Source organism: Glycine soja, chromosome 18 (genome assembly GCF_004193775.1).
Source record: "Glycine soja cultivar W05 chromosome 18, ASM419377v2, whole genome shotgun sequence".
Lineage (NCBI taxonomy): Eukaryota > Viridiplantae > Streptophyta > Magnoliopsida > Fabales > Fabaceae > Glycine > Glycine soja.
Window position 1 is genome coordinate 30,662,041 of NC_041019.1, and position 72,089 is coordinate 30,734,129.

General features: G+C 35.3%; 2 protein-coding genes and 1 long non-coding RNA gene across 3 annotated transcripts; 2 read left to right on the forward strand and 1 right to left on the reverse strand.

Annotated features, from left to right (window-relative positions):
* Window positions 1–22,055: 22,055 nt before the first annotated feature.
* On the reverse strand, window positions 22,056–25,175 carry LOC114397160. The gene is made up of 7 exons (XM_028359273.1): window positions 24,638–25,175; window positions 24,420–24,493; window positions 23,918–24,163; window positions 23,676–23,785; window positions 22,903–23,546; window positions 22,606–22,824; window positions 22,056–22,513 (listed from the first exon to the last, which is right to left on the reverse strand). Exons 1-7 carry the CDS (start codon window positions 25,173–25,175, stop codon window positions 22,056–22,058), a joined length of 2,289 nt encoding a protein of 762 aa, XP_028215074.1.
* Window positions 25,176–42,008: 16,833 nt separating this feature from the next.
* On the forward strand, window positions 42,009–42,827 carry LOC114394813. Its single transcript, XR_003662846.1, has 2 exons — window positions 42,009–42,385; window positions 42,564–42,827. It is a non-coding gene; the product is annotated as an uncharacterized LOC114394813 (long non-coding RNA).
* Window positions 42,828–65,284: 22,457 nt separating this feature from the next.
* LOC114397161 lies at window positions 65,285–65,764 on the forward strand. The gene has a single exon (XM_028359274.1). It carries the CDS (start codon window positions 65,285–65,287, stop codon window positions 65,762–65,764), a length of 480 nt encoding a protein of 159 aa, XP_028215075.1.
* Window positions 65,765–72,089: the final 6,325 nt, after the last annotated feature.

Here is a 72,089-nt window from a genome sequence, read left to right on the forward strand (position 1 = left end):
ACTATACAATTTATCAACGCGCTTATATAACAATTTTTCATGTCGAGTCCATCGTATAAACGTAGAAGCTATATAATACATATGTTAGCTCCCATTACACCGTCAAATCTCGCTGAAACGTGCTCTTAATATAAATATATTTTAATTCTTTAACTAAATCTCAATATCTTAAATCATTAATTAACTTTTAATTCTCAATCCAAAAATATTTGTCATTCATCTGAAAATGACAATCCTCTAAATTTTAAAGTTGCATTTATTTATTAAAGTAAATAAATATTTTAATGATCATATGCTTAAAGAATGCCAGCAAAGGATCTAATTCCTTGTACCAATAGTTATTCATAACGCCAAATAGTTTTTGTTTTGGAACATAACATCAAATAGCTAGTCATAGCCCTATTGGATTTTTTAAATATTCCCCTTTGTTCAAGATGTATCTATCTTTTTTTCAATAACATTATAAAATTTATGTGAGTTAAGTCTTGAGAATCACCAGGTTAGAGCAGATCTCAAGCCTCAAAAAATACTTACATATACTTAGAGCATCTCTAATGAAAATTTTTTAAATGGATTTCTTAAGTTACTTTTTGTGATCCTTACAATGTCATGTCATTATAAGAATTCATACACAATTTTACTCCAATGGTAAAAAACTCTAAGAACTTCAAGAAACTCACACTTTTATATTTTTTTATTTTCACTTAATTATGGTTTAATTATCCTGTTCTTATGTATCAGATAAACATTATTTTTTATTGTTAAGAAACAATTTCTTACTGAAGATACCAATCTTATTTTTAAGAATCTCTCCAAGCCATATAGATTTGCTCCGATGGGAAAAAAACTGTAAGAAGCCCTTCCATAAATCTCCATTGGAGATGCTCTTACAAATCACCCCTAACAAAGTTCTTACCAATATTAGTTAAGATGTATCTAATTAATCTTTTACAATGCAAAATAAATTAATAAAAATATATATACTATTACTAAGTTAAGAAGTGTTTAATAAAAATATATATACTATTACTAAGTTAAGAAGTGTTTACATAATTTAGGGTGTGTTTGATTTGTTAAAAATATAGGATAGGCAGAACAACACTGGACAAAGTAGTTGAGTCACAGGATAACTTTTTGTACTGTACGTTGTTTGGCGGGGTGGTTCATGATGAGCTAGAAGAACCAGCTTAGTGCCACCGACGATGTGTCCCTACTGACGAGGAGGAAGTTCAACACAATCTGTCGTAGCGCAATGGCACTCAATGGTTTTCTCGACGTTGTCGCGCTTCTTTATGAAGGAGAGGATGGTGGCATTTAAGGGGGAGTCGCGGGTGAGGTTCATGGAGTCGAAGTTGACGATGGCGCGGGTGGTGGTTTGAATGAGCATGGTGATGAGCTTGCAGGGGGGAGGGCGCGGAGATCGGATCAGGAGAGGAAATGGAGGAGGACGTGGTAAGGAAAGATGTCGGCGAGGGCAGGCGGGGAGAGGTGGTCGTAGGTGGCGAGGTAAGTGTTGGGGATGACGAGAATGGAGAGGGAGGAGCGATCCAAAAGATCTACGACGAGGGGCGTGGTAGAGGCGAGGAGGGAGGTGAATAAAGATAATATTGTATTTTTACTTTTGGTAGACACTAGATAAAAAGTTATACCGAGCTTTAATGAGTTACAAGTTTTTGGATATTTGTCTAGTATATCATTCTTTATTTTGTACTGTCTCTCAGCCATTATTTAAATCAAACCTTGGGCAAACATTTTTGTGGTGTCCAACCCCTTATTTTTTTAACGAATCAAACGCACCTTATAGGATAGAGGATAATTATCACTACATTTAATTATAGAAACTAAAGTGATTATAACAAGTATATTTTATGATTAAAATAATAAATTAAATCATCAAATCTTAAATAGATTTTGAGTTTATGTAATAATAATAAGGTAAATGCTAAATAGTGTTCTAAGAGTATTGGTTAAGGAACTTAAAGTAAAAAAAAAAATATTATTGGAAGACAAAAAATTATATTTTCCATGATTTTTTACGCTCTTTTATAACTTACACGATAAATACTTTTTTATTTTAGTTTCTTAACCAATGTCCTAAAATTTATTGATAAACAATTAATAATAGAAAAATAATTATTATAGAATAAAATAGTGATAATGCAACTTTTAGTTCATGAAACTTTAAGTCCAAAATTATTATATAATAAAATAATTATTTTAGTTTGAAATAAACTATTAATCACTAACATTTAATCTAAGCGAATAACTATATCAATTACTTATATATATATATATATATATATATATATATTAAGTATAAAATTATTAGAGAATAAAATAATTATTTTGTGTAAAATAATAGATGTCCAAAATATTAACAAAAATATATACTCTAATTTATAAACCATAATTTATATATTTTGTTTGTAAGACATTTGATTTTGACAGTTAATCTATCGCATCTCATTTATTATGCCTTACTAATGTATAGAGTTTATGTGGCGCATCAAACTAAAATAATAAACAAAGTTTAAAATTAAAACTAAAGTAGACAAACGAAAAATAAGTAGTTTTAGTAACTAAAGCCGAACAACAACGCCATATGTGCAGATACTCCACATTGACTAAGTCCATAGTTCATCATTGTAGATAGTTCTCCTTTAGTATCAATTTGAATACCCTTAACTACAGCATTGGACTTCCCACTTTCACTTAACCTAGGTTTATGGTTTAGGTGTTATGCTGTAGGGTTCATCGTTTTAGGTTTGAGGGTTAGGGTTTAATGCATTGGGTTATGGTTTGGGGTTTATTGTTTTCGGTTTAAGGCGTAGGGTTTAGGTTTAGGAGTTGTGGGGTTAGGGTTTAGGGTTAATTGTGTTGGGATTAGGGTTTACGTGTTGTGGGGTTGGGGTTTAGGTGTTTTGGGATTATGGTTTAGGTGTTGTGGGGTTAGGGTTTAGGTGTTTTGGGGTTAGGGTTTAGGTGTTGTGGGGTTAGGGTTTAGGTGTTGTGGGGTTAGGGTTTAGGTGCTGTGGGGTTAGGGTTTAGGTGTGAGGGTTAGGGTTTATGGTTATGTTTTTAATTAACGAATTCATTGATAGGGTTTAGGTGTGAGGGTTAGGGTTTAGGGTTAGGGTTTATGGTTATGTTTTTAAGTAACGAATTCATTGAACCCCACAAATAGCTAATGTACACAAACCAAAATAAGTAATGTTTTTAACTAACAAATTTATTCAACCCCAGAAATTCAATACATTTAAGAGAATTTAAACAAATACAAGTCACTCGACTAACATACATAAATCAATGATTTGAACAACTCCCACGCTCAGATTGCATTGGACAGCGACGCCTGTTATGCCCTTCGGCTCCACATCTACTGCATTTTTGTCTGTGCTCAGATGGTTCGACCCAATCCATCTCATTCCTTATCCTTGTTGATTTTGGACGACCTTTCGCACGAATTGTAGTTGGGTCAGGGATAAGTGTCCATGCGTCATTAAAAGGAGGAATAGCCGCTTCATTCCCAAGAGGCCACCATTGTGTGGAGTAAGCTTTTAAGATGTGCTCATTTGTATAAACAACATCTATATATTGGTAGTAGTTCAGGCTCACGTAACCACAAGCTGCAATAATATGTGAACATGGATAGTGAAGCGCAGAATACCTTCCGCATTGACAATAATGACCGTTCAAGTTAACTGCCCACTTTTGTCCGCCATGTTGCGTAATAGGATTGAAGGTCTCCTCTACTTCAAACCTTGTGGAGTGGATGTCATACACGCGAACGATGTGCGAACAAGCTTGTTCTTGATTTTTTCTAAGTTCTTTAACAAGCTTTGAACAATATACTTGCCCTTCATTTAACTGTCTCTGGGCTTGGCGGCCATGCTCAACAAAGTACTTTTGACACCTACTGTACGTTGATTTGACCAATGCTGTTATGGGAATGTTGCGACAACCCTTCAAAACCTTATTGATACATTCTGAGAGGTTGGTTGTCATGTGGCCATATCGACGTCCTTCTCTATCATAAGCCATCGTCCATTTTTCCTTTGAAATGCGATCAATCCATGTTGTTATGGCTGGACTCAGTTCACAAAATTTTTCTAAATTTTGATAAAAAAAAATGTGCTTGCAAGGAGTGTAGGCTGCATAAAATTAGTTATGAATAACAATTTTAAGTATATATGAAAGTTAAATAAACGTGACCATCAAATATGAAATCTTACCCAATTTCTTCAACATTTCTTTTTGTTTGGCATTATTGAATTTCCGATTGAAGTTGCTTGCTATGTGTCACACGCAGTAGACATGATAACCGTGGGGAGGTTGCCAACCAAGTACTTCATTAGCGACAACGGACTTTATACTCGCGTGTCGATCAGATATAAGACAAATACCATTTTTATCTGTGACGTGTTGATGTGCCATCATTTTCTTCTATTTTCTAAACCCTTTTTGCACCATTTTAATTACTGATTGGTCTTAATCGTCAATTAATCAGGCAATTTTATTATTTGGGCTCATTTAGCTAATTTGATGTTTTCAATCTAATTTCAGGAATTAATGAAACATTGGGCTTAATCCGGATTTTGGTTATGGACTTAAAGAGGGCAAATAAAGCAGCGCTTACCTTAGTTAATCTCTAATTAGGAAATTTCGCAATTTTATTTTATGTTGTTCAGTGTTTATTTCGTTTTGGGCCAGAGTATTGTAAATAGGGCCCAGTGACTTTGAGTGACTCTTTTTAAATAGCAGCCTTGGGATTCGTGCAAGGCATTCTGTTATGCTATTTTCATTATTCAGAGCTTTGGTTTTAGGTTTTCACGTTTTGCTGTTCCCTTGTTACGGTTTTCGTTCTTAATGCAAATTTTCGTTTTCTGCTTCTAATTACGAGTTGATTCTTGCTTCTTCTTCTACATTCATTTACGTTTCTGTTCATTTACGTTTCCGCTTTATGTTTCATTTGCGTTTTCTATTTGAATCCATGGAAGGCTAGATTTTCTGGTGTTATTTCCTTTTGAGGATGAAGCCCAACTCTCTTTGAGGTTTCGCTTGTAATGTGGTTTCCTGGCAGTTTTCCCTTCACCAGTTATCCCAATTTCGTGAATATTAATCAGTGCACGCTTTGTGTTCGATTAATTGCCTCTGAGCCTAACTTGCGTTCATACTTAATGGACGAAGGACTAACTGGTGTATGTGGTGCCTAATCACGTATTGAAAACCCTAAGTTGATTTTCGCTTAGTAAATTGAAATAGGGTTGGATTAAGTGGTTGACTGTTAGGGACAAATTCTCCATAACCCAGGATAAGAGAATGGCTTCTGAATCAGAGGAAACAACCCGTTTTTAATATTAGTAGTTTCGTATTCCAGTTTACTTGTTCTGCTCTTTAATTACCAAACAACCAAACCCCCCCCCCATCGTTACTGTTACTGCAAGTATATTATGAACATTTGGTTTGTCACTGCTCGTTGGGAAACGACCTAGGATCACTTCCTAGTTACTGCATTTTCATGTTTATTTGATTCGGGTACGGCCTCGATCAAATTTTCATACACTACATTCAGCATGCACACAACTAGTTGCCTTGTCATGTAAATAAAGGTGTAGGTTTGAACTACAGCTACCCTCAAATGATATCCAAATGACTTGAAATTTTGTGAACAACCTTATAAAATGATGAGAAGATAGCACAAAAAATTTCAGACAAAAATTCAAAGTCTAACTATGAAAGCTAAAATTGGTAGGTTAAGAAAAACAAGTGAATAAAACTTGAAAAATAAAAAACGTTTGACAGAATCGCTTTTTTTGGACGATGGAGACCTCAGCGGGCCTACGGCCGGCTGCCACGGCGTAGGAAATTTTTTTCTACCCCAAATGCATATATAATAATTGCGATTCTGATAACCGGAGCAAAAGTTATGGAAAATCAACTAAGGGTTTTCAATACGTGATTAGGCACCACATACACCAGTTAGCCCTTCGTCCATTAAGCATGAACGCAAGTTAGGCTCAGAGGCAATTAATCGAACACGAAGCGTGCACTGATTAATATTCACGAAATTGGGATAACTGGTGAAGGGAAAACTGCCAGGAAACCACATTACAAGCGAAACCTCAAAGAGAGTTGGGCTTCGTCCTCAAAAGGAAACAACACCAGAAAATCTAGCCTTCCATGGATTCAAACAGAAAACGCAAATGAAACATGAAGCAGAAACGTAAATGAGACAGAAACGTAAATGAAAGTAGATGAAGAAGCAAGAATGAACTCGTAATTAGAAGCAGAAAACGGAAATTTGCATTAAGAACGAAAACCGTAACAAGGGAACAGCAAAACGTGAAAACCTAAAACCAAAGCTCTGAATAATGAAAATAGCATAACAGAATGCCTTGCACGAATCCCAAGGCTTCTATTTAAAAAGAGTCACTCAAAGTCACTGGGCCCTATTTACAATACTTTGGCCCAAAATGAAATAAACACTGAACAACATAAAATAAAATTGCGAAATTTCCTAATTAGAGATTAACTAAGGTAAGCGCTGCTTTATTTGCCCTCTTCAAGTCCATAACCAAAATCCGGATTAAGCCCAATGTTTCATTAATTCCTGAAATTAGATTGAAAACATCAAATTAGCTAAATGAGCCCAAATAATAAAACTGCCTGATTAATTGACAATTAAGACCAATCAGTAATTAAAATGGTGCAAAAAGGGTTTAGAAAATAGAAGAAAATGATGGCACATCAAAACCCCCCATACTTAGCCTTTTGCACTCCTGGGAAAAATGAAACAAAGAACAAAATCCAAGGATATCAAAGAGAGACAGACAAAAACATTCACATATTTCTCAATGAACATCAAGGAATGAAAGGAATGAGTAACATCTAACATAAGGAGATCCAAAAAGTCAAGACATTCATGAAAATCATCCAAGCAACCCAATCATGGCAAAATAGTTAATCAGCTCAAGAATGAAAAGTGATAAAGCCTCACAAGATATACACTCTATCTCTCAAGTGTCTAGGCTACTATTTACCCTCAAAGCACCCATGAAAGCAAACACCACATAAACTTGGCAAGATTCTAAAATTGACAATCAACCCACAAACACAAGCACATGAGGATCAAAAGGTCTTTTAAGGTTGTAATGGGGCCAAGGACAAGGTATGGAGAAATATGGAATAAGTGGCTAAATCCCAAAGGAATAGAGGAGCAATGGGGAATAAGTGCATATTAAGAAAAAAAATAAGAAAATAAAAAGAAGTAAAGATAAAAATTAAATATAAAGAGTAGAACCAAGAGTTTCATCATTCTTGTGCCATTTAAGATCTTATTCACTCAACACTATTGCTTTTCTTTTTCTTCTTTTTTTTCAATTTTTTTTTTTTTGAACTCTATAGCCTTTGAGAAACAACATTTCATTTAGCATGTCCAACATTTAACCAATATACAATGTACATCAAGTATGGCCTAAAATACATCACGAAGCATAGCCAACAAAACAAGTTATCCAATGAAACAAAAAACCCCCCACACTTATTCCCAAAACAATTCCAAAGCTCCAAAATTCCTTAAAGATATGGCGATATCATGGTTTTTCATTTAAGGCTTGTAGTGAGCTTCAAAACAAGGAAAGGGAAACAAGGCTCAAAAGGGCTATCAATGGAATTAATTCAAGGTAAGTCCATTTGGCTAGAAGCTTATAAGAACAAAATTGCCTCAATCATTTCCAAATATGCATGTGAATTACGAAGAATCAACAAGAATCAAGCCAAGGCTATTGTGCAAGCAATCAATGGGGCAAAACACACCAAATGATTATGATGATGGATGGCTCAAATTCTCACAAAGGTAAACTCATCACTTTCAAATTGAGCTTTCAAAACTATCATGACATGTAGGGGAGAATCAAGGATTTCAAGTCACAAAATGTCAAGAACTTTTATTTTCAAAACAATTACCCATTTCTTGAACATATCCTATAATTCAAAGAAAAACATGCAAAGTCGTTCATGCACACAAAATTGACCCAAAATATTAAACTAAAAATCCGACGAAACTAACAACATTAACAAATTAACAAAACCAACAAAACTAGCAAAACCAAAGAACACTCCCCCCCATACTTAAACAACACATTGTCCTCAATGTAGCACAATTAAAAGATTAAAAACAATTAAATCATCAAAGAGAATCGGACAAGTGTAATAAAAGCAAAGAAGGAGGTAGGAAAAGAAAAACTCCCTAAGTCATGGTGGAGGAAGAGTAGGGTGGAGTAAGGAAGTCTCTTCCACCACTACGTCCACTAAAGAAGGGTTCGTGAGGAATGGCTTAAGTCGATGTCCGTTGACCTTGAAGCTCTTGTTTGTGGAGTCGCTTTTGATCTCAACTGTACCATAAGGAAAAACATTAGTAACAACAAAAGGACCAATCCATTTAGACCTCAACTTACCACTCATGAGTCCAAGCCTAGAATTATACAATAACACTTTTTGCCCAACCATGAAGTCCTTTTTAACTATCATGCTATCATGGAACTTCTTGGTCTTTTCTTGGTCATTTCATCTAACTCACTTAGTTGCAACTTTCTTTCCTCACCAGCTTGATCCATAGAGAAGTTGCATGTCTTCACTGCCCAGTAAGCTTTGTGCTCAATTTCCACTGGAAGATGACATGCCTTTCCAAGGACAACCCGATAAGGAGACATTCCTATGGGTGCTTTGTAGGCAGTCTGATGTGCCCAGAGAGCATCATCAAGCCTGGTACTCTAATCTTTCCTGCTTGGCTGCACAATCTTCTCTAAAATTCGCTTGATTTCCCGGTTAGAAATTTCTGCCTGTCCATTGGTCTGGGGGTGGTATGGTGTGGATACCCTGTGTACCACCCCATACTTTTTAAGCAGGGCATGCATTGTCCTGTTGCAAAAATGGGTTCCTTGATCACTAACAATTGCTTTAGGTACTCCAAACCTGCAAAACAGATTAGACCTGACAAAGTCTGCAACAACTTTAGCATCATTAGTTCTAGTGGGCTTGGCTTCCACCCATTTTGAAACATAGTCAACTGCAAGGAGAATGTAAACATAACCAAAAGAGACAGGAAAAGGGCCCATGAAATCTATACCCCAAACATCAAACACCTCACAGAATAGCATAGGTTGCTGAGGCATTTGTTGTCGCCATGTAAGTGTATTTCCTGCTCTCTGACACTGCTCACAAGTGCTGCAGATCTTCCACGCATCTTTAAAGATGGTGTGCCAATAAAAACCACAATCAAGCACTTTGCGAGCTGTTCTTTGAACACCTAGATGACCTCCCGATGCGGAAGAATGACAGAACTGCAGGACTGAGTCAGTCTCATGATCTGGAATGCATCGTCTAATTACCTGATCACTGCACAATTTCCACAAGTAGGGGTCATCCCAAATAAAATGCTTAGCATCACTTTTAATTTTATCTTTTTGGGCCTTAGATGCTAAGGGAGGAAAAATAGAGGCAACTAAATAATTGACAATGTTAGCAAACCAGGGAGTAGAAAGAGAGTCAGAAATACTATACAGTATATACAAATGATCATCCGGGAAATCATCCCGAATAGGTGAATCTGCATCAGATACACGTTTGATCTGACTCAAATGATCAACAACTAGATTTTGTGCTCCGCTCCTATCACGGATCTCCAAGTCAAACTCTTGGAGCCAGAGCATCCATCGGATCAACCTAGGCTTAGAATCAGCCTTCTTCAACAAGTACTTTAGAGCTGCATGGTCAGTATAAACAATAATGCGAGTACCAAGCAAATAAGTTCGAAATTTATCAAGAGCAAAAACTATGGCTAGAAGCTCTTTCTCAGTAGTAGTATAATTCGCTTGGGCAGCATCTAAAGTCTTAGAAGCATAATATATCACCCTTGGTAATTTATCAATTTTCTGAGCAAGGACAGCCCCCAATGCATAATTTGATGCATCACACATAAGCTCAAAAGGGGTTGTCCAATCGGGTGCCTGGGTGATGGGGGTGGTAGTCAACGCTCTTTTGAGGCAATCAAAAGCCTCTTTGCATCTGTCATTAAAGTCAAACTCCACCTCCTTTTGCAACAAGTTGGACAGTGGAAGGGCTACTTTGCTAAAATCCCTTATAAAGCGCCTGTAGAATCCTGCATGACCAAGAAAAGATCACACCTCTCGCACACAAGAGGGGTAAGGCAATTGTGAAATAACAGAAATTTTTGCAGGATCTACTTCAATACCCTTATTGGAAATAATGTGGCCTAAAACTATACCTTGCTCAACCATAAGATGACATTTTTCAAAATTTAGAACAAGGTTAGTTTCAATGCATCTATTCAAAACTTTTTCCAAACTATTCAAACAACCATCAAAAGAGGATCCATATACAGTGAAATCATCCATAAACACCTCTATGCAATTTTCTAAAAAATCACTGAAAATACTAATCATGCACCGCTGGAAGGTACCAGGGGCATTGCACAGGCCGAAAGGCATCCTCCTATAAGCAAAAGTGCCGAAGGGGCAGGTGAATGTGGTCTTTTCCTGATCCTCAGGAGCAATAGTAATTTGCATATAACCAGAAAAACCATCAAGGAAATAGTAGTGGGATTTACCTGCCAGGCGTTCAAGCATCTGGTCAATGAATGGCAGGGGAAAATGGTCCTTTTTGGTAACCTGGTTCAGCCTCCTATAGTCAATGCAGACTCTCCAACTGTTCTGCACCCGAGTAGGAATCAACTCCTCCTTCTCATTTCTGATCACTGTGAGGCCAGTCTTCTTCGGGACTACCTGGACGGGACTCACCCATTGGTTGTCGGAGATAGGATAAATGATTCCAGCTTGCAAAAGCTTGGTTATCTCCTTCTTCACTACATCAAGAATCACCGGGTTGAGTCTTCTCTGTGGCTGTCTTACTGGTTTAGCTCCATCCTCTAAATTTATTCAATGCATACATGTGGATGGGCTAATACCAGGAATGTCCACCAGGGTCCAGCCTATAGCCTTCTTATGCTTCTTGAGAACTGACAACAACTTCTCCTCTTGCTCATCAGCAAGGGAGGCAGATATAATCACTGGAAAACTCTTGCTATCATCCAAGTAAGCGTATTTTAAATTTGATGGCAGAGGCTTCAATTCTGGTGTGGTCGGCTGGACAGTGGTAGAAGGAGATGGTTTCTCAGCCTTTACCTCATAAAGAAAGTCAGAGGTATGTGTACTTCCTGAAACATGGTTAGCCCTATCTGACTCTATAAAATCAATCTCGAGAGGTAAAACACCACCACCAGACATGCAATCAATATCACTCTCAGATTCACTCTCAGCATCAAATTCAGACATATGATCAAGTACAATTTCAGACTCAATGCATGAAGAGTGAGAGGCATGCAAATTAGAATAAAGATCAGTCATGTATTCATCAACAACATGGTCAATTATTTCAGCACGAAATACAGAAAGATCTTCAGATGGGTATTTCATAGCATCCAGAATATTAAAATGAACAGTTATGTCACCAAATTCCATAGACAGTGTGCCTGCATAAACATCTATCTTAGTTCTAGCAGTTTTCATAAAGGGTCTGCCTAGAATGATGGGAACTGATCCTTGAGAAAATCCATCTTCCATATTCAAGATATAAAAATCAACAAGGAAAATCAGTTCACCAACTCTAACTAAGACATCTTCTATGAAACCAACAGGATAGGCAACACTTCTATTAGCTAAATGAATTACCACATCAGTTGACTGCAAGGAACCTAGAGATAGAGAATTAAAAATCGACAGAGGCATAACACTAACAGAGGCTCCTAAATCTAGCATGGCATTGTCAAACTTACTATTCCCTATAATACAAGGTATGCTGAATGTACCTGGATCTTTGCATTTTTCAGGAATTTGAGGAACAGATTTACCAATCAATGCGGAGACATTTCTGCCCATGCTAATTCGTTCACTTCCTTTAAGCTTCCGCTTATTAGTGCACAGCTCCTTCAAGAATTTGGCATATCTTGGAATTTGCTTTATTGCATCCAACAGAGGTATGTTTACCTCTACTTTTCTAAACGTTTCCAAGATCTCTTTCTCTACCTCTTCCATTTTTTTGTTGGAAACTGCTCTTGGAGGGAATGGAAGAGGGGGAATGTGCTGCTTCTGCAAATCAGAATTACCTGTGGAAGAAGATTCACCTACACAGAAATTGTTAGGTAAATTTTTGTCATCACCTTTTTCTGGAGTAGCGTGAAGTTTGGCAGGTTCATTTGCAGATGAGGAAGGTGCTACAGGTTGAGGTCCTTGACACTGCTTTCCCGACCTCAATGAAATGGCACTGACATTTTTGGGATTTTGGACAGCTTGAGAAGGCAGCTTGTCAGAATTCTGGGACTGTTGTTGATTCAATTGGGTAGCCAATTGTTCCATCTGATTGGTTAAGCTCTGAATGGAGGCTCTGGTCTCTTGCTGAAACTGCATGTTCTGCATAGTCATTTGCCTCACAAGTTCTTCGAGGGAAGGTTGTGGAGGGGCCTCAACTGTTGGTTGTTTCTGGGGTTGTTGCTGTTGTTGGATTGGTGGAGGAATGTATGGTCTGCTTGGGCCAGCAGCATTTTGGAAGGAAGGAGCAGGCTGCTGTTGTTGTTGCTGAGGGCTAGACCATCTGAGGTTAGGGTGATTCCTCCATCCAGGGTTGTACCTGTCGCAAGGGTTTGTGGTCACGCAAGTGTGCCAAAAACCATGACCACGCTGTCAACGTCTCACCTTCAACCACCGCGAATGCTAGAGGAAGGACACCACCATTTCCATCTTGTGATGTGGCCATTAAGAGGGTCCCACGGTATTTGCCGTACAAATGTGTGCCGTCAACTTGTATGATTGGCTTACAGTACTTGAAAGCTTCTTTACATTGCCCAAAAGTCCAAAAAACTCTATGAAACTGACAGTGTTCGCGACTAACCGTATTCCCAACGATAAAATCGTCATGTAGTACTTGAAAATATGATCCAGGAGAATGATTTTGCATGTGTGTTAGCCACGACGAAAGTTTCGCATATGACTCATCCCAATCGCCATATTCAATTGCAATGGCTTTCTGTTTCGCCAACCAAGCTTTTTTGTACGACATCTTGTACGCAAATTCACTATTAATCCTCTCTTGAATCAAAGAAATTTTTATTGATGGGTCTTCTCTGATCACGCCTGTCAATAACATAACAAAATTTAAATGACAATTAACAAAAAATGAACATAAAATACGTACCTACTACACAAGTGGCAATTAAATCTGAATCATGTTTCTCGTGATCTTATGTCATGGTAATATTCAAACATGCGTGTGGTCCACCCCATTGTGTGACTTTCTACGTATCTGTTTTTTTAGATAAAATTGCCCTCATATAGAAAGGGCAAGAACACTCTGCATTTTTATTCAAGCAATAAACCACATATGTAACATCCTAGAAATTTCTACCCGGAGTTTTCGGAAACGATGTATTTTGAATGATTATATATATATAAGTATTATTCAGTGCATATGCATATATGTTCTTGGTAGAAATAGGAGTAGTGGGGGCAAGATATGCGGGTTAGACTAATTAAGGAAGAGAAATCCATAACTGGGAGGTTATGGGTTAATTCCTAATTAATTAGTTTAAAAATCATCGTTTTGCGTGTGACTTAGAATTTAATGAAACCAACCTCTGAACCACGCTCGGGGTTTTATTATGAGCGTTTTGATATATATATTGCTTGCTTTCGAAAACTGGCCCCGACGGACGCAGAGAAACGCGAGGAACTGGAACCAGAGAAACGGCATGCAAACCGAGGCAGGATTTTAGCGTTTCTAAGGTCAGATTTTTCCCACTTTTGTGACTGAGTATGGGTCACAGTCAAAAAGGGAAAGTGGGCCCTTCTTGCTCCACTCAAATGGAGACATGTGGCATTGCTCAAATAAAATAATAGAAAAAGAGAAAACCCTTTATTTAAGACCAAAAAGCTTTTCTCTCTCCTCACTCAGCAAAACAGAAAATTTCAGACAGCCCTCTCTCTCCCTCACGTTGCCTTTCTTTCTCCCTCATTCTCCATTGAAGCTCCAAACAAAGCTTCAACCTTTGGTGCCCATTTCTGCTCCAAATCGCGAAAGGAGAGCATTTTTGGAGTCGTGAAGTGCGTGGCTACGAGTGGGACTTCGAAATTTCAGGTTTGGGTGGACTTCTTTCTCCTTTGATTTTCGTGGGTATGGGGTTTGGGGAGATATGATGAGTAGTCTTGCTAGGTTTCTACTGTGTGATGATTATTTGTGAAGACATTTGATGAAAACTTGTTGAAATTGCCATGTTTGAATGAATTAAACATACCCATTCTGTTTTATGGTTTTTGTGATGATGTTTGTGATGTTTATATGCTGAAATTGCTGATGGAAAACTGTTAGAGATGAAGGGTAGAACTAACCTAGGGTTAGAAAGTGAGAATGTGATGTTATGAGTGGAAAAAGAGTGAGGCTTTGAGGGTTGGAAGGCTAAGTCTGAATTCTGTGGTAAATGGAGGTTAAAGTGAGTTAATCCTAGCTTGAAATGTCATTTAGGACTTATGAGAAAGCTTGGACTGTGCTAGAGAGAACAACAAATGACCAAAGTGAACCAAGAGCCATTTCTAGGGCAAATTTGGGTGTTGAAGAGTCAAATTTTGATTCGGTGAGATTTTAGGTGTAAAACCAGTTTGAACAAGTCTAAATAGATGTTATGGACTGGTGTGAGGTGAGAGTTTGCTTCAAATTTACCTCATTCTAAATTTCACTTTTCAAACCTAGAAAACCCATTGAATGGAGGGGTGTTGGACACCTAGATCCTGTGTTGCTGTGCTTTAAAGCTTGACTTTGGTTTAGACATGATTGATACATGATTTGGGACTTGTAGGAATTGATTTGGGCAAGATTGGATGAGAGGAAGTGTGATTTTCGAAATCTGCACTTTGTGCAGATTTTTGCTGTGAAATTATGCAGCAGGATTTTGCACAAGTGCAGAAAAATCCATGTATTTGCTGGTTGTGGAAAGAGTAATGTAAAATGAGTTCTGGATGTTTACTAGTAGATCCCAACGGTCACAATGTAGGCTTATGTACTATAGACTTCCAGTAAAATTTTGGAGTCGATCCAACGGTTAACGAATTGGATCGAAGGAATTGTTACTGGGGTCTTTAAGTGAGAAAAGCTGTGATTTGGTTGGTGTTTTGGCAGAGTTTTCTGCCTTTGCTCTGTTTTGCTTGGCTGTGATAGCTGTGCTGTTTGAATGTTGTTTTGTTTGGATGTTGTGGAAGCTTGGGAGGATTGATGGGGACCCGGTGTTGAGAGAAACGAGGATATGGGCTACGTGGGAGTACGTGAGCTCAGTTGGAGGTGGGCAACAGGGGATGGTGGGTTTATGCGCGCATTGTGGATGTGGAAAACTTGTTGTGCACCACCGCCCGACCGCCACCTAGTACCACATGTGATGGGTACCCCATAATCCTACAAGCTTGAGATGAGGAAGTGTTGAAGGGTGAAACTTCCTGCTTTTATTGTTGACCACAGAGTGGTACCTGGAGATATGTCGCGGGGGTCAGGAGACCTTGGGGACGTCAGGTGGGGTGCTATTGCCCAAAACCAAGCTTGACCAATCCCGACCCACCCCGGGCATAGTCGGTCAGTGAGAACCTGTGATGTACCTAAACAGGCGAGCTCCTGGCAGTCAACAGATAAAAGGAACAAAGACCACAAAGCAAGGGGGCTTGTGGTGGCTGGCCAGCTGTGAATTTTGTGTGATATGTGGATTATGGCCTCTGGTAATCGATTACCAAGGGTTGGTAATCGATTACAAGGCTTAAAATTGATGACAGGAGGCTAAGATGGTCTCTGGTAATCGATTACCACGGGGTGTAATCGATTACCAGGCTTGAAAACGAAGTCAGGAAACTTAGGGAGCCTCTGGTAATCGATTACCAGCCTGTGTAATCGATTACACAGAGGGATGGGTCACTGGTAATCGATTACCAGGTATGTGTAATCGATTACACAGTGCATTTTTGCATATTTCATGTCCTGAGGCTGTGTAATTCAAGTTTAGCCTCTGGTAATCGATTACCAAGGCTGTGTAATCGATTACCAGAGATGAAAAGCCTTAAGATACCCTTCTTACTTGCATGTAAAGGTTTGTAGAAGTATTGTGTTGCGGCATGGTTAGATTCTTGTGAAAGAGTCTACCCCTTTCTTTTCTTTCTTGTAGATCGTGATGGCGGCGCAGCTAACCCATGATCGAGTGAGATGGAGTGTCTAGAGGGAGCTTGGGAGACCCTCGAAGGCAACACGAGGTGCTGATTTCGGGGCACCATTCAATTCACGGCTACTTCTTTGGTGCATCCAGATGAACCTGCACGGACGCTTCAGTGCACGGTGGAGTGGACAGTTTTTTTTTTGGATTAGTTTTGTATACTTTTGAGGGTGGGTGTATCTAGGACTGACTGTTAGGTTTACTCTTTTGTTTTTGTATGGGTAGACCTGATGTATAGGAATTTGATGATTGTATACATGTGACTGAAGCCACCACTATGGACACCTTTGCTCTGGATGACACTGTATTTTGTAAAACTCCCATATTTTGAACAGCTTTAAATGATGAAAGCATTTATGATCAATCTTGTTATTTGGAAAGAAAGCATTAGCAACTTTATTCGTAAAAGAGTTCATCGACTGTATTTTATCCTTTTATTTTCACGTGACGACCTAAAGTAATGGCTGGTATATTCTTCCTTTTGAAACAGCAAAATAAATTAGAGAATTATGAGCGGTAAGAAAGAAATGACTCCGAATAGAGTTGTGAAGTGGCCATTCAGGACTTTATAGTGAGGATTTTCCTTCTAAACCTAGTTATGGTGAAAAGAGAAAGAAATGAAAAGAAAAAGAAAAAGAAAATTTACCATGGTTTTTGTTATTTAAATTATTACTATTAAACCAGTCATTAATTTAGGGACGCCACAACATACTTGTTCGATTTGCTTTCAACAACTTTGAAACTTTGATGCACCTTCATAACATATTGTTTGACTGCATTTTTTACCGCATCTTTACTATCTAATTCCATGCCAACATATAATTCTTGGCCAACATTAAAGGTCGACGACATCTCCAAACCGCAAATGTCCTCCTCATCAGGATAACTCCAGTTGATATTGTTATAATGTAAAGCATCATTCCAAAATGGATTTTCAATTCGTTGTGCACCTAACTACTCAAAATAAAAAATCAAATCATACTTTTTTAGCATTAAATACAATTGTCATCAAATAATAAATGTATTGTCTAATTTTTTTATACAACAAATTATACCTTCTGCTGGGTGAACAATTCTTATTGGTTGAGGAATGTCGGTGACTTCATCGTCTGTATCAGATATACTGTCAACATTGTCATCTTCGTCTAAAGACTCTTCAACGTATGAGTTAGACACAACATAATCATCATCATCATCGTCTTCGTCAATATGTAAATTGCTCATATTTGTTGCCGGTTGTGTCTCATCATTAGATAAATAATTTCCACATGATGTAAGCGAATTTGCAGAATGAAACATTGAACCACCAGCGACATCCTTCTCTATGTACAATTTCAGAACTGACATTTGGTCTTGTTGTTTAAAACTTTCCAGCATCGTTTCAACGTTTTCGTCATCACAAATTTGCAAGGCAATATATTTTCCTGACACTAAAAATCTACAACTGATAGCAGAAATAATTTCATTATTTTGTAACTTTACCTTATCTCCAATTTTTTTCTTCAAAGCATTGAAACTCATTCCATGTTTAATCTGAATCGCTTTTTTACTGCCTTCAAATATGACACCATCATTATCTTCATATACCCTTCCATTGAAATACAACACTGTTATAACCGAATTCATCGTGTACCTACAAAAATAATATTTTAACACGTCAAATAAATTATAATTTCAAAATAAAACTTCAAAATAAAACTTTATTTTTAAAAAAAATAATAATTTCAAATCAATTTCACATTAAGACACTTTAAAAAAATTAACAATTTCAATGTAGTAATTTTAAACTAATCAACATGTAATTAAAATTATTAACTTTAAATAAATTTCACATCAACACACTTAAATAACACAAACGATTTTATAAAACTTTAAATCCAAACTAATAAAATGTAATCACAAAACATCTCTTTATTGGAACTTCACATTCAATTTCTCTTTTAAAAAAATTTAGTTAACTTCAAATTAATTTCATGGGACACACTTAAAAAAAATGAACAATTTCAAGATAGTCATTTTTAACACAAAATAAAATAATTCATGAACGAAGTTAGTATTATAAATAATTAATCTTAACATTAATAACTTTAAAATGGAAAAAGGTAATTACAAAATTACTACAAATATAGTAAAATATTTAACACTTTCAAGTTGAACGCTTATAAATTTTTAACACACCAACAAACCAACCTAATCTAATTAAAAAAATACTACAACTTCATATTAAAAAAAATTCATACTCAAAATACTTATTTAAATAAATATAATCTACAATTTTTTTTTATTCAAAGTTCAAACATTCATCAATTTTTAACACACTAATAAATTATCAACACCAACCTAATCTAATTAAAAAAATATTACAAATTTCATATTCAAAATATTTTTATTTTCACTCAAAATATTATCTTCAAATAAATATTGTTACACAATTTTTCTTTTATTTTTGACATTTAAACACACACTAACAAGCCTATCAAATATAAAAGCTAATTTAATTTTAAAATAAATAAATACTTTAAACGAAAAATAAGTTACAACCTAACAAAATAACTTTAAAAAATTATTTCATACCACACAATTTTTTTGATTGCCAAAGCCACGAAAACGAAACAAAAACAAGTTGAAAGGCACACGCAGTTGCAAAAAAATGAAGCAGATGAAGCAGTTGCAACAAAAGGGAAATCATGGGTATTTAAAGACCCTAAAACGCCAAAGGAGCTGGCGTTTTCAACTGGCCTCGCCAACACCAATGGCGCCTTCACCCTCTGCAAAAGCAGTCTGTTGCTACCTAGCCTGCTCTCATGAAAAAGCTAACGTAGGCCTAAAGCGCTGGTTTGACCAGCGACTCCACCCTGCATGGCCAAAGCGCTAGTGCAGGTGGCGATACCACTAGTGTCGCCAGTGGCAGAGGCTACACAGCCACGTGTCGCGTGCGAGAGTGACGCGCCATTCATGCTGGCGCTTTGCTTGAAAATTCCCATGCAGGCTACGTGAAAAACAGCACCTCTGGGGAAAATGTTTAGAAACAACCCTAGATTGGGAAATAGTTTCTAAAACAGACCTAAACTGGGAAATTTGCCACATATGCCTTTTGACCAGATTGAGACCGGTAAGTATGGTCTGGTTGCAGACTAGTGTCCTGGTTGGCTATCATGGGTTCATGACGCTGCTGCTTGGCAAATTAATCGTCCACATCTTACCAGCTTCGTTACACAAATTCTTCCTTGAGGTTAATAATGAAACGCCACTATTTTAATTAATTATTTTATTTAATTACCAACTTTTTTTTTGAGAAATATTTAATTACCAACTACGGAATAGTAATTCTATGAAAATTTTGGAGATCAAAAGCATTCACTTACATTCCAATTTTAAACCAACTCAATAGTGACTAAAACATACTAGGTTAAATTATAATTTTAATTCTCCAATAAATTTAAATATATAATTTCACTTACATAAAATAATTTTTTAAAATAGTTTATATATTAGTTTATGATTTTTTTAAAGTTATAATAAAATAAGAAAAAAATTGCATATATAATAATTTATTAGTTTATATTAAAATAAAAATTTGTAATAAAAATAAGTAAATGTAATATTCAATATTAAATATATTTAAATATTAAATATTTTATTTTAATTTATAAATTTTTATAATTTTAAAAAATTAATAATTCTTAAATAATGATATATCTAAAAACATATTTATAAAATTGATTAAAAATAAATATTTTAATGATTTATTATTTTACTTTTTAAATAAAAGATTGAGTTCAACTCTTACTAATATTTTTTAATTATTACTTTATTTGGTTTTTTGTCAGGTAAGAATTATATCAACTATTTACGTAAGTGTCATCCTATGAAATGACTAAAATAATTTATTTTAAAAAATAAGAAAATTAAATGTTAATTACAAATAGGAAATCATAATGGTGGATTTGAAATTATAGAGAGATTAAAATTGTAATTTAGCCAAAATCTTTAATAAAAAAAATAAGAAATAAGCTTAAAAAATCCAGATATGATGAAGCACTCCAAAGCTCTAGATCTAGATCCGTTGAAGGTTGGACGGTCGACGAAGCTCCAAATCTGGACTAGCAAAGCCTCACATTTGAGGTTCGAGAACCTTATGAAGCGTCTAGCCATGTGGGACGTTGAGTCTGATTCCGTGATTGGTTCCCTGCCCCTTGGTCGGTGCCGAGATCTATCACCAAATCTGGAGTAGAGTCGCACTATCGAGTTGAATGCCATCTACTCTACCCTTCTTGTTGTTTATGGTGGAATTGAAATCAAACCCATGTGTTTTTGGTTTGGCTACTCTTTGGAATCCGGATGATTGTGGTGCACCCAAAATCCCTTATGGGAGAAGAGTTTCTTTGTAGACACTAGAGAGACGCCCGTGCCGATGCACGGACTCATTCTTCTATTTGAATATTGATAAATGTGAAGTATGTCAAAATATATGTAGGGAAAGGAGACCATTAATTTAGGAATGTATTTGAAACTAACCTGATTGTATGATAGAATGTTTTTGATGGTGCTGGAAAGATTATGATGGTAACATCTTCTACGGAGTGGGAGACTATACAACATAGTGTTGATGTATACTGCAATATAAGAAATGGTATACTAATAAGCATAGTATATTGTAATCATATAATTAGAAATTGACAAAGTGAAAATGAAATGAACAATTAGTGTTTGATAGAAAATGAATTTTAATAATGAAAATGTACATGAAAAAAAAGGATTTGGGAAGCATACCATGATTATAAGTTTGAAAAAACTTTTTTGTATACTACATTAATGGTAGTATTTTTGGGAGTGCCTTGATTATCATGAATAAGAATGTGGAGCCCTTTTTTGCTTTGAACTCGTGAAAGTGCAACATATAACTGGCCGTGAGAAAAACTGGGGTTGGCAAATACAATCCAACATGTGCCAACGATTGTCCCTGAGATTTGTTAATTGTCATTGCAAATGAAACCATGAATGGAAATTGTCTTCTAATTAGCTTGAATGGCCTTGGTGAATCAGAAGGAGAAAGATTCATTCTTGGTATGTACGTTCTATGACCTATGTTGGGCCCAGTAATAATCGCCGCTTCAACAACACTTGAACCAAGTCCCTTAACAATAAGCCTAGTTCCGTTGCATAACCCATCAGCTTGGTCCAGATTTCGTAGTAGGATGATAGGCGTACCAACCTTGATTATGAGCTTGTGATTTGGTATGCCTGATATCTTCAATGAGTTTAGAAATTCAGCTGTTAGTACTCCAAATGCAGGACTGAGTAGTTCATCTGATTTGTCAACAGAATCAGCACTACAATACTCTTTCTCCTCACCAGGAATCAAAGACAGGACATAGTCATTTATTTTATCAACAACATCTTTTGTAAAGGCAAGGACAACTCTTTTTTGCAATAAATCGCCATTGCTGTAGTTGTGTAATATGTATGGATATGTTGCTTCAACAATTGCCTGGATAGGATCTTGAAAGTCCTTGATAAGAAACTCATTTGGGATGGTGATTTCACCATAACCATCATTTGGTTCTGCAAGTTTACCATCACCTATGTCTAGCAACCACTCAAAAAATTGTTTTAGTTCATCCAAGTTGGAATGGTCAGTAGGATTTGATTGCAACCACATATTTTTAGTCAGCTTTAGAATTTGACAATGGTTCCAAATGTAAAATGAATTTAGAGTTGCATAGACAATGTCAGAACGATTACCTCATGGCACAACAAGTAGAATTTGACAGAAATCACCACCAAAAACAATGACCTTTCCTCCAAAAGGATTGCCATTGTGCATGATGTCCTGTAAACTTTTGTCAAGGGCCTCAATACTGTATCTGTGACACATTGGAGCTTCATCCCATATGATGAGTTTTGTGATATGCAACAATTTAGCCAAATCACTCCCTTGATAGATATTGCATGTAGAATTTTTTGTTGCAGGGACAGGAATAGCAAACTTAGAATATGTTGTTCTACCGCCAGGCAATAGTATTGAGGCAATCCCACTTGAAGCTACTGTTAAAACAATGCCGCCAGTAGAGCGTATAGCAGATGATAAAGTTTTCCACACAAATGTCTTGCCTGTGCCACCATATCCATATAGAAAATAAACTCCACCTGATTGAGTTGCAACCACATGCATAATCTTATTAAAAATAGAAGCCTGCTCATCTGCATTTAGTAATGTATGAATGATTTATTATTAGTGTAAATTGTTGGGAATTCATATTGTGTTAGTAAAAAGTAAAAAATTTTGTAAATACCTGTTAGCCACTGGTAGCATTTGTCAAATTCGGCGGCCAATATGTCCCCGTCGTAAGCCAATTCATTGTAGATGAGATTATTTTGGTGCGTGTTGGCGGCATATCCTAGTGGGTATGGCATTGAAGGAAAATCTCGTAGGCTTTTCCTGTTGGCTTGCAAGAGGTTTTCAATTGTCGTCAAACAAAGATGCATTTTTTCTTTGTCTATTAGTTGGATGCCTATGGATAGTAAAAAATGACATTGTCAGTTATGAATAGTATGATTGATACGTATTTATTTAGGATTTATGAAATTACCTTGTCTTCTATGATTAAATACAATATCATCTGCCATCCATTGCCAAGTTTGTTTCCACACATATTCTGGCCTATCCATGGTATTCATAAATAGCAGCTTCACAAATAACTTCCTAAGATAGTGTGGAGTTCCCCAAGTGTTTGCTTCTCGTAAGGCACCAACAAATTCTTGATCACTTCCTAGAAAACCTTTTGCAAAGCATGCTTCTCTAAATGTATGATAGACAACATTTTCTACTGTTCTAATATCTTCGTAACATTGTGATCCTTTAGCAGAGGAAAGCATCATCCTCATGTAGACCAACTCTCCACTAGAAGGGGGCACCCAAATCAGCCTGCCAATAGTATTTCCTTGTTTCCTTGGTTTCCAGCATCTTTTTCGTGCATCATAAACAAATTTGGACACATATTCAGCATAAGTAAGATCTCGTCCATGATGGTATATTTTATTAGAATCCATCCAAGTTGTGAACATTGATTCTTTGATTGTACTCTTAGCCAGTACTGTGCCAATTTCTTCACTATCTTTCCAGTAAACAGGCTGTTGATTTTCTAGGTGGAAATAAAGACGTTCAACTGTCGGTGCATGCCCATGCATTGGGAATGCAAAAATCTTCCAACATGCTTCAAGAGCCGACACATACCTGGAGAATGAAAAATAAAATATGAACACATTATTTGTAGTAATTATTAATTTTATTAATTAGTTCATAACAAAGGGTTTTTTTGTCTATAGAAGAAATGCATTTAATGAGAAGATGATGGACACATACCGACAGTCAAGATAATGTTTAATTTCATCATGAACCTGATTGTGTGTGCCATCCTGGTTTTGGTCATTGACAATAGCTGTTGTAATCCGATCAGATCCTTTGTTGATGTACTTAAACAAATATTTTATTGAGGTACTTTGATTGCACTATTCCACATTTAGGTGTGTTCTATATTTGAGTAGCAAATGTGGACTATATGGGACAACAAATCGATTATCGAGATGAACACCCTGCTTTTGCACAGTCCGTCTGGTGTCTCTTCTTCTATAAACAGGAAAACCATCTTGGTCAACAATTGTGGCTGGCTGAAACTTTTTTGGGAAAAACCTGAAACACTTGCCATTGGCCATACATGGTGCCCTTTTATTAGCTAGTCCACATGGACCATGCATCATGTGGTTGTTGACAATTTGATACAATTCTGGATCTGTGTCCTTGTTTGGTATTTCAGCAGAAATTATGTTGTCAATGTCTTCTGGATTTGGATACTTATTTGAAGGATGCAAAAAGATTAAGATATGAGCATAAGGCAATCCTCTTTTTGCAACTCAATGGTGTAAACAACTGTATTACAAATAAAATATCAGTAGCATGATTAATAATGTATAATTCTAAGTATAATTGTAAAATTGGAATGTAAGCAAAAATTGATGTAGGTGGTAATTACTTACATGCAAGAATGGGACCAAATACATGTCCACTCTTAAGATCATGCATCAACTGGTTTAGTTTCATTTTGAATACCCGTGACACAACATCAGGGCAATCATGAGCTGTAAGATTTGACTTTGCAACTTGTCGTTGTATTTCTAGCCATGCTGGATTACACGTTAATGTCAAGAATAGATCAGGAAATCCAACATGGGCACAAATTGCCATCCTATCAAAATACAATTGTTGCATATATCTCAGACTACCAACGAACAAACTTGGTAGTATAATTCTCTTACCTTTTTCATTACCTTGGGTTAAGGGCTGATTATTACAGTCATTTAAATTGATGTACTTGTCAACTCGGAGTTCTTGTTGATGTTGTCTAACATAGTTTAGTTTTTGAGACTCAATCATACAATACCCATCAACAACCCATTGGTGAAGCAATCTTCTTGAATGAAGTATTGTTTGTGCTTCATTATCCCTTGATTGCATCCTGTAACAAAAATACTCACGCATGGTAACTTTGTTCCTCTTTGCAACATGGCTATGCGGATGATGCTTATGAAGAATGTTTGGTCTGTAGCCATCTTCACCGTGTGGGTACAAAAGAGGATATTGCAAAGGTAAATATGCAGGATGAAGTTCATTTATTCTTTGCAGCATGCCTATTTGCTTCTCAATGATGATATCTTTGTTATTTGCTGTATGCTTGTCACCAACAATTAAAGCAGCCACTTCAGAAGCATTTGGCAAATTATATAATCTGCCATCAGTTTGCCTATCACTAATGAGTTTTAGTTTCAGGTCACACACTGCAGAAGAGTCTAGTTTATCCCTTGCCATTCTGAATTTTTGTGCATATGGATTGTAGGTATCTAGCATATTCTTGATACCAATTATAATGTCTTCATCAACATTATTTTTTATACTGGACATAGACAATTGTTAACGATAACCATTCTTAAAAAAATATATAAATTTAAATTTAAATAACTATAAAGGTGGCATTAGATTAATCGAATGTTTACACTTACGGGTATTGTGAAAGCCTATTGTTGACTTCGTTCTCCGTGTCATAAATATATAGTTGTGCAAACTTTGGTGAGTTATCCGGCATAGGTAGGAGGCTTCCAATAAGGTGATGCGATTGACCATGTATGCGCAATGTAGGAGGACCTCTTCCAGTACTATAGGATGTGCCTACTTTGACACCAGGAGATGTGAATGCAAACATTAGGTTGTATAAACGTATGTTTTGCTGGAATTTCTTAGCTTGTGAGTCTCTGCTGTCAAAGAGTAGTTGCCGCAAGGGTTGCGGAGCATCATGTAGTATTGGCAGTTGTATTTTACCATCACCACAACATAATGAAAACTTTGGATTTTTTGTCTGTTTATCTTTGTTAATCCTCTCATCATACCACATCTTCGCTTTACATTGCTTGCATTGCCAAATAGGATCTCCAATATCCTTGTAACCTGCACCTACATGTAAATGCAGAAATTTAGACATGGTATTACATTGTCAAAGGTAATGAAGGACAATACAACATAATTTGCACAGTGAATGTAAAAACCGGTATTTTCATTGTCATATGGTGCTTCAAGATTGTCATCATAATCGGTATGAGCAAAATCCTCAGTTGCTATGTCGTCAAATGAATAATCTATATAGCACATACATAGTCAGCAATTAAATACAAATAGTTGAATATTTAAAAATGTTGTAATTAACATAACAACATATTACCTGTAACAATGTCTCCCTGTGTTATATCGAGTTCGTCATCAGTGTCATGCGAGATGTGCTCTATTAGTTTGGAATTGAATATTGTGTATCTACCTGAATTTATATGTTGAGAAGTCATCCCAATTTAAGTAGGTCGACAACCTGTAGTTGTATGTGGTTCAATACATGGTGATGAATTAAGGGTTGACATAGTTATATTCTCTTTCCCAAACTTGGACAACAAATTCCTCTGTATCGAAGATGCATTGAAGGTACATGAATTCACAAAATTTTTTGGTCGAGTTTCAAATTGCCTTGTAAAATCTTGTTGTTTTTGATTCGCAGTCAAAGTGCTTTTTGATAATGGTGTAGACTGTGTATGTGGTAACGCACTGTCTACAAAAGGGTGTGTTTCACATGGTGAGGTACGTCTACGCTTTTCTGCACCAATAATTGTGATACATGCATAAATATTTATAAAATAAGTACAAATTAAAAGAATATTTAAATGTATTGTTACCACTATGTAAATCTGGATTTGGAGTGGCAAAGCTTTGTCTTCTTTGTTGCAAAATGTGTTTTCTATGTTTCCTCCGTTGAACAAAATTTTCCATTTAACCTTTTCGTAATGAATAAGTTTTACAATATTGTGTCAGAGCTTCATAATACAAATGTCAGATAAACATACTCAAATACCATTACCTAATATGCATGCCATACATGTACATCCATTAGTGGACAATAATTAATGTAAAGTATAATTTATTGCATTAACATAAAAAGCTTACTTGGCAGTTAGCAGTAGAAGTAAGTGATGTGGTGTTGTTGTTTAGCAACTTCACTTTTGGTTCCTCATTTATGAATAGATGCATTTTAGATGGTGGTGAATGTGAGTGAATGTTGTTGAAGATGGGAGACTAAGGTTATGAATTATTCTCCATTAGTATTCTGCACTAAAGTTGTTAAACAAAAAAGAAGAAGTGGTTTCGATCCATTGGCACTAATTTGTGGAGTTTTCTTTTCCTCCAAGCCTGTCATCAAAGATTGTGTGCCCCTCACGCTTGTGTCAATCAGACCCACAGTACACAACAGTACTGGTTATTAATTGCTCCATTAAATGTGATTGTAGCCTTTATTGATATGCACGCAAATGTCCTGGGAATTTGTACTTTTGATTTGACAAACGGGAAAAGTTGCTGCATTTGTGATATCTTTTTAAATATTTAATTTATTAATATGCATCGATATTTCTTAAAAAAATTCAGAGTAGATTTTTTTTTATAAAATATATTTTATAAATATTCACAATAGTTAAAGTGGTATATATTAGTCATCGTATTTAATGTAAGTAGGTAAAATTAAAAATCTGTTGGTGTTCAAACAGAATGATTAATAAGACTAAAAACAAGATTCATCGTACCCATTACATTGTTTCAGGACTAAAAATTCACTTAATTAACAAACATTGGTAATATTAAGCAATTAGGAATAAATATCATATTAATCAACTAACATCAAATACCTTATTCAAACATGTAAAGGCATAAATATAGCAACTAAGTAAATTCATAATCAATAGCATCCAAATCTTAAGCGAGTTTGTTGTTCATAAAACTTACATTACAAATAATAAATTGCCTGGTTCCCCAAGGGAATATTAAAATGGTTATAAATATTACATGATTACTAAATAAAATATCAAACAAAGTTACAAATATTTTAAACCAAAATATTAAAGGCTAGTGCATTCTGAACATAAATAATCACGGGGAGTCATCCTCGTCCTCGTCCCACACAGTTTGCTTTCTGGCAATGACCTCCCAAAGAAGTTGATTCGGCCTGAAATAAAAGACAACTTCGTCACCGGCCATCAAATCATTTTCTGTTAAGAATTGGAACCATGGCTCAGCAAAACATTGAAGCCCATTATGCATACTCAACTTCCAAAAGTGACGATGCCCACGAACACCAAGGACAGTAACATACTCGTCTCCTGCATTAACATAACCCACAGCATCGAGTGGCAGTACCTACATTGGAATGAAGCTAGTCAGTAAATATTTAAAAGGTATGATATTAGAAAACAAAAAAAACTTCATATGACCAAACTGTTACCAATGGATAAAGTCTAACAATCATGCGATTGTCGACATCCACAGTAAACACATATTCTCTGGTAGAATGGACAGGCCTGCCACATGTCTGTGCATGCAGTGGCGGTGAGAAGTAGATATCAAACTTTCAATTCTTGTCTGGCGCACCAAATGTGATCATCACACCTTCATATATTCCCATATCCCTCCTGAAGTGTTTGAGACCATCAGCAATGTAGACTCGGTTACTAAATTTTCTAACTCTTATATGGTGCTTCTTTCCATTGTAGTCCAACACCACATAATTTGGGTAATCTGGAGCCCATTGTTTATGATAAACAGAGGGTACCTCAATGATATTCTGGAAGTAAAGACCTAAACGTGTTATTGATTTATATGGGATCATGTAAATATTTCAACATATATTATTTTTTTGTGGGATTAAAAGAAATGGATAAATATCATAAAGGATGGCAAATACTAACCCTGTCAACATGAAATACGGCCTTAAATTGGTATGTCATACCGGATGCGAATAACATAGGTGGGTCCTGAATGGCATAACCAAAATGCAAGCAAATAAAATAATTTAATACAAACAAATAATGAAACATAACAATAGGTATACGAAGGTACTGACGAAAATGATCAATAAATACCGTTAATGTTCCGAATACAATCCTTAATATTCAATAGCGGTTGCAAAAAAATGTAGTGAATCATGCACACGCGGGATTATAAGGCAATACAAACAAAAATAATGGTTCATTACAACAAACCTGCAAATCAGAATAGAAAAATACGCTATACGAAGGCACAACAAAATATATGTACTTGGGTTTGTGTTTGGAAGACATTTTTTAAAAACATGTAACCAAAGATGGACCAAAAACATATAAGAAGTATCACACAAATAATAGGAAAAGACATAAATCTTACAGCCATATTTTGTAAATCTGCAGACTGAACATGATGAATATCGTAGTCAACAGTGTTACAAACATCAACATCATGTAGTCTATAAAGGGCATATAACATACATATAACATATAATAACCATACAAAAAGGAGGGAAAAGTAAAATACACTAACAACATTGCAAGGATTAGTGATGAACGAATGTTGAACATATACAAATGAGAAGGAAAAGAGGAACGATGGAAAAACATATACAAAGTAAAGACAAAGGATGGAAAAGTTAAAGAACTTACGACATTGGAGGTGGTTGATGATTGTGTACTCATATTGTTAAGGGTTGTATGATGTTCTTTGAGAAATGACATAAGAAATGTGGATAATTGTTGGTGGTGGTTTGATATACTTCACGTTTTGTAATTATTATTATTGAATGAAAATGAACGGAGTTTAATAAATACATAACCTACTTGGCATAACAGTTATTGCTTATTCTCACCGATTTTTAAGTGACGTCTCTTCAAATATACTACTATTTTAATACTATTTAATAGCGCGACTATCAACAGTTAATTAACAGTTCATAATAATAAATGTTTTCTTAATTATATAAACTAAATTAATATATTTAATACTGCTGATGTGTATTAGTTGGGAGGCTTTTACACTTCCCCGTAATAATAATGATTACCTTTCTCACCCCTCAATAATGATTAGACCACTACAACTTTCGACACATATATTGTGCATTGGGAATTTGCACCTGCTCACATTTGTACTTTATAACTGGTCAATTAATTACCATGTACTGATCTATATCTAAATTGTACCCATAAGACTTATTATAGCTATAAGCCCATGATCCTTTTGATGGCATCGAGCATACCTGTGTATATGTACTATTTCCAAGATGATCCTTTGGCCGGATTTTGTAAATGAGTATACGTTACCTTCATAAGTACGTCAGCATGATATGTGAAGCTTTGAATCCTACATTTGTACTTGAAAACCTGCAAGTAAATAAAAGTATCACATTCTGTATTCCATATTAAAATTATATATTAAAATAATAATACTCAACTTTTGGTTACGAAAATAAAAGACATAACATAAAATGTTCTGAATAAACGAATTCAAATCTTAGGACAATTTTAACTTAAAATTGTAATACAATGCATAAAACCCTTCAAACACCTGCATGTAAATAAAAGTATGACATTCCATATTAAAATTATATACTAAAATAATAAAACTCAAGTTTTGTTTACGAAAATGAAAGACATAAAATTTACTGAACAAATTGATAACACAAATTTGAATTTGACAACAATGTTAATTTCATTTTAATACAATGCATAAAACTATTCAAACACAACACAAAACGTTGAATGATTTCAGTAAAATTTCAAGAACAATTAAAATACATTAATGTTTGGTATTTTAATATGAATCTTATATCCGCATTTCATTATGAACAATTTTAAAGTTATTATTTTGTTATTATCATATTCTACATTAACTATTTTATAAATTAACTCAAGGTTGATGCTGGCATAAGTTGTAACATTCATACAATTCATTCTTCATACATCGGTAATTAAACTTGTTCCACATCACAAAATACATCATAATGATGACCTAATTGTTCAAACCAAAAGGTATGACATGTCAAACATAACATACATACATCACTTAAAAAGTTACAATTTTTTAAATCTAAATAACAACTAATTACTCAGCTTTTATATGCTTGTTGGTCGATAGTTCATATGTTGCGAAGTCGTCACTATCAAACTGTCTACTTCCTTGTTGATCGGACGTTTTTTTTGCAGGAGTTACAAAGGCAGCATTTCCAGGATCATATTCAGATGACTGTGACAATGAAGGTTGTGTAACAATACATATATTATTAGTAAATAACAATTATTAGTAAATAACAATACAATAATAATTAAAGTGATTCCCGATAAAAACAAATAATGTAAACAAATAAATAAAATGTCTACTTGTTGCTTATACATTGTTCATCCTACAAGTAAGAATAGATTGATAAGAATTTTTTTTTTTAACATCTACGGATTACACTGACATGGACAAATTATTATTACCTGTAGACCTAGTGTGGATATCACTGACTGTATATGATGTTCCTGTTCACTAAAATCAAACACGGATGATTGGTGCATTTGTATACGGTGTTTGAATCTGACAACCCAAGTTTTACCCAACAATTGATCAACACACGCAGGGAACACCTTGATCTCATCATCACTCTACAAATAAAAAACCATTTTAAATACACATTTGTGTTCATTGATCATTTTGTAATATAATTGTAATATAAATAACTTACCGCAATCAACTCTTGACGACATTCATTTGCAGTTTTACCAAATATTTTGATACATACTGCATCCCAAAAATGGAAGTTCGCCTTCTCCCCATTCTATTCCATCTTGACAACTAACTTATACATAGACCAACAAAGCATTGTTACAGAAAACAGTGAATCTGGATGACTTAAAGAACAGAAATTCGAATAACTATTCAATTTGTATTCGGCGAAAAATAAATGTTACCTTGGAATAGTGTGAGTAACATGATTCTGGCACGAATGGCAGGCTGCACCTATTTTTAATGGATCAAAAGTGGTAGTACAGTATGGACAATTGTCATAATTCCATGGTGTATCAATCATCACCTCATCGACAGTGCCCACAGTCAAACAGTAACAGTCCTAAATAAGTTTAATTCATTTTGAAAATTTATAAGAAATTAGAAATATCATAACAAAGTCCTCGGCTAACTATACATTAAGTTCATCACAAATTGATAATATCATAACAGATTAATTTCATAAAATGAATATAATAATAATCTAAAAACAATGCCTTTAATAATAAATAAGAATACTTAAAAATGATAATGACTCTCATCATTTTAAATTAACAACAGTTAATAGACTTACCTGTCGCAAAGTCTTTATTTCACCAAAGCTCACTATTTGAGCATTATGCAAAAACTTATCTTGGCAATACTGGGTAGACTGTGACTGAGAAACACCACCCTCATCATCTAGACCGCCAATATAAAATGGCACACGTAAACTGCATCAATGAACAATATAAATGTATACCTGTACCAAACTGCTTAATAACCCAGCAAACAAATTCAAATCATTCATTGTACCTATCATGGAATTGTTGGATTTCTACAATGTTACCATTCACATAAAACTTCGAACCATGCTTTATATTCTGTACACTGAGGGGATACTTGTCTGCAAAAAATATAACACGTATAATGCATTCATAAATTGAAGTCAACAATGAAACATTTAATAAATGGTGAACGACTTAATACTGACCCTTGGGTTCTTTGATCTTAGCAAGGGTTAGCATAACAACCAATGGCTTTTGCACAAAATGGTTTTTCTCAATAGCATCATCCAGCTGAAGAGCATATTCCTCCCACACAATCATGATGATCCCAGCATGACTATAACATAACAAAACATATACATACATGTTGTGTCTCAATTGGGGTAGAATGACAATGTTAAATTTGATTACAGATCACAGAATACTACAGAGGTGGATTAAAATTAAAAGGACCTGTTGTCTCTCAACTTGACAGTCACTCTATATGCAAGATTAACTGTTTTGCGTTCAATCACTTCAGCAATAACACCCACAATATCTATTTACATTGCAGACACAGTAATGCTAATTACGTTAAATATATTCATACCAACTAATGATGCGTACAACAATGATGCCTACCAAAAAAATAAATTGCATACCAACTAAAGTATCAGGTTTTGCAACGCCTAAAATTATATCAGCAAATGAAGTAATGGCATGAACAATAGGAGGAATCTCAGGTCTGTCCACCTCTTTGACAGACGTTGTCTTCACAAAATAAACCAAATATTTAATTGCACTCACATTGTAGTTAGAATGAGTATCAACAACCTTCACGTTCTGAATAACATATGCACCACCACAACGCAACTTGGGCTCAAATTCAGGGAACAATTTTTGCCATAGAGTTGCCCCAATCTTTGTACCCCGCAACAAATACAAATGACACTTGTCAGTTAACTAAAGATGAAAAACTTGTTAAACTAAACAACATTTAAATTACAGTATGGTCCATCAACACCATCTCAATGGATTGTTGACCATTATGTTTGTTAAGACGCCACATATAAGTTATTCGCACGACTATCTTCCAAGTACCTTTCTTTGTATGCAGTTCACATAGGAGGTTTTCTTTGCGAGACATGACTACAAAGAAATTTATGTCAAGCATTGAACAAATAAAAGAGGATTGAAAAAATAAATAAGGAAAGAACAAAACTGCTGGTTTTGTCTTCGGCTTCTTGGTTATTCTCCGCCAACAGACAGCCAAATTAAAGAGTATTGAACAAAAATGAGGGTAGACAAAATAAATGAAAACAACAACAAAAAGTACTAAAACATGCACATGCAACATCAACAAAGGTCCAACCCTTTGTCTTCATGGCATACACCAATAAAGAAGTGAAAAAACCAAACATACCAAACCAAGCCAAACAAAAACGAAAACCAAAACACAACAAATCTGGGTTTAGGAAACGATAACATAATGATAAAATGCCCAAAGGTCTAACCTTTTGTTTCGTTGTCCTGCAAAAAGTTAAGAATAAAACAAAAACGTATTTACTGATAAACATGCATCATCTAAAATGGTTCACAGACAAAAATAACCCACCAAAAAACTCATATACCTTAACAAAAATGCATACACCGATTTACAAAAACGCATACACCGATATACAAAAATGCATACACCGATAAAGCAGTAAAAAAACCAAACATACCAAATGTAAATGTATGTATACATGATTTTGATGATGTCAAAAGAAGAATCAAATAAGACTCATTTGCTTCAAAATTAATACAAGATTGTTTCAACAAACAAAGTCTTGATTCAAGATTTCTTCAAGATCAAGCCTTGCCTCAAAACAAAAAGGTTTCAAGTCATCCAAGGCACATGTAATCGATTACCAATATGCTGTAATCGATTACCAGAGAGGATTTTCAAGGAATATTGCCAACAGTCACATCTTATCATTTGGTTTTTGAATAGCCATCAAAGGCCTATATATATGTGTGACTTGGGATGAAATTGGCAGAGAGTTTTTCTGGTCCAAAATATCTTATCCTCTCAAAAGAAAATGAGAGAGATTCTAAGAGAACTTCATTGCCAAATGCTCTCTCAAGAACTCTTGGGAAAACACTTGTAAATCTATTAAGAGTTCATCCATGGATCTTCATTGTAATATTCTTCTCTTTAAATCTTGAAGATTTTAATGATATCAAGAAGAATTTGCTTGAGAAAGGGGGAGAATGTAAATCATGCAAGCTTTGATGATGTCGAGAAGAAATCACATGTTTGTCATCATCAAAAAGGGGGAGAATGTAAATGTATGTATACAAGATTTTTGATGATGTCAAAAGAAGAATCAAACAAGGCTCATTTGCTTCAACATTAATACAAGATTGTTTCAACAAACAAAGCCTTGATTCAAGATTTCTTCAAGATCAAGCCTTGCCTCAAAACAAAAAGGTTTCAAGTCATCCAAGGCACACGTAATCGATTACCAATACATGTAATCGATTACCAAGGCACATGAAAGTGTGTAATCGATTACACATCATATGTAATCGATTACCAGAGACTCTGAACGTTGGGAATTCAAATTTTAAATGAAGAGTCACAACTGTTCATGAAAAACAATTGTGTAATCGATTACACCAATGCTGTAATCGATTACCAGAGAGGATTTTCAAGGAATATCGCCAACAGTCACATCTTATCATTTGGTTTTTGAATGGCCATCAAAGGCCTATATATATATATATATATATATATGTGTGACTTGGGACGAAATTGGCAGAGAGTTTTGCTGATCCAAAATATCTTATCCTCTCTAAAGAAAATGAGAGAGATTCTAAGAGAACTTCATTGCTAAATGCTCTCTCAAGAACTCTTGGGAAAACACTTGTAAATCCATTAAGAGTTTATCCATGGATCTTCATTGTAATATTCTTCTCTTGAAGAGAGAATTCTTCTTCCATTCTTCTTATTCAATGAGATTGGCTAAGAGACTACGAGTCTCTTGTTGTAAAGCATCTGAACACAAGGGATGGATTGTCCCTGTGTGGTTCAGACTTTGTAAAAGGATTTTACAAAGATAGTGGAAATCTCAAGTGGGTTGCTTGAGTACTGGACGTAGGCACGGGAAGTGGCCGAACCAGTATAAACCTGTGTTTGCATTCTCTCTTCCCTTATCTCATTTATTTCATTGCAATCAATTTTGCCTTGCATGTTTAAAGAACATTATTAAATTGATTGTTGTTGCTTCTTCTGCATTCTAAGTCTATCCCTCTTAAGATTATTGAGGCCACAAGGTCCAACAAGTGGTATCAGAGCAGGATTCTTGTATAAAGTTTAAAAACTTCAAGAATAGATATGGCCTCATCCAAATTTCCATTTCCTGAGGGAAATTCTATCAATAGGCTCTTATGTTCAATGGTGAGTGTTATCATTATTGGAAAACCCGAATGCAGATTTTTATAGAAGCCATAGATCTAAAGATATGGGAAGCCATTGAATTTGATTCCTTTATTCCTACAATGGTAGAGAGAAATGCAACTACATAAAAAAAAACTAGAAAAGAAAGAAGATGATGATGAAAGAAGAAAGAAGAAGATTCCTCTTTAGCCCCAAAATGATGAGCGCGATCAACTTGGGCACATGAGATTCAATTGTCTTGTGTTTAAAAGAAGAATGGAAAAATCCGACAAGATGAATTTCAAAGAGAAGAAAGAAAAGAAAGGATACATCACTTGGGAAGATAATGTCATAAATTATTCAAGTGATTCAGAGAAGAAAATTATAAGTCTGGGTATCATGATGAAAGACTATGAAAACGGAGAAGAGCAAAGTCGATATATTGATAGCAATTTCTCCAAACACATGGCATGCATCAAAGTTTATTCATATTTCTCCCCAAGATAAGTGGATATGTGATTTATGAAGATAACAAACAAAGGCCACATTTCTCCCCAAGAAAAGTGAATCTCAAGAAAAGCGAATATATGATTTATGAAGACAACAAAGGCCACTTGATCAACAAGCCCAACTAGTAATATCAAATGATACCAACAGGTCACTTGTCCTTGATTGATTACTTTTGATGCTTGTTTTCTACTTGAGTTTAGATTGGCCTTGATGATTGATTGATTGTGTTTTTTGATTGATGTGTTTGTTTTTGCTTGATTGATATTCAATGTTTGTTAGTTTGATTGATTGATTATATTTTATAATTGATTAATTGTGGTTGCTGATTGTTTTTGATTGAGTTTTGATTGTCTTTGATAATTGTTTTTTATTGTGTTTTGTTGATTTCTTTTGATTGTATATCTGATTGATTGTGTTTGATTGTGTTTTTGATTGATGTGTTACTATACTTGTTTTTGCTTGATTAAATATTGAATGATTGTTTTAATGCCTTTTGGTATTACTTGATTCTCATACATTGCAACAAGTGGTAACATTTTTCTCCTCTCTATTCATGATTTGTTTTTGATGTTGACAAAGGGGGAGAGAAAGATAAAAGATAAAATAGTAAGGAAAAATTATCTATTTTTTATGAGACAACTTTTTATACATGAAAAGTTGGAAATCTTCAATTGTCTCATATAAGCAATCATTGTAAAACCAAGGGGGAGTAAACTATATGCGAATAGATATTTTCTTTGTTGTTGCTCCTAACCAACAGGTGATTGTCATCATCAAAAAGGGGGAGAATGTAAACCATGAAGATTTTAATGATATCAAGAAGAATTTGCTTGAGAAAGGGGGAGAATGTAAATCATGCAAGCTTTGATGATGTCGAGAAGAAATCACATGTTTGTCATCATCAAAAAGGGGGAGAATGTAAATGTATGTATACATGATTTTGATGATGTCAAAAGAAGAATCAAACAAGGCTCATTTGCTTCAACATTAATACAAGATTGTTTCAACAAACAAAGCCTTGATTCAAGATTTCTTCAAGATCAAGCCTTGCCTCAAAACAAAAAGGTTTCAAGTTATCCAAGGCACATGTAATCAATTACCAAGGCACATGAAAGTGTGTAATCGATTACACATCATATGTAATCGATTACCAGAGACTCTGAACGTTGGGAATTCAAATTTTAAATGAAGAGTCACAACTGTTCAAGAAAAACAATTGTGTAATCGATTACACCAATGCTGTAATCGATTACCAGAGAGGATTTTCAAGGAATATCGCCAACAGTCACATCTTATCATTTGGTTTTTGAATGGCCATCAAAGGCCTATATATATGTGTGACTTGGGACGAAATTGGCAGAGAGTTTTGCTGATCCAAAATATCTTATCCTCTCAAAAGAAAATGAGAGAGATTCTAAGAGAACTTCATTGCCAAATGCTCTCTCAAGAACTCTTGGGAAAACACTTGTAAATCCATTAAGATTTTATCCATGGATCTTCATTGTAATATTGTTCTCTTGAAGAGAGAATTCTTCTTCCATTCTTCTTATTCAATGAGATTGGCTAAGAGACTACGAGTCTCTTGTTGTAAAGCATCTGAACACAAGGGATGGGTTGTCCCTGTGTGGTTCAGACTTTGTAAAAGGATTTTACAAACATAGTGGAAATCTCAAGTGGGTTGCTTGAGTACTGGACGTAGGCACGGGAAGTGGCCGAACCAGTATAAACATGTGTTTGCATTCTCTCTTCCCTTATCTCATTTATTTCATTGCAATCAATTTTGCCTTGCATGTTTAAAGAACATTATTAAATTGATTGTTGTTGCTTCTTCTGCATTCTAAGTCTATCCCTCTTAAGATTATTGAGGCCAGAAGGTCCAACACCAAACCAACCCAAACAAAAATGAAGACCAAAACACAACAAATCTGGGTTTAGGAAACGATAACATAATGATAAAATGCCCAAAGGTCTAACCTTTTGTATCGTTGTCCTGCAAAAACTTAAGAATAAAACAAAAACGTATTCACTGATAGACATGCATCATCAAAAAGACCTAAACCAATATACACCGATATTCAAACCTCATCATACATTCCAACCCTAGCTGAATAGGAAAAACAAAAATGAGGAAGAAAACCTTATAAAGAATGCACATGCATCATAAAAAATGGTTCACAGCCAAAAATCGTTCACAGACACAAATAACCGACTAAAAATGGAAAACCTTGGTATAGGAAAACATAAACGAATGACAAAATGAACAAAGGTCGAACCTTTTGTCTTGTTGGCCTGCGAAAACTCATATAGCATAACAAAAACACGTAATATACACCGATAATCACCGATATACACCGATATTCAAACCTCATGATACATGGCAAACCAAGCTGAATAGCAAAAACAAAAATGAGCACCTACGGTGAGTCCAACGATAAATGCAAAGGGGAGCAAATCGAAACGGGAGAGCATTCAAAACCCAAAATCCAAAAGCCACAACGGAAATGGAAAATGGAAAGGCTTGTAGCAATGGAAAGCATGAGACATCGAAAATAGTGAAAAATTAGAAAACGTGCATCGGTAACTGAGGGGTTACCTAGAAAACGACAAAAGCAATTAATGGCAACTGAGAAGACATTTTTGGGCGGGAATGGGAAGCGCTGGTATGTCGACACATAGGCACTGGCAATGCCACGTAGGCATTGTCAGGGCCTTGTTTGTATCATGATAGATGATTTATAATTTTTTAAAGGCTTAATTAAGTTTTTCATACATGAAATATAGGTTGTTTTTAGATTAATATCTAATATTTATTTTTTTTCCACCTAAGTACCTAAAAATAATTCAATTTCATTTTATTATTTATTGTTAGTCGTATTTTGTTAAGTGATAACATGACAGAGGAAGACGACTAACTTAAAATGAAACTCAAATCTTTTTTTAGGTAGTTATTTGGCAAAAAATAATTTTTTTGTAGTAATTGAAAAATGGTTTATTTTTCCAAATATGAAAAAACTTAATTAAGTCAATTTGAAAATAATTATTTAATTAACAAATGATAAAGAGAAGTTTTATCAAAATAAATAATTTAATTTTAGATAAAATGATAAATTTTATTATTTTATTAAAAATAAAAATGATAATCGTAAATTTAAGTTATGTTTAAAAACAAATCCTATAAGTCAATAAGAAAAAATCGTTTCTTAAACAGTTTTTTTTATCAAATATTTGTAAACTTGTAAAAAAAACTAAAAATTAATTAAAATAACTTTATGAACATATATGTAATTTAATTTATCTTATTTATTTTTTAAGATAATTCCTCATTCAAAATAAGAATATACGATAAATTAATAAGATATTTTTTTATTGGTAGGAATAAAAAAAAAACTATTTAAAATTTACAATAACTCACCTATCAATTTATCATGTTTAATCAACTAAACTAGATTAATAAGATAATATTAAAGGTGAAATTAAAGAGTTAAGATGTGTATATTTAATATCTGGACAAAGCTAAAAGAGAATCTAGAGATTAGTGAATGAAGAGTGAGGAAGAACATAACATGTTATATGTGTACATTCATCATAGACAACAAAACACCAATTATATATGGTTTAAATAAGTTTTTCATATCTAGAAAATATATGATTTTCAGATTACTACCTAAAAATTCTTTTTTTTTCAACCAAGTACCTAAATAAATTTTCAGTTTCATTTTAATACTTACTGTTAGTCATCTTCCGTTAAGCGATAATGTGACAGACGAAATGTCAAATCATGATGCTTTGTGATTTTTCAAATTGTGGAGGAACGAATGACTCACAAAATTGTCCAAATAAGACAAAAATTATTGAATTTCGTTCTCAATCTCCAAATAAGTTTTTGTCTTGTGGAGAAACGAATCATGACACACAAAATTGTCCAAATAAGACAAAAAATATTGAATTTCCTTCTCAATCTCCAAATAAGTTTTAGCTTTTGTGTATAATTTTTTAAATTGACGTCTATACTTATTGAATTCTAATATTCACTATGTATTATGTTTTTCTTGTGTTTTGATAGGATGACTAAGGGTTGGAGAAAGTCTTCTCAAAATGGAGGCTGAGTTGGTCAAAGAAAATGACAAAATTGTTTTGTCTGGAGATCTATCAATGCTTTTTGACATGAAGATTTTGGAAAGTTTTAGCTAGAGTTGATATTGGATAGATTTAGCTACAGATTTTTTTTTTTTATCAAATTATGAAGTCAGATTTTAATTTATGTTTTGGTGTACTCAGTGGCGAGAACACATGTACAACAAACCAATTCAATCTCCTTAGATAGCATACCTTGATATTTTTTTGTTAGAGTGCAGCTTCCTTGATGACTTCTATTTGGTTTTGTTTTTGTTAACAGAGTAATATTTGATCAATTTATATTGTCCCTATTAATCTACTGTGATAGTAGAAATTCACTATAATGCAATAACGATGTGATGAACAATTAATTGATTGATTAGCCAATTTTATCTTGAGTAATTACTGTCATAATGTATACTAAAAAACTAGTTTTTGATTTCTCATAGAACACCCATCATTACTAAATTAAACAAATGACATTAGGTGCTTGACTTAGATTGATTTAGTGAGTTGACTTGTTGATGAACTGCTGAAAGATGTTGGGTGAAATAAGCAATTATCTTTTGATAGATCAACGAAACAAGAGCAAGAGAATACAAAGTACCAAATTTTATTACCAAACACAATTCATTTGAACTTACAATCTTGTTTCAAACAAAAAAAAAAGTCAATACATTAGTACTCTAAAATCTAGAATTTTTTTGTCTTCTCTTTAAGCAAAACAAGCTTTGGAGCACCAATCAATTGCGGGGTATACAATTGCACAATATATAATTTATTTCTCCTTTGTAACGTGCAACTTCAGTTGTAATAGCACTTAGGTAATGCAATAACACCCGCACAAAAACAAAGTAAAGAGGTAAAGCAATAGCATCACAATCAATCCAGAAACCAAACTCTCTGATAACTAAAAAAACTAGAGAACCCAAATTACCCCTAACAGTTCAGTACCAACATTTACACCAAACACATGTATATATGTCACCCTACTTTATATATTAGTAAACCTTGCCACCAATTCTAAGCACCCAAAAATTATACTTGGAGCCCTGCAACCAACCCCCCCCCCCCCCCCCCCCCCCCCCTCAAGATCGCCACCCTATGACATCCAAAAAATCTCGTAACACACGACAACACTCATATCCAGCATCAGTGATTATGAGACAAAGGACTATGTTCCAGTATGTATGCAAAGAACAAAAATAAACAGAACAAAGAAAGAGAAAGGATAAACTCGAGTGACTAGATTGTCCTGGTTGCAGATGATGTGGAACCAAGTACAGATGAGCGTGGGTCCCAGCTCTGGAGGACGTTGTCCATGTCCGAGAGGCTCCATTTCCACGCGTCACCTTTGGATTTGAGGCACCACGGTGGACGAGGGTTCGCAAGGAAGGGTGGGTTGTTGTGTCATCGCTGATCGGAGGTCTCGCTAATTCTGATTGGAGATCTGAAACAAGCATCAACGGGGATCAAAGTGTGTGAAAGAGAAAAGGGTTTTGATGGGAAAGAGAAAAGAGGCTCTGCGGGGATCAGAACTTGTGAAAGAGAAAATAGTTTTTTTTAATTAGTTAAAATACAAGTTTACCTTTTTTGTTTTGGATTGGTCTTAAATACACAGATAATGATTTTTTCAAGTAAAAAGGTGTTGAGCGCTAACTTAGGTCTTCTATTTTTTTAATGGGTCTATGTGAGCATATATATATATATATATATATATATATATATATATATATATATATAAATGTTAAGTTAGATCGTGTCCAAGTCACAATTAGGGGTGTGGAAAAAAAATTGTGTCAGACAGTAACGGATTGCAGTTGACTCGACCCGAATTAGTTGCACACTCGAAGTGGGTTTAAAAAAAAATTGCCTCGTTTTGTAGCCGGTTTGATTTGACCCAACCCGTTTCAGAAAAAAAATAGTAGGGGCCTGAATATTCAGTGACTCGTTTCACCCCGCACTGTGCACTTTCTCTCGTTCACGACAGCTATGGTTCCTGACTTCTTGTTCCTCGATCGCCGATCAGTTTCTTGGTGAAGCCTGAAGGGTTTCTTGGCGAAGGGATCCTCATTATTCTTGGAGCTCTCTCTCGTTCTTACAGGTTTTGTAAGGAAATACTCCATTCAATGGTGAGTTTACTTTTCTTGTGTTTAGTTCTTTTGAGGGACCGAGCATGGCAATTAAAAGTTTCAATTTCTATGTTGAATGTCAATATAATAATGCCATGTTTCCTTGTCATTTTTTTTTATGTCAATTTGTATGGTAGATGAGTAATTTGGTGCTAATACTCACTACATATCAATGCAGATTCTGTGACCCGAATCATGAAATGATGCATATTACTTTGTGTTCTATAATGACCTTAATTTTTTTTATTTTGGCATTCTCATATGCAATAGAAGTTTTTGTCATGTGTCATGGATCTTTTTGATATATGGTTCACTATGCTGGATCTTAAGATGAAAACTTAATTAAGATGTATTTTTCTTCTTTTTTTTGTGTATTCTGAATTGGTTTCAACTTGATTAAGATATGTATTTATCACTCTATTTTATTGAATGTTGAAAGACATATCATGATTTGGATTTTTTATGATATATCCAAATTCTCAAAGAAGCCTTTATTGTTTAGCAATTCCGAACGGTCTCAACACTGACATAGTGACATGCAGCTGGTAAAGACTAAATCAGAAATTCCAGATTTTAGAAGTATAGCCATAGGAACTCAATTACAAACTTTTAAACTAAAGGAAGTTTTTTGAAAGGTTAGTAAACTAGAGGAATCTACACAATGCTTTAACTTTATCTAATTTGAGTTGCCGGAATTTTCTAGAGCAATCTCACCATTCTCATAATTTTCTTGTAAGTTGGCTTGTTAATTATTCACATTTCAATGTTTTCGAGTTTATAAAAGCTTTCAATTTGAAACCATTGAAGAAGTATATAATTCTATCAACTAGAAGGGACACCTATTAACACTATAGGAAGTTAGGAAGATATCTATTTGATTGATTAAACAATATATAATTCTAAAATTGTGCAGCTGAATGTAACATTAGAGTTTTTTAGACTAACTTTTTCTTCTAATTGGAGGTATTGAGAATACTTAGCAAGAGATAATAGATAGAGATTCCAAAAGTATTCTAAAAAATCTTCATTATGATAAAAGATTTTAATAGGAATAACTTGGCATCACTAAATTCCAATACTAACTTTCCGTAAAGCACTGGTTCATTTAGAATCAAAATCCCGGTGGTTAGTGGTTACCATTTCTGTATAGAATAAAAAAGTGAAACAACTAAAGATTTCAAGTTGTATGCTGAGAAATCTTTTGGGATGCGAGGATCATTACTATATTAGTTCAATTTTGTTGAAATCCTGCTAAAGTGGTGGATAACATAAACCTATTGTATTTACAATCTGTGTGTTTCAAAGTGACGTGAATGCCCTGGGCGAAATTATTCATTATTGTTGCAACCTACCCTTCGACGGGAGGGTGAGGCGAAATAAAAAGGGGCGTCATCCAAAAAGGAGAACGCGTAGGAATCGTCACCAACGTTTATTCGAGAAAAATGCTAGAAAAACCAAAAAAGGGTCTGTGAATTTTGAAAATAAGGGTTCGAGAGTTGTTTACGCATAGGAAAGGTATTAGCACCCCACGCTCGTCACAAGAGATGACAACCTTTAATCGAGTGTGCAAAAACGTGACTTCAATACTATTTATTTTCCCTTTTTATATTTTTATATTTTTTTGTGGTTGACAAGGGGACTGCCCTTGCCCCTACATATCCTAAGGTGCGATGAGGAATTCAGATCCACGTAGTTCTTTAAGTCTGAATGTTTGTGTGTTAATTTTTTTTTATGTTTTGAAAGATTCATTTTAATTGCGAACAAAAAAGTCGTTTAAGGCGTTGGACCTTGAAATGATGCTTTAAATTTTGAAAAGCGGAGAGAATCGTTAAGGCGTTGGACCTTGAAACGATCTTTTAAATTTGAAAAACGGAGAGAGTCGTTAAGGCGTTGGACTTTGAAATGATCTTGTGTGATATTCGATAAAAAGAAGTTTAGTTGTGAGTTGGTTTTATCTTGCTTTTGTTTATTAACTTCCGATCTTTTTAAAGACAACTTACGGTGCTAATGATTGGTTAATATTAAACTTTACAAAAGAAAGGAGATTACCGATGATAGAAGAAGGAGATGAATATGCACAAAACAACAAGGGGGACCCCTAAGGGTGCATAGATCATGTTCAAATCCCTAAAAACAAAAACTAACCGAATGACGAACAAAGAACACGGAGCGAGAAATGGTGTAGGGATTGATGACGGTCGTGATTCGACAGCGCCTCGGCCTTGTTTTCCTCTTCTTTCTTCTTCTTCTCTCTTATTTCTCCTAATTCCTTCACTTCTGGACCTTGGAACCATCTCTCAGCCTCCTTTCACGCCTATTTATAGGAAAAGCAAGCCATTGGGACCATGGCAGCTCGCCCAAGCGAGCTGAGACTTAGCCATGAAGCAACTGGCTTGCCCAGGCGAGCTGGTTACTTAACATGGAAGTCTTTTGGTAGCCCAGGCGAGCCAGAGGCTAGCTTGGGTGAGCTAGGGCCCAGGAAACTCAATGAAAAGATCCTTTTGCCCCCTTCTTTTGGTATCTTTCGCATTCCTGATCAAAACATTGAACGATCCTTCGTTTTGTACAGTAACTGGTGTCGAACAGTGCAATTTGGCTAGCGAGAATCAAAAACATCAATGAATGATAGCCCCCGAACGAAATTAGGGTATGATAGTTGCCCCTCTTTTCTTATCTCCAATAAAAGGGAAGTAAAGATAAGGACACTAATTTCGTTTGAGTGACCTTGCTATTTGACTGGGCAATTGGCGAAAACCAAGGAAGTGAAACCGAAAAACATGAGGACATTGAAGTTTTATGAAACGTAAAACGGAGGACATTGAAGTCCAGTAGAGAAGACGACATTTAAAGTTCCCTTCTTTTTTATATTATATTATATATATATATATATATATATATATATATATATATATATATATATATATATTCAAAGCATAGAAACAGAGGACGTTGAGTCCTAAGAACCACAAAGACAAGGACATTGAGTCTTATAAAAGACAGAAGACGTTGAAGTCTTATAAAGTGTAAAAGATAGAAGACATTGAAGTCTTGTAAAATGTAAAAGGCAGATGACATTGAAGTCTTGTAAATGTAAATGAAGACATTGTAGTCTTTAGAAAGCGTAAATGACTGAAGACATTGAAGTCTTTGAAATGTAAATGAAGACATTGTAGTCTTTTGAAAGCATAAATGACTGAAGACATTGAAGTCTTTGAAATGTAAATGACAAAGGACTTTGAGTCCTATGAAAGATAGAGGCGAGGACTTTGAGTCCTATGAAAGATAAAAGCGAAGACTTTGAGTCCTGTGAAAGATAAAGGCGAGGACTTTGAGTCCTGTGAAAGATAAAAGCGAGGACTTTGAGTCCTATGAAAGATAAAAGTGAGGACTTTGAGTCTTGTGAAAGATAAAGGTGAGGACTTTGAGTCCTATAAAAGATAAAGGCGAGGACTTTGAGTCCTATGAAAGATAAAAGCGATGACTTTGAGTCCTATGAAAGATAAAAGCGAGGACTTTGAGTCTTGTGAAAGATAAAGGCGAAGGATGTTGAGTCCTATGAAACAAGCCAATAGGTACTAGTACCAAAGGGCTCAACCTTATGAGGAAGCAAGAGGTTGACTCTTTGAGAGGGCCTCTCATCCTAAACTCAAAAGATAGGGCATTAGATTTGGGAAATTGGTATATAAAGAGAAATCTATGCACTTATAGCCTAATATGAACATGATTTTTGGGATGCAGATGCATGCAACCTTCATCTTGAAATGCTAGTAATGCAAAAGATTTTGAATCATGAAAATTGTGTAATGCTCACGACATTCTTTCCTATTTTTGTGATTTTGATTTTGATTTTATTTTTTTGATTTTTTCTTTTTGTGGAAAACACAGATTGACTGTCTCTTTCTAAAAGACGTGATAACTCATGAGACCTCATCCTATCTTTTTGCAAATCTCTTTGTGGACTCCCTCAGAGTGTATGTTTTGTTTGATTTAATCACTTGACAATTTTGGAGTGACGACAATGGAGCCGCTTGACATTTAATCAATCAACCGAAATATTGATCCTAGGGTTTTCCCCTTTCCTTTTTTAAAAACTTTGATTATTCTACACAGCAAGAAAACATAAGACTTTGGAATCGATCGTGTGCCCCATTGAAGGATGGCAATGGATTGTCACACTTTGGTATGTGACCAAGTGAAACTTTCCCGATTTAAGATCGTAGAGTGATGCCAAGGGTCTATCGATCCCGCTGAAACTTGATGACATGGGCTGATCTCGAAAGAATTTATACAACAAAGGCCACCCTTGGATTTAAAATGAATCCTAAGGAGTCTGCATGAGCGACTAACATCAAATGTACCCTACTATCATAATTGTCTTTGGGCATTTTCCCTGAGTTCCTAGTTGAATGAGCTTTCTTCTCAAATGTGCAAGGGCGAAACCTCGAGGATTCTCTTATTTTCTTTATATATATATATATATATATATATATATATATATATATATATATATATATATTTTTTCAACAATCACAAGCGTGTGCAGATTCCATTCCAGAATCCAAACCTAAAAGAAAAATTAGTCATTCCTTGATCCACATGGGCTTTATTGGGCTTGTAACGTGGTCAGGGGTAAGAGGGCTATGAAAAAAAGATCAGAGAGGCTCAAAGAGTGTTTAAGGGTTACATTAAGTAAGAACCTTGAGATTCTTGCTTTTACTTTTGTTCCTTTTAACTCTTGGGTCGAGCTCTACTCCTTTTGCCTTATAAATTAATCCTTATTGCACTTTTGTGCCTTCCTTGTAAAATCCAGAGATCTTTTGTCTCTCTTTTTCTTTACTCGCCTTTGGCGGATTTTATTTTTCTTTTTTCTTTCATTGTTGCCCAACTTTATGCATGTGTTGTTTGCATTGCACTTCCCACTGGTTTAGCGGTGGTTCCTACTCAGGGTTCCTATTTTGTTTTTGTTGTTTTTTTGTGTTGTTTATAGAAAACAAATGCTTTGGCTCAGAGGGGGTAGCAAGGGATAAATTAGTATTTGGGTTGTTGAAACACGACCATGTGTCATTTCAAATCTTGACTAGATACTTTTATAGTTTGGATTTTGGGACAAAACCTTTGATAAACACACTCCTTATTCTTTCCTTTTTTTATTTTTTTATTACCCTAATTTTTGCCTAGGCTATCCTTTCGAGTTTTCGACCCACTGGGTAAAACTTCTTATCTGCCCCTAGGTTTGCTTAAGGCTCATGCATGATGCCTCTCATTGCCCAAGTAGGACTCTGAGGTATCTATTGCTATCTTTTGTCATGACCTTGTAGCAAGGAAAAATGAAAGAAGTTATGCAGGTTCTCGAAAAATGAATTTTCAAGGATGAGAAATATTTAAAGGATTTTCAATTGACAGATTAAGTCGAACGACTCTTGTTCTTGACAACTCACTTTTCTCTCAAAAATAAAACTTTTAAGAATGAGGTCACATGAATGTATGTACTTCTTATTTTGATTTGAAACATAGTCAATCAAACGTTTTTTTTTTCTTTTTCACTTTACTCGTCGTTTATGGCACCCCCACCAAACGTGTGGAACGAGCAATTTCTGATTGAATAGACTTGGAGATCAACTCAGGAGCACAAGTCACTTAAGCAAACAAACCAATGACGTACATTCACATTCTAGTGAATGTTAAATAAATACGCAAAGATGTAATTGTGAGAGAATGAGAGGCAAGGACATCAAATTTATCCATTTTAGTAGCATTGTGACTGTTGTTTACAGTAATAGCATACACCTGAAAATCCTAATGAGTCATTGGAGACATCTAACAACAACCTTCAAATTTCCCCAAGCATCATACATAGTATCGCTTGACGACATCAGAATTCATGAGTGATTCTCCTCCTTGAATCTCAGCTAGCCTGCATCAATTAGACTTTGCACCTTATGTTTCAGGGTCATACAATGCTCAATGGAATGCCCCAGAACTCCTCCATGATAAGCACATGTTGCATTCGAGTTGTATCCTCAAGAAAATGGAGGTTGAGGAATCTTTGCTGGGATTATGGCTACCATTGCATTATCGAGTAGATATGGAAGTAAGTCAGCATACGACACCGGAATTGGGGTGAACTCTACAAGCTTCTTTTTTGGAAAATTCCTTCCTTGGTTGGTGTTTTGGTTCGTGTTAAGGGTGGTGTTTGGTATGGGATGTGTAGCAAGCGGGTTTTGTGGCTGATTTAGGGGTGGCCTTTGTGGATAATTGGGTGTTCTTGGCTGAAAGGGTGGTGGGTAATGAGAAAGGCTGATATTGGCTGAGTATTGATATTGTTGAGGTGGTGGGAAATTTGGCCATGTAGGAACGACAGTCACAACATGGGTTCCTCCCTCCTTCTTATTCTCTCCATTTGCCCTAGGCTTCCTATTCATCAAAGCAGGATAATTAAATTTGCCTCTTCTCAGACCCACTTCGATCCTTTTGCCGGCAAAAACTAAATCGGCAAAGCTTGAAGGCGTGTAACCCACCATCTTCTCATAGTAGAACACCGATAATGTGTCTACTATCATTGTTATCATCTCCCTCTCCATCATTGGAGGCACTACTTGAGTTGCCAGATCCCTCCACCTTTGGGCGTATTCTTTGAAAAATTCATGCTCCTTCTTACACATGTTCTGTAGCTGCATTCTATCTGGAGCCATATTAGAATTATACTGATACTTCCTAATGAAGGCAACCATTAGGTCCTTCCAAGAATGGACTCGGGAAGGTTCCAGATTAATATACCAGGTGACAACTGCCTCAATAAGACTTTCCTGGAAGAAATGCATCAATAATTTTTCATCTTCCACATATGCCCCCATTTTCCTGCAGTACATCTTCAGGTGATTCTTGTAGCAAGTAGTCCCCTTGTACTTATTAAAATCTGACACCTTGAACTTTAGAGGGATGACGACGTTAGGCACTAGGCACAACTCTGCCATGCCAGCAAAAGCATAATCTCTACCTCCTTCAATGGCCCTCAGCCTTTCCTCTATATGATCAAATTTTCCCCTTTCCACCATAGCAGGAGAGACTCTTCCCACCACAAAATGCAAGGGTTGTGGTTGTGGGCGAAACTGAGGGCTCTCCAAAGTGTTTGGCAGGGGTACACCACCAACTGTTTGGCCCTCAATGGCATATCCGAGGTGAGGTTCGAAATCGGCTAGATTGTGGTCTCGGGGTGCTTTATGTGTCTCCCCCATGGGTTGAGAGACATGTGCATGATCAGATTGGGGTTGTTGGCTCTCAATGGGTATGGGTACGAAGTTGTCGACATTCTCATCAAGAGTGTGTGCAACATTGGGTGGTGCATAGTTGGAAGGCAAGCCATCTAGTGGGAAGGAATGTTTGTTCTGAACCTACACAAAATGGGGGCCACCCCCACTTCCTAACGCTTTGCCTCCTTGACCTACCACATCCGAGGTTGGATGATTTACTTGATTGAAGCCAAGTGGGTGGGTCGGGTCCACTTCTGTGGTGGTACTTGTGGGAACAATTGTAGCCGCATTGACCCCCATCATCCTTCTCATACTCATCATGGCTTCCATCATTGTGGTCATTTTCTCTTTCATGGCCTCCATGTCAGCCATCATATGCTCTTGTGCCTCCTCTATTTCACTCATTACTCTAGCTTTGGCACACATTCGATAAGGGTGCCGTAAAGCGTGTTCTTTCCTTTTGATTACAATGATTACAATTCTGGTTTCATGGAAAGAATGAAATGAGCAATGCAACCAATGTGAAAAGAAAGATAAACATGGATGTATGTGAATGATACATTGTTGAAGTATTGCAAATTTTACACAGGACATTTAGTAGAACATAGGGTCAAATCAATTCAGATTTTCATTAAAGCAACATGGTTCATCACATCTTGTCAGAGTCAAAGTGAAACTGGAAATAAAACATGGACATCAACAGTCCTCAATTTTGTAAATTATTTAGCTTAATCATGTGTTGGCAGTAGCCAAATAAGCTATGTAAACTCAATCCATCTTCTGCTCCAACTTTTGCAAGCTGGTTACTTCCATACTTAACCTTGACTTGATGAAACCCTTTTCTTAAAAGCATGTTCTTGGTTTGACCCCATAATCTAAGGAATAGAAATTTTGATTGTCAATATTTCGACAACATATCATAGAGATAAATGACTAGGGCATACTTATGTTATGCATGACAAATGTAATTATGAGATTGACATGAGACGCTCGAAGAACCATCATTTCCTGGTTAACAATGCATTAGGTACCATGTTCACATGATTTTCAATCATTTTTTTTAAGAGAAATGAGTGTATAATCCCAACATGGTTTGTTTATAGCTATCATCATGGTACCCAACACATGTAACTAAGAATGTGGTATAAACTTTATTCTTCATTGTGACTTTCTTTTTGTTCTTTTTGTTCTTTTTTTTTATTTGTAGAGGAAAATGCAATGCACGAGCAACTATGTGCCATGATCATGCATGAGTAAACATAACATGCAAATGATGAAAATAGAATGTATGCAATTGGCAGAACAAAAGCTTGTTAAATGAACATGTATGATAATGCAATGACTTATGCAAATAAAATGCATGAATATGATAAATGATAAATGCAGGAATGATATGTCCATTATGATTCCATGAAGAGATGCATGATGCGATCAAAGAACAAGCCAAAGTGAGTTTTTTATGTGCCCCCTAATCTAGGAACCTAATGGAAAGGATCTAAAAGTCCCCTTTTAGTGACAATTCCCAAGGGTGGTTTCATGTAACTTTATTTGCTTCTAGAGATATCATCCTCTTAGGTAATACATTGAGGTGATAGGGACTATAAATGCCAATGCATCACTAAAAGAGGAAAACTCTAGATGAGGCTTCACTGTTATCAAGTGAGTCGAAGACCCAACATGACCACAAATCGACCTCCACTCCTTATGGCTCACATAGACCCGAGTATAGGGCCTAATATCTCAATGTGTGTGCAAAAGTGTAGGTGCCATGTGTGCATAGAACAAAAATATTTCTAACTACGAATGTAATAAATAGATAGACACACACCAAACATAACACATAGCAAAGGTTATATACAAACATGGACAAAACAAAAGATAAAAGGGAAAAAGGAACATAAATAAAAAAGAAGTCACGATAAAACATTGCACACTGATTGAATGACTTAACTCTCTCACAAAATCCCTAGTGAAGTTGCCATCTGTTGCAACCTACCATTCGACGGGAGGGCAAGGCGAAATAAAAAGGGGCGTCTTCCAAAAAAGAGAACATGCGGGAGTCGCCACCAACGTTTATTCGAGGAAAACGTTAGAAAAGCCAAAAAGAGGGTTTGCGAATTTTGAAAATAAGGATTTGGGAGTTGTTTACGCATAGGGAAGGTATTAATACCCCACGCGCTCGTCACAAGGGACCACAACCTTTAATCGAGTGTGCAAAAACGTGACTTCAATATTATTTATTTTCCCTTTTTATATTTTTTTATTTTTTTTATTTTTTTATTTTTTTGGGGTTGATAAGGGGACTGCCCTTGCTCCTACATATCCTAAAGTGCAATGAGGAATTCAGACCTACGTAGTTCTTTAAGTCTGAATGTTTGTTGTTAAATTGTTTTTATGTTTTTGAAAGATTCATTTTAATTGCAAATAAAAAAGTTGTTTAAGGCATTGGACTTTGAAACGATGTTTTAAATTTTGAAAAGTGGAGACAATCGTTAAGGCGTTGGACCTTGAAAAAATATTTTAAATTTGAAAAGTGGAGAGAGTCGTTAAGGCGTTGGACCTTGAAACGATCTCGAGCGATATTTGATAAAAAGAAGTTTAGTTGCGATTTGGTTTTATCTTGCTTTTGTTTATTAACTTTTGATCTTTTTAAAGACAACTTACGGTGCTAATGATCGGTTAAGAGTAAACTTTACAAAAGAAAGGAGATTACCGATGATAGAAGAAGGAGATGAATATGCGCAAAACAACAAGGGGGACGACCCTTAAGGGTGCATAGCTCATGTTCAAATCCTTAAAACCAAACACTAACCGAATGACAAGCAAAGAACACAAAGTGAGAAATGACATAAGGATTGATGACGCTCGTGATTCAGCAGCGCCTCGGTCTTGTTTTCCTCTTCTTCTCTCTTATTTCTCCCAATTCCTTCACTTCTGGACCCTGGAACCATCTCTCAGTCTCCCTTCACGCCTATTTATAGGAAAAACAAGCATTTGGGACCATGGCAGCTCACCCAGGTGAGCTGGAGCTCACCCAGGCGAGCTAGTTACTTAACATGGAAGTCTTTTGGTGGCCCGGGCGAGCCAGAGGCTAGCCTGGGTGAGCTAGGGCCCAGAAAACTCAATGAAATGACCCTTTTGCCCCCTCCTTTTGGTATCTTTCGCATTCCTGATCAAAATTGAACGATCCTTCATTTTGTGCGGTAACTGGTGTCGAACAACACAGTTTGGCTAGCGAGAATAAAAAACATTAATGAATGACAGACCCCGGATGAAATTAGGGTATGACAACTATTTATTTCTCTCTAAAAAGAGTAATCTAATAAGTTGATGTATCTTATCTTGCAGCCAATTGCAATTGCTATTGGAGATTGGTTTTTGGATCGGAAAACTGTCAAAGCTATCAACTATGCTTACCCTATGACAATACCTTCCATAATCTGGTCTTCAAGTAGTGGGAGTTTATTATCTTTCGTATGGCAATTTGGCATTTTATCAATATCATCATTATGATTGCCATTTGTGTATTTAACATTCATTAATTGTAATGGAAATAAATATCACTCTCGGCTGAGGTTGCAATTAATTAGATCTATCTATTTATTAATAAGTCATTTCAATAAGATTTCTTTGAATTGAAAATCCAAAATTAGCAATTGAGATTGTTCTTTTTCCTTTTTATCTTGGAAGGTATTATATTTTCTCATACTAATATTTAGCAAGGACCCCAAACCTGTGCCTTAACGGTGCTGCCCTTTTTCAATTAATCAAACCAAACCACCTTTCAAGGTTCCTAGAAAATGATATATCGGTCTTTAGAAAAAAAGATTGAAACGTGATTCCTATAGATCAGTTTCGTAGAACTTGCAATGAAAGGCACCACCTGAAAAAATTCTTGACTTGATTTCTGACAGTTGTTCTTTACTAACAGGGTTCTACATATGATAAACTTTGATTGTAGGCCTTATATTGATCATCTCATTGTAGAACTTAGGTAAAATGGAATAGATTTCAATTAATGTATTCAACATGTAATTTGGGTTCATATTGTTGATAGTCAATCCTTCCTTTGTGTTTGTGGCAGCTGCCAACTATATAATTAATAACCCCCTTATTTTGTTGAAGAAGAAACTCTCTTATAATATTAGAGGTATTGATTGAGCTCTATCTTGATCATTATCAGAGTGCTTACTATTTTTTTGTACTTTGTTTAGAAATAGAATTCATATTTAGTCTCCCTTTCTGTTTGTTAAATAAGTTGCTTGGTTAATCAATAGGAAAATTGTTGTGAACTTACAACATTTATAATTACATAGAGCTAAATTAGATGCAAGGGAAAACCTCACCACAAATCTAATTACTATAAGTCTATATCATCTCTTAGGCTCTTGTCGAGTTATCGATTTTTCAAAAAATCAGTCAATTTATATCATTGGTAGCCTGTTTTTATTATAATTCTATATCAATTGTTGATGTTCTTAAGCTAAGATAAGTGACTTTAACATTGTTTTCAGCTAAGATTTATATACTTATGTTCTTTTCAAATGCAAAATCACTAGGTGGATGACCATGATGATGACATTGACATCGTGGCCTCTAGCACAGCAGGAGACATGTTATCGCCTCACTCCGTAGAGTGTAAAAATAATCTACTGCATGGGATCACTTTGATAAATTGCCAAACCCCAATCCCTTATCTTAAGCTAAATGTCGACATTGTGGTGCTTTGATCAAATATAGTAGTGGAACGACTGTCATGTGCACTCATTTAGACAGATGCAAGAAGAAATCAGACATCATGAGCAAGAGGCAAAAATCAGATTCTTCTTCAACGACCATTACTCCTTCTTCCTCTTCCATGATTGACCAAGAAGCATGTCAGATTGCACTGGTCAAATTGTTCGTGGCATTTTAGCTCTTCCATACGATTGAGCATGAAGCCTTTCGAGAATTTTTTAGCATTGTAGCACCCTTTCTTGTTGTCATCTCATGCACTACCTTGGTAGGGATGTTCTTAGTCTTTGGAGTAGTGAAAAAGTAAAATTGAAGAGCTTTTTTTGACAACATTGTCAAAGGGTTTGCCTCACTACAGACACATGGACTTCGTCACAAAATTTGACTTATATGAGTTTGATGACACATTTCATTGACAATGACTGGATGTTGCAAAAGAAAGTGATAAACTTTTTTCAAGTCAAAAGTCACACGGGAAATAATTTGGTTAGGATGGTTGAGAGTTTCTTAAGTAGTTGGGGGCTAACCTATGTTCTTTCATTGATAGTTGACAATGCCACTTCAAATGATAAAGCAATTGTATATCTACAAAAGAGGCTAATGTCTTGGAATTTTTTGGTGTTGAATGGAAATTATCTTCATATGCAATGTTATGCACATATTATTAATTTAATTGTCCAAGAAGGTTTCAAAGAGGATATTGCAGCTATTTGTTGGGTTCATGTTGTTGTCAAGTATGTAAAATCCTCCCCTTCTAGATTGTCTAAATTTAAGAAATGTGTTCCGCATGTAATCATTTAATATAAAGGCCTTGTTCACTTAGACATAGAAACTAGATGGATTTCTACTTACTTGATATTGGAAGCCACTTTAAAGCATCATAAGGCATTTGAGGAGTTCGAATTGAGAGACAAAAAATTCATGGGCATGGCTCCTACATATAGTGATTGAGAATTTGTGTGTTCAATCTTGCCATTCTTGGAGATTTTCTATGATGCTACTTTATGCATTTCTGGTTCATCTTATGTGACAAGCACTATGCATATGTTTGAGACCTTTGAGATTGGAATGAAAATCAGGGAAATGTTTACTTCCAGGGGTGTGGATATGAGTGTTAGAACAATGGTTGTATGCTTAAAGGAAAATTATGACAAGTATTGGGGCAATCCTGATTGTATAAACATGCTATTGATGATCTCTCTTGTGTTGCACCCGAGTTACAAATTAAAATTCACGAATTGGCTTATTGTTGAAAGTTCTAATGGTGAAGGGGGTGATTGACTTGTAAGTTGAGGGATAAAGTGGAATCTAGCTTGAGATCATTTTTTGAAGAGTATAGTAGTGGTGGTGATGAGGTTGAAGTTAGCTCACAAGAGGCTTGAGCTTGACCTAGTGAAAGGGTTGAGAATGATCCTTATGGCTATAGTCTATATTTCCAATCAACTAGATCTAGTACATCTGAATTAGATATATACCTGGAGGATGCTAGTGATAGTCGACTAGATTTGGATTGAATTAGTGGAAGCTGAACTCAAGCTGATTCCCAACTCTTGCAAGCATTGCAAGACATGTGCTTGCTATACCTGTCTCTATTGTAGCCTCTAAGTCTGCCTTTAGTACCGGAGAAAGAGTTCTTGATCTGTATCGTTGTTCTATTACACCTCAAATGGTGGAAGCACTTGTTTGTACACAAGATTGGATAAAAAAAACACCATCACCACTACCTTCAAATGAAAATGATGAATTTTTGGAGTTTGAAAGAATTGAAGAAGGTAACAAGATTTTTTTTTCTTAAGGTAGTTTTATGTACTTATTATATAATATGAATGACAACTAAAAAATTTTCTTTATGTTTCAGAATTTGTTCCTTCACTAGTCGCATTGGATGTTACTCATTCAGTCTCCTCGACCTTTACACTTGATGATAATTGAAGAATCAAGAACGCTTCTTTTTAATCTTTTTTAGTATTAGGATTGCTATGTACTCAATGAATTTGGAGTTTGGACCTTTTGATTTGGATCGTCACTGTTATTGAACTATTGGAAATGTCAAATTTGCTTTCAGAATTCTTTTCATGTTAATATCTTTGATTGGTTACATTTTTTGTTAACATTAAGTTACATTGCTTCCTCTTGTTTCTAAAGGATTTTGTCAAGCTTGAATCTTGGTGGGGAGATATCACCCGCCATTGGTGTCTTGATCCTATTTGGGACACTGTCAGAGAAGCCAAGTTAGAGGTACCAATAAAATTGGATTATTGGGAAGTTCATGGATTGTTCTGTTCTTTTTTCCTTTGAGTGTAAACTGTATATAGTTATATGATAATTACTGAACTGACATACAATAAGAATGTGACTAACTTGTTGTTGGCATTCCTGATAATTACTGAATTTTGCATTTTGTGAAACCAGTTTTTGCGTCCTTGAGCAGTGGAAACCCTTCTTTTAATGTTGGTTTTCCTTTAACTAATGTTGATATTTTAACTTGGCTTTGTTGTGTGAAGTTGATAAGAATGTAGTGATTGTTAAAGGATTTCACTAGGTTCGGTTCAGTGGCATGCACCTAAGTCTCATTTGGAAACCAAATTGTTCTTACTTGTGTGAAGAACCACATGATAATCAAAGTGAGCTTCATTATTGCAGCTTTGATTGCTGCACTCAAGATTCCGTAGACAAAAACTAGCTCTTCCACCAAGAGAAATGGTACACTAAAATGTTCAAGTGCCACCACCTTTCATCTATTAATATAAACTCTTTTTTTCCCTCTAAAAACTTGGTAGTGTAAAACAAGTTTCAACTTTCAATACCATATTATAAACTCCTTAATTTACTTCATTCATTTCTTAGTATTCATTATGTTGATTTATTCTAAACTTTTGTTATGTTGCTTTTGGATGCAAAGGAAGTGATGGGTCACACTTGGAACAAGAGTTTGAAGAGGGGGGAAATAGCACTGTTAATGCTAATCATGTGATACAGGTAGAGTAAGTCATGTACCCTCCACGTGTTTGTGTCAACAAAAAAAATCAATAGAAATGTTAAAAGAAACCATATATTGACATTTTTTTTACTACAGAATGAAGAGAATGAGATTAAATTTGAAATGCCACAGAATCTGCCAACAGGAGAATTTAAGGACTTGGAGCTATTAATAGATGGTGAGAAAATGCACAATTTTACTAAAAAGGAGGTATTGCAGAATTTGGTACAAAATTACAAGGAGAGAGAAGTAAACCTTGAAAGGAAGCTTCTTAAATTTAATAGCCTGAGGGAAGAGCAATCATCCATTGCTCAAATACAAAAACAATTAGAGGAAAAGACAAAAACTATGGAGATTCTTAAAAAGGCCATTGGTTCCTTGCAGTCAGAGAATGAAGTTTTTCGAGAAAAAAAAAAGAGAGGATCTAATGTTAAAAAAACAATTTTGCATTTTGTGAAACCAATTTTTGCGTCCTTGAGCAGTGGAAACCCTTCTTTTAATGTTGGTTTTCCTTTAACAATGTTTCATATTATGGTATTGATAAGTATGACATTGGAGATGGATTTGGCCATTTTGGTCTTGTTGTTGATGATGTGAGTTTCCCAGGCCTACTATTATAATTTGTAAACATCTTTCACTAGTGAAATGTATTTTTATATGAAATTTTATGATGTTTTACAGTCTTCTTATTTTCTATACATAACATTGATTTGTTTGTGATTGCTTACTGCTTAGGCTTTTGGTATGGAGCTACTTCGAACACAAGATGATCCAGAATCTAAGGTGCCTTGATATCTATTTTGTTACATATATTTGGCACTAACATCCTTTAATGTATCTAATATATGCCTAAGTACTTAAAACTGAAAAATTAGAAGATAATGAGAACTTATGGTTTATATATGATTGCAAGATTTTTGGTTTAGTTTTTGTTATTTGTTAACCATTTGGCAAGTGTATCAAAATGTCCAAGTAGTAAAGACTCGGAAGTCCGAGTGTTGATTTCCACAGGGACTTTTTTTTGTACTTGTGCTGAATAATTTCTAATTTATAAAAATAGAAGATGAGATGAGGTGAAAAAAATGAGTTTAAAAGAAACAGGAACTAAAATAATAAATATTAAAAAGAGACAAAAGATATATTAGGAAATTCAATGGATGAGAATGTTAGGACCTAACATGCCATATTTGCCTAAGATGTATTATTTTAGATTTTGCTCTATCAATTAGGTGAATTTTTCCTACCCACAATTGTTAGAATACTTGTCCCTGATGTTTCACGATGATAAGCCTATCTTACCTATCTATCTTCCAAATGTCTTTGCAAAGACTCAATAGATAAAATGCATGAAGTTCTAATTCTAGATGTTTTCTTTGATGCATGGGTATAATGCAATAACTTTTTGTCTAACAATGATTTTATTAAGATACCCATTCCTTGTAGTTCTATTAGAAATTACCCTCTGTCGAACGACTAATCCCTAAAACTGATGCATGTAAGACCTTCCTTGTATTTCTATTAAGGACTACCCTCTGTTGAGCACCTAACCCCTAAAGATAATGCAAGGATGAATGATACATGAAATTAAAATAAGAAAGGATAATAGGAAAGAAAACACCTGTTTGCATTGATAGATATGAAACATACAATACATCTTTTGGCTTTTTAGGCCTGTTGTTAGTCGATGAATACGACTAACTTTTGTGTATAAAACTTGTGTAAATTGTATCAAACTCCTCCAATTTATGGTTATTTTGTAGTGTTGTAATTACTTTTTGTTAAAGATAGGTAATAAATACTTAGTACTTCCATTTTGTGTGTTTAATAATAATTTTCTCTCAATTTCAGGATAATTAGGTGTCATACCCTAATTTCGCCCGGGGACTATTGTTTGATGGCATGCAACCTTTGGTTGACTGCTTCGAGGTACTTGGCACCCTTTTTTTGCACAATACGTGAAGTTCCGAGACATGCCGGAAATCAAAAAGAAGCATTGTTACGCAATCCGTGAAATTCCGTAACATGCCAAAAATCAAAAGGAAGTATTGATACGCAATCTGTGAGTTTCCATAACATTCTGAAAGCTAAAAAAGGAGTAATTACATGACCCGTAAGGTTCCGTAACCTTACGGAAAGAAAACAAGTATCGTTACAAAATTTGTAAAGTTTCGTAACATTACGGAAAAAGAATCACCAAAAAAGAAAAGGGGGTGTATTTAGTAAAAAGGGGGTGCAAGTAGCAACCAGGCCCACTTGGACCTTCCAGATTGTTCCTCCAGAAGGCGGTTGCTTTAGGAGGAAGCAACCTGGCTCGCTTGGGCGAGCTGGGTGGCAAGCTCCTCCCCTATTTTCCTATAAATAGGGGGAGTAGTGAAGAAGAAAGGGGTTCAGCCCTCTTGGCACTTCGTAATCACTTAAAATTAGTGAGGAAAATTGTTTCCGTAAAGAAAATCCAAGCCGAGGCGCTTTCGTAATGTTTCTGTAACGTTTCCGTGGGTGATTTCGCGAAGATTTTCAACCGTTCTTCATCGTTCGTCATTTGTCGTTCGTTCTTCGTCGTTCATCGGTCTTCAACCGGTAAGTTCCCGAAATCGAACTTTTCAATTCATTCTATGTACCCGTGGTGGTCCCCATTTGTTTCGTGTACTTTTATTCTCGTTTCATTTACTTTCTGTACCCCTTTTGACATGCTTTAGTCATTTACTTAAGTCATTTCCTCGCCTAATAAAAAAAATAAAATAAATTTCCACCGATCATTTGATTTGTAATTTCCATTAATTCCTGTTAAAATGAAATCCGACCGTTCGGTCATGCCGTAACCACGTTGGAAACCAAAAAGAGGTAAAATAATAATATAATAATAATAAAATATCTTTTAGTAAAATAAACCAAAAAAATCAATCGGACATTTCTCTTTGGGATTTCTCTTTCTTAATTGAATTGACTAATAACTAAAGTGAAACTAAGGCTAAAATCAACTCGCAAAGTCAAGCTCGTCCGCAAAAAAATCACTAAAAAGGATTTTAAGGTTCGATACCTCAGTTTTTCTCACCAAGTAAAAATGGGTCGTTTTAAGGTCCAACTCCTTAAAAGGACCTCCTTCCAAGTAAAAAGAATCGCTTGATTCGCTCTTTAGAAAGAACTACGTAGGTCTGATTTCCTCTTCGATGGAGCGTACGTAGGAGCAAGAGCCCCGCTTTTGTTGACCTCAAAAATAAAAAAAAAATAAAAGTTTAGATACACAATTTCGCACAATTCTAATTTAAGGTTGTTGTCCTTTGGGACAAATGTGAGAGGTGCTAATACCTTCCTCAAACGTAAATACAACTCCTGAGTCTGGAATATTCTTCATGACCGGTTTCCTTCGGTTTTTCCGACGTTTTCCACAAATAAACGTTGGTCGCGACTCCGTGCATTTTCCTCCTTTGGAAGACGCACCCATGAGCCTCGCCTCGCTCGCCCGTAAAAGGGTAGGTTGCGACATTAGGCAAGTTTGGAAGTGATGATTTTCACCCTCTCGCTAAGCTAATCTGCTGGCTTAGCGAGCCATCCGCTGAGCGTAACATTCCTCGACTAAGCGCGAGGAAGAATCTGGAAGAAGGATAAGTTATGTGTATTCGCTGAGCGAAGGGTCATCCAGCTAAGTGCACTGCTTCAGTCCATCTGCTGAGTGAGAAAAGCATGTGCTAAGCCGAAATTCACTAATGTGCGCTAAGCGGTTTAGAATTGCGCTAAGCGCATGAGCACGAACAAAGCCACCTATTTAAGCATGAAATCAGATTTTTGAGGGGAGTTTGGCCTTTTCTTGAAGCTTCTGCATGTCTAGAGAGTTCTAGAGATAGAAAGGTCCAAGTTCCAGAGAGTTTGAGAGATTTTGTTGTGTGAAGATCTGTAGAGACCAGAGCTTGAAGAGAAAGCCGTCCTGAGAGCTTGAGATGAGTTTGTGAGTGATTGTGAGGTCCTAGAGGTGGAGGAGACATCCCCACTACTTGTATTTCTGCAATCTTTCATCTTGCTCTTCTCTTTGTTGTAAAGGAAGCTTCCCAGTTATGGAAAGCTAAATCCTCTATTGGATCTTCCTTGTAGGTACTTGATGTAAATACCTATATATTTATTTAATGATGTTTTGTGTGTTCATTGTGATATCAGAACTTCATTCTACCATGCTTTTTCCTTGATCACGTAGATGCATGTGTTTTTAGGATCATTCAACAGTGGAAACTGGTCTGATTCTTAGAACTTGATAGGACAGGGCTAGTTTTTCATACTATCACGAGGGATTGGGGTATGATAACCTAGTTGTTGTATGCTTGTCTTATGCGGTCCTGGCCGAGTTTAGTCCAACAAGAGGAATCTGCGGACGATGCTTGATCAGGATTAGGCTAGACTTTCATGAGGAATCGGGGTTTAGCATTTCAGGAGACACCATAGAACGCATAAGCATTAAGTAGAGAATATCCTTTTAACATCAGGCACCTATTAGAAAGACCAACGTGTCATCTACTTGTCTTTACGCATCATTACTCACGTGATTTTCCTTTTTCATAGTTAGTTTACATACTTGTTCATAATAAACACATCACTTTTTATACTAGACACCTATTCACTGAAGTAGTTTTACCTAGTAACACAAGTTCCATGAGAGTTCGATACTTGGTTCTTACCGTTTTATGCTACTTGCGCGATTCGGTGCACTTGTCGGAAGCGAACAAGCTTTTGGCGCCGTTTTCGGGGAATTTCTTTTTTTTTTGGAAAGTTAGTTCATTTTCAGGTGCCTATTCTTTATTCGTTATTCTTTGATTATCTGTGAATATTTGTTCTCAATTTATATTTGTCTTCTCTTATTGAATTGGATAACCGTTGTTTTGTTAGTATTTTGTATGTATAGAATCTCCTACAGGTGGCCTAGTTATTCCTAAGGAAGACAAATCTCTTACCGCTGTATCATGAAGATTGTTATCTCTATTCCACTAATAAATTATGATTTTGCTGGAGGAGAGCATCACCAGGACAGTTGTTACTTTTATTCTATAAATAACTTTGACTGGAGGCAGGAACCCGCCATGTACAACTATTATGAGAAAGGAAGAGCTCCTGATCTTGAAAGTGTATTGGCAGACTTCATGACATACCAAGCTAGCTCTAAAGGTGACTGTTATTCCATGCAACAACAGGGAATTCAATTTAAAAGGGACTATTCTTTTGTACATTATCAATGGGAGTCAGAATGACAACCTTATTATCATAATGAAGCAGAAGGATTGTCTAATCTAGATGACCTGCTAATGCAATTCAAAGATACTGTAGATTCAATGCAACAAGCCTTTAAAAGAACTGAAACTAAGATTGGCAAGTTGGTAGATGACATGACTAAAGTCGTGGTCAGAAGAGAAGAAGAGTATGCAAAGATTGAAGCACATCAAGAAAGAATTCTTCAAGTTACCACAATCCATCATCAATTGATCAACGAAGAAGAAAAGGATGAAGTCTCCAGTACTCCAGAATATCCTTGCATGGCAACTGTTGGCTATGTTGTAGGGATAGATAAAGGTCGATTGGAACTCAGTGTGGAGGATAAGAAAATCTCTTTTGACCTCTTTGAAGCCATGAAACACTCATATATGGGTGATGCCTATTTTGAAGAAGAAGAGGTGGAGCAGGAAATAACATCATCAGCTTCAACCATGATACTACAGATTCCTTTGGAAAAAGAGCTAGTTATGTGGTAGACTGCTTAGTTTGTGATGAAGAGCTTGATGATCCAAAAGAAAACTTTGTTGGTCATGTGGTTTTTGAAGAATTAAAAAAATTTAGACCAACAGAAAAGCCCAAAGCAGAATTAAAGACCCTACCAACGCATTTAAAGTATGTGTTCTTGGAGAATAATGAGACTAAACCTATTATAATTAGCAACTCTTTGAAGAAGGAAGAAGAGGATCAACTGGTGTAGATTCTAAAACGTCATAAAGTGGCTATTGGTTGGCACATCTCTTATTTAAAAGGAATCATTCCATCATATTGTATGCACAAAATCAATTTGGAAGCCAATTACAAGCCCGTGAGACAACCTCAGAGAAGATTGAATCCTATAATGAAAGAAGAAGTAAGAAAAGCAGTGCTCAAGTTACTAGAGGCAGGGCTCATCTACCCAATTTCAGACAGCTCATAGGTTAGGCCTGTTCAAGTTGTTCCGAAAAAAGGAGGGTTGAAAGTGGTAAAAAAAATGATAGAAATGAGCTAATTCCTACAAGAACAGTCACCAGATGGAGAATGTGTATTGATTATAGGAATCTCAATGAAGCCACAAGAAAAGACCATTACCTGCTTCCCTTCATGGATCAAATGCTTGAGAGACTTGCAGGGCAATCTTTCCACTGTTTCTTGGATGGATACTCGGGTTACAATCAGATTGTAGTAGATCCTTAGGATCAAGAAAAAACAGCTTTTACATGTCCCTTCGGTGTTTTTCCTTATTGACGCATGTTGTTCGGTTTATGTAATGCCCCAGCTACTTTCCAGAGATGTATGATGGCAATTTTTTATGACATGGTAGAGAAATGTATCGAAGTCTTTATGGATGATTTTTCGGTCTTTGGTGCATCTTTAGGAAATTGCTTACCAAATTTAGAGAAAATGTTACAGCGATGTGAAGAATCTAATTTGGTGCTTAATTGGGAAAAATGTCACTTTATGGTTCAAGAAGGTATTGTGCTGGGACACAAGATCTCTAAAAGATTAATTGAGGAGGATAAAGAAAAACTAGATGTTATTGTTAAACCTCCACCCCCAGTTAATGTAAAAGGCATACACAGTTTTTTGGGTCATGTTGAATTTTATCGGTGATTCATTAAAGACTTCTCCAAAATTGCTAAACCCCTAAGCAATCTGTTGAACAAGGAGACTATGTTTGTATTCAATGAAGAATGTTTAGAAGCCTTTAACACTCTCAAAGCCAAATTGGTTTCTGCTCCTGTGATTACAGCACCAGACTGGGGACAAGAGTTTGAATTGATGTGTGATGCAAGTGATTATGCAGTAGGTGCTGTGCTGGGGCAGCGGAAGGGCCAAATGTTTCATACCATCTATTATGCTAGCAAAGTTTTGAATGATACTCGGATTAACTATGCCACCACTAAGAAAGAATTGGTGGCAATTGTATTTGCACTTGAGAAATTTCGATCTTATCTGGTGGGATCAAAGATAGTGATTTACACTGATCACACAGCAATAAAATATTTGTTGCACAAAGCTGATTCCAAGCCACGATTGATCAGATGGATACTGCTGCTTCAAGAATTTGATTTAGTCATCAAGGACAAGAAAGGTTCTGAAAATGTGGTAGCAGACCACCTATCCAGATTGGTGAATGAAGATGTCACTTCAAAAGAGGCTGAAATAAGAGATAAATTTCCTGATGAATCTTTGTTTTTGATTGCAGGGAGACCCTGGTTCGCTAATATGGCTAATTTCAAGGCAGCAGGTGTCATACCGAAAGATCTCAATTAGCAGCAGAGAAAGAGATTCTTCTATGATGCCCGACATTATGTTTGGGATGATCCACACTTGTTCAAAGTAGGTGCAGATAATCTCCTTCAAAGATGTGTGACAAGTGAGGAGGCCAAGGGCATATTGTGGCATTGTCACAGTTCACCATGTGGTGGGCATTATGGCAGAGACAAAACAGCAGCTAAGGTTTTACAGTCAGGATTTTTCTAGCCAACACTTTTTAAAGACGCCCATCACCATGTCTTAAAGTGTGACCAATGTCAGAGAATGGAGGGAATTTCCCGAAGGAATGAGATGCCTCTGCAAAACATTATGGAAGTTGAAGTTTTTTATTATTGGGGTATTGACTTCATGGGTCCATTTCCTTCATATGCAGGAAATGAATATATTTTGGTAGTTGTTGATTATGTGTCTAAATGGGTGGAAGCTATGGCCACTTCAAGGAATGATGCTAAGACTGTGGTGAAATTTATCAAGAAGAATATTTTTGCTCGATTTGGGGTACCTCGAATCTTAATCAGTGATGGTGGTTCGCATTTCTGTAATACTCAACTTCAAAAGATGTTGAGTCAATACCATGTGAATCATAGAGTGGCGTCCCCCTGCCATCCTCAAACTAATGGGCAAGTCGAAGTATCCAACAGAGAATTAAAGAAAATACTAGAAAAAATAGTGGTGTCAACCAGAAAAGATTGGTCAGCCAAAATAGAAGATGCACTGTGGGCTTACAAAACTGCATACAAATCTCCAATTGGTCTGTCTCCTTTTCAACAGGTGTGTGGCAAATCATGTCATTTACCAGTCGAAATGGAACACAAGGCATATTGGGCTATGAAATTTTTGAACTTTGATAAGAAGGCATCCAGGGAGCACAGAAAGATCCAGTTGTTGGAGCTAGAAGAAATGTGATTAACAGCTTATGAATCTTCAAGACTTTACAAAGAAAAAGTCAAGACTTACCATGACAAAAAACTGTTGAATCCGTGAGCAAATCCGTGAAGTTTTCCACCATTCTTCATCTGTTCTTCGTTCGTTCTTCAACCGGTAAGTTTTCGAATCCGAGACTTTCAATTCATTTCTTGTTTTGTTGGCTTCCATCTTTATGTCATTCACTTTTGGTTTTCTTTTCTTCCATTTTTAATGAGCTTTAACCGATCGTTTAAGTCGTTTTCCCGCCTAATAAATGATAAAATTAATTTCAACCGATCATTTGCGTTGTAATCTTGTTTAATCACTATTCAAGCAAAATCTAACCGATCGTTCACACTGTAATCACGGTTAAACCAAAAAAAGACAAAATAATAATAAAATAATCAAAATATCTTGAAAACATAATAATAAAATAATCAAAATATCTTTGAATAAAATAATAAAAAAAATCAATCTGACGTTTTTCTTTGGAAGTCTCCTTGAATGAATTGACTAATAACCAAAGTCAAACTAAAGTTAAAATCAACTCACAAATCAAGCTTTGTCCGCAAAAATCACTAAAAACCGTTTTAAGGTCCAACGCCTAAAACGGTCCTCTTTTCTTTTATCGGTTTACATGGACCGTTCAAAAGCATAAAATCAACATGTAACTTTACCGCTTTTGCAAGAACTACGTAGGTCTGATTTCCTCATCGCAATTGAGGATACGTAGGTGTAGATGCAATTGGCTTTGATGTTTTGATGATGATCATGATGATGTGTTGCAATTGATGCAAATGAGCTTTTCAAGATTAAAATTCAAGACAATACTTCAAGATTACAAGTCACAACATCAAGATGATCACTAGAATATTAGGAAGGGAATTCCTAATTGAATTAGCAAAGGTTTGGCCAAGTGATTTAAAATAAAAAGTGTTTCTCAAAGGTTTTACTCTCTGGTAATCGATTACCAGAGGATGTAATCGATTACCAGTGGCCAAATACGTTTTATAACAGCTATAAAAATTTGAATTCGAAATTTTAGACTGTGTAATCGATTACACAATTTTGGTAATCGATTACCAGCAATTAGTAAACGTTTTAATTCAAATTTTAAAAGCTGTAATCGATTACACAATTACTGTAATCGATTACCAGACAGGAATTTCAGAAAAATAATTTCAAGAGTCACAACTTTTCAAAGGCTTTACTCATGACCACCAATGGTCTATATATATGTGACTTAAACACGAAATTGCAAAGAGATTTTCATAACAACAAAGTGTTTATCCTCTCAAAGAGCAAATTCATTTTATCCTCTTAAAAATTCCTTGGCCAACTTGATTGCAATTCATTAAGGAATTATTTGAGTGCTCAATCTGTAAAATCCATCTCTTTCTAGAGAGATTTGTTCCTCTTCTTCTTCTCATTCTCTAAGGGATTAAGAGACTGTGAGTCTCTTGTTGTAAAGGATCTCTAAACACAAAGGAAGGGTTGTCCTTGTGTGTTTAGAACTTGTAAAAGGAATTTACAAGTTAGTGGAACTCTCAAGCGGGTTGCTTGGGGACTGGACGTAGGCACAAGGGTGTGGCCGAACCAGTATAAAACTGAGTTTGCATTTTCTCTTCCCTTAATCTTCTTTATTTATTATTGCTTTATATTCATATTCAAGTTGCTTCATTTGAATTAATATTTAAGAAGATTGTCATTAAGGGAATTCATAACTTGAGTAAAAAAGTAAAATAGATTTTTAATTTGGGGAAATAGTTTGGAATATCTTAATTCAACCCCCCCTTCTTAAGATATCTGAGGCCACTTGTCTAACAAGTGGTATCAGAGCTTCATTCTTGTACAAAGTTTAGAAGCTTCAAGAAAAAGATGGCCTCAGCAAATTCCTTATTTCCAGAAGGGAATTCTATCAATAGACCTCCAATCTTTAATGGAGAGGGTTACCACTACTGGAAAACCCGAATGCAAATTTTTATCGAGGCAATAGATCTAAATATCTGGGAAGCCATTGAAATAGGGCCTTATATACCCACCACAGTAGAAAGAGTTTCAATAGATGGTAGTTCATCAAGTGAAAGCATAACCATAGAAAAACCTAGAGATAGATGGTCTGAAGAGGATAGAAAACGAGTACAATACAACCTAAAAGCCAAAAACATAATAACATCTGCCCTAGGAATGGATGAATATTTCAGAGTTTCAAATTGTAAGAGTGCTAAGGAAATGTGGGACACTCTTCGATTAACACATGAAGGAACTACAGATGTTAAAAGATCTAGGATAAATGCACTAACTCATGAGTATGAATTATTTAGAATGAATACAAATGAAAATATTCAAAGTATGCAAAAGAGATTTACACATATAGTAAATCATCTAGCAGCCTTAGGCAAAGAATTTCAAAATGAAGATCTTATAAACAAGGTGCTAAGATGTTTAAGTAGAGAATGGCAACCCAAAGTAACGGCTATTTCTGAATCAAGAGATTTGTCTAACATGTCTCTTGCCACTTTATTTGGTAAGTTGCAGGAACATGAGATGGAACTATTGAGATTGCACCAAAATGAAGAAAATGACAAGAAAAAGAAAGGAATTGCTCTTAAAACATCATCCTCAATTCAAGAAGAAAGTGATCAGGATAATGATGCAGATGATGATGATGATCTAAGTTTCTTTGTAAAAAGATTCAACAAATTTCTTAAAGTAAGAGGAAATCAGAGGCGACCAAATTTTAAATCAAAGAGAAGGACAGAAAATTCATCCTCTACTCTAAAATGCTTTGAATGCAATCAACCTGGACATCTGAGGGTTGATTGTCCCATCTTCAAGAAAAAGATGGAAAAATCTGAAAAGAAAAATCATAGTGAGAAGAAACTAAAGAAAGCATACATCACATGGGATGAAAATGATTTGGAATCCTCTGATGATTCTGAAAATGAAGAGATAAATCTTTGCCTTATGGCAAAAAGTTACGAAAGTGATGAAGAGGTAACATCTTCAAACAACTTATCTATTTCTTTTGATGAATTGCAAGATGCATTTGCTGATTTGCATAAAGAATCAATTAAACTTGCAAAATTAGTTTCATCATCAAAGAAAACAATTTCAAATTTAGAAAATGAAATTTCAAAATTAAACAAAGAATTAGATCTTCTAAGAAATGAAGTCTCAATCTCTAAAACAAATGAAAAAGTTAATATCTCCACTATTAATGACAAGAAAGTAACAGATTCTTGTAGTTGTTGTGATAAATATGTAAAAGAAATTAAAGAGTTAAAAAATTCACTTGCAAAATTTTCATATAGTAGAAATAATTTAGATGTTATATTAAGTAAACAAAGATATGTGTCTAATAAAAATGGACTAGGGTATAAATCTGAAAAACTACAAAAGGTTCATAAAAACTTTTCCACTTCCACACAAAAATGTAATTCTAATTCTATCACTTGTTTTTACTGTGGAAGAAGAGGACATGGCATATCAACTTGCTACTTCAAGAAAAATTACAGTAATATTAAAATGATATGGGTCCCAAAAGGATCCTCAGTTAATACTAACATGCAAGGACCCAATAAAATTTGGGTACCTAAGTCAAAAACTTGATTATGCAGGTATCTTTGAGAAAGAAGTGGTATATAGATAGCGGATGCTCAAAACATATGACTGGAGATGCATCAAATTTTACACACATATCTCCAAAGAAAAGCGGGCATGTAACATATGGTGACAACAACAAAGGTAGAATTCTTGGAGTGGGTAAAATAGGTACAAATTCTTCAAACTCCATTGAAAATGTTCTACTTGTTGAAGGTCTTAAGCATAGCCTGCTTAGCGTTAGTCAATTATGTGACAAAGGCTATCTAGTATCATTTGATTCTCAGAAATGTCTTATAGAACATAAGCATGACATTAATATAAAGCATGTAGGACATAGAGTCAATAATGTTTACATGATAGACTTAAGCATAAAACAAGAAAACAATCATTGCTTTCTTAGTAAAGATGATGATCCATGGTTATGGCATAAAAGAATTGCTCACATAAACATGGATCACTTAAATAAATTAATTTCAAAAGATTTAGTAGTTGGTTTGCCTAAATTGAAATTTGAAAAAGATAAATTATGCGATGCATGTCAAAAGGGCAAACAAACAAGAGTCTCATTCAAATCTAAAAATATTGTTTCAACCACTCGACCATTACAGTTATTGCATATGGATCTATTTGGTCCATCTAGAACCATGAGTTTTGGAGGAAATTACTATGCTTTAGTTATAGTTGATGATTTCTCTAGATATACTTGGACATTATTTATTACACATAAAAGTGATTCATTCCATGCATTTAGGAAACTTGCTAAAGTCATACAAAACAAGAAAAATCTCAAGATTGCATCCATTAGAAGTGATCATGGGGGTGAATTTGAAAATAAAGATTTTGAATTATTTTGTGATGAACATGGTATTGAACATAATTTTTCTGCACCAAGAACTCCTCAACAAAATGGAGTTGTTGAGAGGAAAAATAGTTCATTGGAAGAAATTGCAAGAACTTTATTAAATGATACTTCTCTTCCAAAGTATTTTTGGGCTGAAGCTGTCAATACTGCATGTTACATCATGAATAGAGCCTTGATAAGACCTATTTTAAAGAAAACCCCATATGAGTTATTTAACGGTAGAAAATCTAATATTTCTCATCTACATGTTTTTGGTTGCAAGTGCTTTGTACTTAATAATGGTAAAGATAATCTAGGAAAATTCGATGCAAAATCTGATGAAGGCATTTTTCTTGGATATTCTTTACAAAGCAAAGCATATAGAATATATAATAAGAGAACTATGAATATAGAGGAATCCATTCATGTTACCTTTGATGAATCTAATGCTATATTGTCAACAAAGAATATGCTAGATGACATTGCAGATTCTTTAGAACATATGAACATTCATGAACAAGATTCCAAAGGAAATGACAAAGGAAACAATGAAGATCCTCCAGAAGAAGGCAAATCCAATGATGCACTCCCAAGAGAATGGAAAACTTCAAGAGATCATCCCCTCGATAACATTATTGGTGATATCTCAAAAGGGGTAACAACTAGACATTCTCTTAAAGATTTATGCAATAATATGGCTTTTGTATCTATGATTGAACCTAAAAATATAAAAGAAGCCATAGTAGATGATAATTGGATCATTGCCATGCAAGAAGAACTAAACCAATTTGAAAGAAACAATGTATGGAAATTAGTAGAAAAACCTGAAAATTATCCTGTCATTGGAACAAAATGGGTTTTTAGAAATAAATTAGATGAACATGGTATAATTATTAGAAATAAAGCCAGGTTAGTAGCAAAAGGGTATAATCAAGAAGAGGGGATAGACTATGAAGAAACATATGCTCCTGTTGCAAGATTAGAAGCCATTAGAATGCTTTTGGCATATGCATCCATAATGAACTTTAAACTTTATCAAATGGATGTTAAGAGTGCCTTTCTAAATGGCTTAATTCAAGAAGAGGTATATGTTGAACAACCCCCTGGTTTTGAAATTTCTGATAAACCAAACCATGTTTATAAATTACAAAAGGCTCTTTATGGTTTGAAACAAGCCCCTAGGGCATGGTATGAACGATTAAGTAGTTTTCTTCTTGAAAAAGAATTCTCCAGAGGTAAAGTGGATACCACATTATTCATAAAGAGAAAGCATAATGATATTTTGTTGGTTCAAATATATGTTGATGATATAATTTTTGGATCCACTAATGATTCATTGTGCAAGGAGTTCTCCCTTGATATGCAAAGTGAATTTGAAATGTCAATGATGGGAGAACTAAAGTACTTTCTGGGATTACAAATCAAGCAAACTCAAGAAGGTATATTCATCAATCAATCCAAATACTGCAAGGAATTGATCAAAAGATTTGGGATGGATAGTGCAAAACACATGTCTACACCGATGAGCACTAATTGTTACTTAGATAAAGATGAATCTGGTCAGTCTATAGACATAAAACAATATCGAGGTATGATCGGATCTCTTCTTTATTTATCTGCTAGTAGACCTGATATTATGTTTAGTGTATGCATGTGTGCTAGGTTTCAATCCAACCCCAAACAATCACATCTAAGTGCAGTAAAGAGAATCATGAGATATCTATTAGGAACAATCAATTTAGGATTATGGTATCCTAAGAATTCAACATGTAACTTAATAGGATATTCTGATTCTGATTTTGCCGGATCTAAAACTGATAGAAAAAGTACAAGTGGAACTTGTCAATTTATTGGATCGGCTCTTGTCTCATGGCATAG

Bases quoted from the DNA above. Each gene is read 5' to 3' on its own strand.
- LOC114397160 (XM_028359273.1), bottom strand. From the start codon at position 25,175: ATGGCAAGGGATAAACTAGACTCTTCTGCAGTGTGTGACCTGAAACTA. The intron at 23,547-23,675 runs GTATGTGTCCAT...TTCATTCTCCAG, and splicing joins AAACATTATCTTGACTGTCG to GTATGTGTCGGCTCTTGAAG. The intron at 22,514-22,605 runs GTATTTACAAAA...TACTAAATGCAG, and splicing joins ATGCTACCAGTGGCTAACAG to ATGAGCAGGCTTCTATTTTT.
- LOC114397161 (XM_028359274.1), top strand. From the start codon at position 65,285: ATGGCCACTTCAAGGAATGATGCTAAGACTGTGGTGAAATTTATCAAG.